The sequence below is a fragment of the Eschrichtius robustus genome, chromosome 20 (genome assembly GCF_028021215.1).
Source record: "Eschrichtius robustus isolate mEscRob2 chromosome 20, mEscRob2.pri, whole genome shotgun sequence".
NCBI classification, from domain to species: Eukaryota; Metazoa; Chordata; class Mammalia; order Artiodactyla; family Eschrichtiidae; genus Eschrichtius; species Eschrichtius robustus.
In genome coordinates this window covers 58,418,400-58,468,958 of record NC_090843.1, presented here as the reverse complement: position 1 = coordinate 58,468,958, position 50,559 = coordinate 58,418,400, and the positions used below count along the sequence as shown (strand labels likewise).

Here is a 50,559-nt window from a genome sequence, read left to right as displayed (position 1 = left end):
CATAGTACCGTGACAGTCCTGGCTTGACCATGTAGGGACAAGAAAAGTGACTTCCAGATTCATCAGTTTGTCCCTGATCCTTCTCCTGACTTGGGTCCTATACCTCCCGCTGCCCCCTGAACAAGTGTAGCTTATTCAAAATCACTGGATCTGAGACAGCTCCCAATCCTCCATACTTACCCCACTCTTTGACAGACCCTGTGGCCCTCTCATTTGATCCTGCATGCTGCCACAAGATTAAACTGCTAACCTGACCTTTAAATCACACCAACGAGGGTGGTGTTGGATCCAGTTCAACTTACAGTCTGATCACTGTAGCCTAAACTCAACTCTCCCTCCTATGAACTAGCAGAGGTAAATCCCAGGATATAGGGCACACCTTCATGGACTTGGTAAACTAGAGCTAATCAATGAATTTGGTAAAGTAGCAGGATACAAAATAAATGCACAGAAATCTCTGCATTCATATACACTAATGATGAAAAATCTGAAAGAGAAATTAAGGACACACTCCCATTTACCACTGCAACAAAAAGAATAAAATACCTAGGAATAAACCTACCTAGGGAGATAAAAGACCTGTATGCAGAAAACTATAAGACATTGCTGAAAGAAATAAAGATGATACAAACAGATGGAGAGATATACCATGTTCTTGGATTGGAAGAATCAATATTGTGAAAATGACTATACTACTCAAAGCAATCTACAGATTCAATGCAATCCCTATCAAATTACCAATGGCATTTTTTACAGAACTAGAACAAAAAATCTTAAAATTTGTATGGAGACACAAAAGACCCCGAATAGCCAAAGCAGTCTTGAGGGAAAAAAACGGAGCTGGAGGAATCAGACTCCCTGACTTCAGACTATACTACAAAGCTACAGTAATCAAGAAAATATGGTACTGGCACAAAAACAGAAATATAGATCAATGGAACAGGATAGAAAGCCCAGAAATAAACCCATGCACCTATGGTCAACTAATCTATGACCAAGGAGGCAAGGATATACAATGGAGAAAAGACAGTCTCTTCAATAAGTGGTGCTGGGAAAACTGGACAGCTACATGTAAAAGAATGAAATTAGAACACTCCCTAACACCATACACAAAAATAAATTCAAAATGGATTCGAGACCTAAATGTAAGACCGGACACTATAAAACTCTTAGAGGAAAACATAGGAAGAACGCTCTTTGACATAAATCACAGCAAGATCTTTTTTGATCCACCTCCTAGAGTAATGGAAATAAAAACAAAAGTAAACAAATGGGACCTAATGAAACTTAAAGGCCTTTTCAAAACAAAGGAAACTACAAACAAGACGAAAAGACAACCCTCAGAATGGGAGAAAATATTTGCAAACGAATCAATGGACAAAGGATTAATCTCCAAAATATATAAACAGCTCATGCAGCTCAATATTAAAAAAACAAACAACCCCATCCAAAAATGGGCAGAAGGGGCTTCCCTGGTGGTGCAGTGGTTGAGAATCTGCCTGCCAATGCAGGGCACACGGGTTCAAGCCCTGGTCTGGGAAGATCCCACATGCCGGAGCGACTAGGCCCGTGAGCCACAGCTACTGAGCCTGCGCGTCTGGAGCCTGTGCTCCGCAACAAGAGAGGCCGCGATAGTGAGAGGCCCGTGCACCGCGATGAAGAGTGGCCCCCACTTGCTGCAACTAGAGAAAGCCCTCGCACAGAAACGAAGACCCAACACAGCCATAAATTAATTAATTAATTAATTAATTTTAAAAAAAAGGGGCAGAAGACCTAAATAGACATTTCTCCAAAGAAGACATACAGATGGCCAAGGAGCACATGAAAAGCTGCTCAACATCACTAATTATTAGAGAAATGCAAATCAAAACTACAATGAGGTATCACCTCATGCCAATTAGAATGGGCATCATCAGAAAATCTACAAACAACAAATGCTGGAGAGGGTGTGGAGAAAAGGGAACCTTCTTGCACTGTTGGTGGGAATGTTAACTGAAACAGCCACTATGGAGAACAGTATGGAGGTTCCTTAAAAAACTAAAACTAGAATTACCATATGACCCAGCAATCCCACTACTGGGCATATACCCAGAGAAAACCATAATTCACAAAGACACATGCACCCCAATGTTCATTGCAGCACTATTTACAATAGCCAGGACATGGAAGCAACCTAAATGCCCATCGACAGATGAATGGATAAAGAAGTTGTGGTACATATATACAACGGAATATTACTCAGCCATAAAAAGGAACGAAATTGAGTCATTTGTAGAGACGTGGATGGATCCAGAGACTGTCGTACAGAGTGAAGTAAGTCAGAAAGAGAAAAACAAATATCGTATATTAAAGCATATATATGGAACCTAGAAAAATGGTACAGATGAACTGGTTTGCAGGGCAGAAATTGAGACACAGATGTAGAGAACAAACGTATGGACACCAAGGGGGGAAAGTGGCGGGGGGTGGTGGTGGTGGTGCTGGTGTGATGAATTGGGAGATTGGGATTGACATATATACACTAATATGTATAAAATGGATAACTAATAAGAACCTGCTGTTTAAAAAAATAAATAAAATTAAATTTAAAAAAAAAAAAACGGTGGCCGGGGGGTCTTCCAGAGTTGAGAAATATTGAATGCAAAAGGAATGATTAGGTTTGGGATTTTGACCAGGCTCTGACTGGTGTTCTAATTAGGGAGCCAGTGTGGCTGGAGTGGAGTAGGAGAGAGGTTTCAGCTTCTCTGGGGGAATCTCTCGTTGCTATTGTTTTGGTGAAAAGGGAAGGAACACATCTCTGATGTAATAATGGGAAATAACTGCAAACAAAGATTTGCCTTATAAATAACTTAGCACCACAGTGCATAACTAGTTCATGCAATAAGGAATAGAGAGCTTGCATTGAATGAAGTTGAATTAGGGGATACCATAACTTGTAGAATTAAAGTCTTTATTCTCCTGTTATGACTAGAGCATTCTTATTGTCTAAAGTGTTTATACTTACTATATTATAGTCAATGTTTATTCTATCTTGCTCCAAAAACAATTTGAAGCTCCTATAAGTGTACAATGGCATTAAATGCCTCTCTTTTACTTTATGTCTTTAATTTCCCCTCCTCCCCTCCAGCCTCACTGACTTCTTGCATTTCTTTCCACCGCTGGGCCTTTGTGTTTGTTGTTTCACCTGCCCATTCTTTCTCTTTGATCCCCATCATATGAGTCCTTCATCTCTTTCAATTCTTTAATATAAAGTCACCTTTTCAGTAAGGCCTTCTCTATATAAAAGGGACACACCACACCACCCCCTGCATTCCATAGGACCTATTACTAACATTCTACACATTTTACCTTTTTTTTTTTTTTAACTGTCAGCCCCCATGTTCTAGAATGTAACCTCCATGGGAGCAGGGATTTTTGTCTGCTTTGTTCACTGCTGTATCCCCAAAGCCTAGAACAGTGCCTGACACATAGTTGCATGAATTCTGTGCACTCCACTGCCTATTAAGCCATGGATTGATTGGTTGGTTGACTAAATTAGGGAGAGCAGAGGCTTTTATTAGTAGAGCCACAAAAATTTATCAAGTTCTTATTTAACAACAAGCACTGTTCTAGGCACCAAATACAAAGAAGAATAGAATAAAGGTTCTAGGTACTCACAGTCAAGTGCGGAAAACAGTTAAACAATTACAGCAATGAGTTAAGGCCACAAAGCAAGTATGAAAGATGTGCTGCATTAAGGAGGAAACGCTTCTCTCTGCTTGGCACAATCAGGGAGGTGGAAAGATGCATAGGAAATTACCAGCCAGAATGGCTGTGTTTGAGCTCCTGAGCTCCCCCACCCCACGGATGCCAGACAGGATATCACTGGGGAAGAGGTTGGGGGTGCCAGAGTCGGAGTGCCAGAGTCGGAGTGCCAGAGTCGGAGACAGAGGTGGCAGTGGAGCAGAGAGGTCCTGACGCTGAATGGGGAAAAGTCGGCGGTGGAGCCAAGGGGGCGCCCGCCGATGACGTCACGGACCAGCCCGCCTTCGAGTCTCGGCGCGCTTTCCAGGGGGTGGAGTCGCCGGAGCATCATGGCTGCCTGCCGGGCTGAGGCTCCTGGCTCCGTGAGTGCTGTTCTCTGTCCCTCGTCCCTTTTTTCTTGCCTGTCCCAAATTTTCTTTCTGCTCCTGTAAGCTCCACCTTGCATCTTTGCCTCCCTGACTTAGCTGGCCGCCCCCAGGCGAGGGGGGACGGTGAGGCTCTTCGTCCCGCCCCTCTCACTGGTTCTGCGATTACATTTATTCCATCATGGCTGTGGCGCCGGCTGTGAGCCATAAATACACGTCTGTCCACTCTTTAGGCTTCAAGCCCAATGGGAAGCCAGGAGCAGACGAACGGCTAACTGTGGGGCTGTGGATTCCTGGGGGAGACCCCTGACGCAGCTGTATGGGAAAGGGGTAACCGATAATCTGGAAAAGCTTCTGAGACCCGAAGTGTGTGCAGGAGTTACCAAGGGAAAAAAAAAAAAAAAAGCGCTAAAAGAAGTTTCAAGGCGGAGGCAAAAAACATGTTCAAAGGCAAGAGATAGAGCAGGTGTCTTTGAAAAACTCAAAAAGTTCAGCTGGGTGGTGGTGGAGGGGGTCAAAGGTGACAGTCTCGTAAGTCTTGGTAGGCAGTGATTTCAACCGGAGGATAATTGGGAGTTATTGAAGGGTTCTAAGCAAAAGAGTGGATGAGTTTTGTTTTCGTTTCCTGAGGTAGCAGAGTAGAGAGTGCACTGTGGTGGTCCCCAACCTTTTTGGCACCAGGGACCGGTTTCGTGGAAGACAGTTTCTTTTTCGGGGGGGTGGGATGGTTTCGGGATGATTTAAGCACATTGATTTATTATGGTCTCTATGCAGTCAGACCTCTCTGCTAATGATAATTTATTTGTTTTTGCAGCTACTCCCCAGCGCTAGCGTCACTGCCTCAGCTCCACCTCGTCATCAGGCGTTAGATGCTCATAAGGAGCGCACAGCCTAGATCCCTCACATGCGCAGGTCACAGTAGGGTTCTCGCTTCTATGAGAATCTAATGCCATCGCTGCTCTGAAAGGAGGCGGAGCTCAGGCGACAATGCGAGCAATGGGGAGTGGCTGTAAATACAGATGAAGCTTCGCTTGCTCACCGCCCGCTGCTCACCTCCTCCAGTGCGGCCTGGTTCCTAACAGGCCACCGACCGGTACCGGTCCATGGCCCGGGGGTTGGGGACCCCTGGACTAGAGAGTATCAGTCAGAACGCTGTGGTTTAAATGTAGTAAGAGATGGTAGTGACACCGACCATGGCAGCGACACCGACCATGGCAGCAATGTTGAGGTTCCAGAGGTGAAAACAGTAAAAAGATATTGAAGAGATAGAATCTAAATTAAGTAAGCTCCCCAGATTAATACTGATATAGGCCAAAGTTTGAGAACACTGTACACTTTCTTCGCGACCTCATCCACTGACTGCATGGCTTTAACAGCCAGTGATAGATGCTGATTTTTCCTAAATCTCTACTTTGGCTGTGATCTCTCTCCTGAGCTCTAGTTATATCCATCTGCCTGCCAGATTCTCCATCTGGCCAGCCTACAGGCACCACATATGCCCAACAGTGAGCTTTTCAGAAAATCCACCCCTCTTCCAATGTTCACTAACTTGGCAAATAGCACCCTCAACCGAATAGTTCTGCCATGAAATGTGGATGTCCTCTTTCACTTCTTCCTTTCCCTACACAAGACCCAAGTTCAAAACACACTCTGGAGCTAACTCCCCCCACCCCACCCACTCCTGGATTCTGAGTCAATAGACTGGATCACCTAAAAATCAGTTGCATTTTAAACAGAGCTTTGGTGATTCTGAGGCATCAGTACCACTTTGAGAAACAGTAGTATTCAGTGTGCCAATGGACAGGTCCTCAGGAATAGGAGCTAAAAGAGTAGATCAAGAGAGGAAGGCAAAAAGCGTAGGAGTCTGATGTTGGTGGGCAGTTCTGAGTGATAATCTGGTCCAATTTTGACAACACTGACCATGAACAAGAGTGTTTGACTGAGGTGGGGTGAAGGTGAAGGTCAATGATAGGGTGATAGGGCCATCCACAAGGACACTGAAGCCATCTAGAACTTGAACACTGGTTTTTCAAGCTGTTTTCAAGCTGCTAAAGGTTAACTGGATGTGGAGGAGTGACTGGAGGAGCATTGGAGAAACAGGGATAGAGCTATAATGGTTTTGAATTATCACTGGGGATAAGAAGGGTAAAGGTCATTAAGTATTGTTGAACTCTGTCGGAATTTTAAAATAAATCTGCTTAGCACTAGGAGTAAGCTAAGCTTGCCCCCTCCCCTAGAGTTATCTGTATATAGAGGCAACTATGTCCCCAGAATCTGGTACAGACACGAAGATGGTTCCTGTCCTCCTTAGGAAGCCCACATCTTAGCTACAAAGACAGAACAGGAAACAATTCCAGTGGGATTGTATCTCATACACATTTAGCTTATAGGCACTCAAATGTATACACTTCACTAAAACAAGAGGGGGATGATTAAAAATTATACTCTGCTTATGTCCTTTTATGTAATGTCTACTAGGCACATTTCCATTTCCATATACATATTACTGTACAGTGTTATGTACTATTCCTTATGAGCAATTTAAAGGATTTTTTTTGAGGGTGACCTTAGACCAGTCTTGTTTTTCAACTTGCTGGCTTTAGAATCAGACCGCATAGAAGGTGGGCTGCCACTGTATCTGGTGGTCAGTGCTCCATGTGCAAGGTACTGTGGGAGCTCCAAGGAGGGAGCAGCGTTCTGCCGGGGATACTCAAAGAAGGGTTCACAAGGAATATTTATTCTACTTGAGCACTTTCAGGATTGGTACAGGTTTGTTAAAGAAAGAGGCAAGACCAAAGCTGGATGGCCAGTTTTCTAAGTTGATTGGCTGAACTAAGACTTCTAAGGTTTCTTCAAGCTCTAAACTCCTTTACTTTACATCTTCATTTTTTCCCGCTTGATTTTTTTTTTTTTTTGGCTGCGCTGGGTCTTCGTTGCTGCACACAGGCTTTCTCTAGTTGCAGCGAGCGGGGGGGGGGGGGGCTACTCTTCGTTGCAGTGCGGGGGCTTCTCTTATTGCAGAGCATGGGCTCTAGGCACCCGGGCTTCAGTAGTTGTGGTGCGTGGGCTCAGTAGTTGTAGTTCACGGGCTCTAGAGCGCAGACTCAGTAGTTGTGGTGCACAGGCTTAGTTGCTCCACGACATGTGGGATCTTCCAGGACCAGGGATCGAACCTGTGTCACCTGCATCTGTAGGTGGATTCTTAACCACTGTGCCACCAGGGAAGTTCTCCCTCTTGATTTAAAAAAAAAAAAAAAAAAAAAAAAAATCTATTCCTTTATTCTTCCCCAGTTTCCTTGGTGGGCAAGATGGTCAGGAAGGTGTATGAACTCGCTTCACTTTCCTCAGGAGCAAGCCTGGCTGGAGGCTGCCCAGGCCTTCATCGAAGAGACCCTGTGTCCACCTGGCAAGGAGCCTGATGTCCAGTTGGCTCAGTTGGTAATTGACTGTGTGAAGACTATCTGGTTGTCCCAGGGAAGGAACCAGGGTTTAACGCTGCCCCTCAGCTACAGGTAAGGAGAAGTGGGGTAACCAGGAAAGTTAACTTTGGGATTGAAAAGGAAGGACTTATCATTTGAGTTGAGTGAGGGGAAACTTAAGGGGAGGAAAAGGTGGTCTAAAGAAAACCCCTTCTGCCGGTCTTTCTCATTCTCCATCAAGCTGCTTTCCTTTTCCTGTAGTTCTCCTTAATTGGCTCAAGTCAAGTTTAGAGACAAGGAGAGGGGCGTGAGAAGATAGAAAGAAAATACGGAGAAAGAACCCTCAAAGTGGGGAGAGAGGCTGATACTATTTCATTTTGTGCATTAGGAAGCTAAGATACAGACCATGATCTTTCAGCAAGTGTAGATCGTTGTTTTTGGAAGACCTGAGTTTGAGGTCTTCTGAAGGTGTTTTTTTGTTTGTTTTGTTTTTGTCCTTTTTAACACTATACTACCATTCGTAAACCGTTCTAGGCAATGTTAATAAAGTACTACAGGAAAAGGGTTCCATGGCCAAATAAGTTTGAGAGACATTGGATAAGATAAACTTCTCTAGGAGAATCGTGAGGCTCATTGACAGGTTAAAGGCTCCGAAAAGTTCTGCAAAAAGAAACCTGCTTACTCCTCATAGAAGTAACTACTATCTGAAGTATGAGGGTATATCATTCTTGTGAATATCTTTATATTTTTTTCTATCCATGCATCTATTCCTAAGCAATATACAGTAGTTTTACATACCTTTAGACTTTGTATAAATGGTACCATACCTTGTATATCCTCTGCAGTTTGCTTTTTTGTGCTTAACATTATGCTTCTGAGATTTATTCACATTGATAGCTCTAGGTCATTTATTTTAACTGCTGTATGGTATTCTGTTACGTGAATAAACATATCACTGTTCTTTTTTTAAAAAAGGTAGAAATCTGTTTAGCTTTGTTTATTTTGTTATTTCCCAATAATAACTGAAAATCCAAAAAGAATAATTGAAAAGTGGTAAGTCAGCAATTTTTAGAAAACTTGCAACCTGTTTAAGTTTCTTGTTATTCTTCAAGATAAATGTGGACTAGATAGCACAATATGTAGAAGATGATGGATGAGGATAGAGTAAAAATTATTTGACAGGTATAAATATTCATTCATTTTTCCATTTCCCTTCACTGAGTGCCTGCTGTGTGCCAGGTACTGTGGTGGCCTTGAAAGTTAGAGGGCAGTGGCCCATGCAAAAGGTCTGCGGTTATCACCTTCAGTTTCCTGACCCAAACCCTGAAGAATCTGAGAAAAGTGACCCCTATCCTTACTGTTTTCTGTCCTGAAGGTGCCTAGGGTAAAGGCACAGTTCCCTCCAGTTGTTTTTTCCTAGGCTTTTGTAGAAGTAGGGAAAGACAAAAAGACTTTTGAGTGAGACATACCTGGCTTTGCCACCTACACCACTGTGTACCTGAACCTCTGTAAATTTCCTCATTGGTGTGTTTCCAGGGGTTTTTGGTGAAGATTCAATGCAGTATTGAGCGTGAATGGACCCAGTACAGTATGTGTATAGCAGGGGTGCAACGATGTTAGTTTCTGTCTTTGCCTTTTATCTGCTCTGAAGTCATTGGGGAAGAATGAGGCAGATGCGGAAGGGGAGTGGGCCATCTAGAACAGCATTTCTAATATTTAGCACTCACATGTGGCTTATGTTCATGAGTGCAACAAGGAGGATAAATTGTCATGTTTTGTAACCTTACCGTGTTTCTTTTCTGCTGAAAAAACCATGGGAATGGAAGTGAGTGAAAAAACCATGGGAATGTAATAATGGTATTACAAAAATGTGAATCTATCACAACTTTGATAATTTAACTTGTATCACATTCTCTGTGATATACCTCACAATTGGTAGTGACTCAGCAGTGTTGCGGCACTTTGCTTAAGAGTGGTTGATCTCGGACTTCCCTGGTGACGCAGTGGTTAAGAATCCGCCTGCCAACGCAGGGGACATGGGTTCGAGCCCTGGTCCGGGAAGATCCCACATGCCGTGGAGCAACTAAGCCCGTGCACCACAACTACTGAGCCTGTGCTCTAGAGCCCGCGAGCCGCAGCTACTGAGCCCGCGTGCCACAACTACTGAAGCCCGTGCACCTAGAGCCCATGCTCTGCAACAAGAGAAGCCACCACAATGAGAAGCCAACGCACCACAATGAAGAGTAGCCCCCGCTCGCCGCAACTAGAGAAAGCCTGTGCGCAGCAACAAAGACCCAATGCAGCCAAAACTAAATAAATAAATAAATACATTTATTAAAAAAAAAAAAGAATGGTTGATCTCAAACATCTCTTGAGATTTGGGAGCTTGTGATATCAACTCCCACCTCAGCCTCAGCTTCCCAGCCAGTCTCTAGTACTGTGATACTCCAGACTAGGAAGGAAACCTGGCTGGGGCCAATGAGGTTGAGCCATTAAGCAGATGCCTTAGTGCCCCCACTGAAGTTCTCTGTGGAGCTGAGAGCTGAGATGCTGTCAAGGGAGCAGTTTGTGTTGTCTCTAAAATGTTCTCCCCATGTGCTCATCTCCTCAGGCTGCTCTTACATTCCCACTCCACTTCTCTGGGTCCTCTCTGTGGCACTGTCTTGTTCAAGATATGATTCAGCACAGACTTTCTTCCTGCCTTCCCTAGGTACTACCCAGTGTTTGGACCCAGACCCCATCCTCATTTTCTTAGGCCCTCACTCCCAGTTTTTTCAATCAATCAAACTTTCTTAGTCCAGGTTCCCCACTGATCTTTCCTTGGGATCTTGGGGGATTGTTGGGGTTGAGGATAAAATTCCTAGGCTTGGACATAGCTTTACAAAACTTCTGTTCTCTTCACTCTGCAGCTTTGTCTCAGTAAAGGACCTCAGGACCCACCAACGTCTTCCGTGCTGCAGCCACTTGTCCTGGAGCAGTACTGCATACCAGGCTTGGGCCAAAGAGGCTGGACCATGTGGGGTCCCCCTGCCCCGGGAACGGCTGTTACTTTTAGGGACACTAACAGACCTATCAGGGGACTTGGAACAAGAGTGCAGGAATGGAAGCCTCTATATAAGAGATAACACTGGTACCCTGGGCTGTGAGGTGAGTAGGAAGGGCGCAGTCAGATCCCTCAGATCCTAATAAGAATGGTGTCTAGGGAGCAAGACAATTAAGTCTCTGAGGGAACAGAGATGGAGGGGGGGTTGGACTGGATGCTAGGGTCCTGATTAATCCTCGCCCTTGGTCTTTTCTAGCTCATAGATCTGGACCTTTCTTGGTTGGGCCATCTCTTTCTGTTCCCCAGCTGGAGTTACCTCCCTCCTGCGATGAAGTCCTCAGGAGAAGGGCACTTGGAGCTCTGGGGTGCCCCTGTGCCAGTGTTTCCCTTGACCATCAGTCCTGGCCCCCTCACCCCCATCCCTGTTCTCTACCCAGAGATGGCTTCCCGCCTGCTCAGGCACAGGTGATTCTTCCGTGTAGGGGAGGGGGCAGCACTGTAAAACTGGGACGATGATGGTGGGTCAGTGGAAGGAGGGAAAGAAAGGCATCGAGAGTAATATAGGTGGAATGTTCCAAATCAGGGGAACAATGGGGCCTCTCAGAAAGTTAAGAGCCAGATTCTTCAAGGGAAGTGTGCCTTATCTAAGGGCAGGTAGAGTTTGAAGGAGGTTTTTAGGACAATGGCTTTGAGGTATGGAAATTTTACATCACTACTAGATTATAGTGGAAAGGAAGGCATTTGTAGGGGGAAAAAAAAAGAGAAATAAAAATGACTTCTCTCTCTACTTTTTTTAGAAGCAAGCACAGAAATGTGCAGCCAAACCTTGCTGGGGAGCTGGTTCGATTGAGCGCTCTGGTGAAAAGTCGAAAGAAATCGTACTTCATCCTGTCTCTTGGTGGATCATCCCCAGTTGGCAGCCATGTGTCTGTCATCGTGCAGGTGAGGATTACGGTCAATTCAGGGGTGTGGAGGTGTGGGAGGGGGGTACGAACTCCTAATAGGAAAGATAACATCATAGGAGGAACCAGGTAGGAAAGGAGGACAGCTGGGGAGAGTTGTTTCTGGAACAGTGCTGTTGAGGGAGCAGTGTGAGTGACACCTTCCCTACATACAGGAGGTGGGGAGTAGACTTCCCTGCTGTGCAGCTCATTCGAGGAGACAACTTTTGTTATCATGTGTCCCGTTTTGAAAACCTGCCAGAATCACTTGGTTTTCCCCTGCATTAGAAGAATGACCAAGGAAAGTATTTATCTTAACACCATTAAAACATGAAATCCCTGTACTTTTAGTAAAACTTGGTACGTATTGTTGAGTCTTTTTATGTCAACTGGTACGATTTTATTTATTTTTTTATTTTTTTAAAAATATTTATTTATTCGGTTGTGCCGGGTCTTAGTTGCAGCAGGTGGGCTCTTTAGTTGCGGCTCCCAGGCTCCTTAGTTATGGCTTGCCAGCTCCTTAGTTGTGGCATGCAAACTCTTAGTTGTGGCATGCACGTGAGATCTAGTTCCCTGACCAGAGATCGAACCTGGGCTCCCTGCATTGGGAGTGCGGAGTCTTATCCACTGCGCCACCAGGGAAGTCCCTGGTATGATTTTAAAGTCATTTTTTTAAATTTTTTATAATTTTTATTTATTTATTTATTTATTTATTTATGGCTGTGTTGGGTTTTCGTTTCTGTGCGAGGGCTCCGTGGCATGTGGGAGCTTCCCAGACCAGGGCTCGAACCCGTGTCCCCTGCATTGGCAGGCGGATTCTCAACCACTGCGCCACCAGGGAAGCCCTAAAGTCATTCATTTTTATACTGATTATTGTTATACGATTTATACAATTATCTGAATAACGTTTCAGAAGCATTCAAAACAATTAAAGGATGAACGGGCTCTTTAACATACATATCGAAAAAGGAAACTGAAATTTACTAGCACTATAAGAATTCTTACCTGTATCTGTGTGTGTCATGAGCTGGAGTAACAGTAATTAGAGTATAAAGAAACTAAAAAAGCTTACAAACCACCCAAATTTCTAATCTTGTTTTTTCCTCTTGGGTTAAAGAGGAGCTTATGTATATTGTTTACATTAGAATGTTTTAAGTCTCCTAGAGCATTCAAAAATTCTGGGCATGGTAGGATTGGCTCATTCGAGGGAGAAAGCTCTGAAATGCACTTGAATTTCTGCAGGGCAACTAAAGTAGGCCAAGCCCTTTGGGTAGTTTATAATCTTATTGTAGATTCTATATCATATTGATTTGTAAAACAAGCAGAGAGTGATACAGAACAGTGTGTAAATTCCAAGGTGTGTGGTATAGTTGTAACTGCTATAGCAGGTTAGCTAGAGTTTATTATGTGGAGAGAAGCCTAAGAAGGGAGAGTTTAGACTCGATCTGGTTCTTGAAGGTGGCTAGGATTTGAATCCCTAGAAGAGAGGGAGGGCTGTCTGGGACTAGAGTATCACCTGTACCAAGATTGGCCCTTTATTGAGCATGTGCTGTATGCTAGGGGCTTTGGTCATTTCAGAGGCACAAAATTGAGTAAGATGATGGCTCTTGTCCTCTGGAAGCTCTCAGCCGGATAAGTGAGTCAGTGATTACTGTTCAGGGTCATAAGTGCTGGGGTAGAGACATGCACATGCACAAGGCACTGTGAAGGTGCAGAGGTGGGCTTTGGAATAAGTCTGGGAGGTCAGGGGAGGAGTGACCTTGGTTTGTTTACAGGCTGCTGAAGAGACACGTTGGATAAATACTGTCACTCTAGATGATCCCAGTGAATCTCCTCCATGATAGAGGAGTGAGGTCATGTCTAGAAAGACAACTCTGAAGAGAGGAGTAAAGGTTCAGGGTAAACTGCTGTGCCAGGCAGTTGAGGATAAGAGATCGCTAAGCAGTGACAGAGGCGCAGCTGGAGAGGGTTAGCGGCAGTGTTTTGCCCTGGGGTGGTATGGGTCTGTCTTCCTCAGTAGGGTTTTTGCCTTAGAAGAAGAGTTGAGGAAAGAGAGGGCTGTGATGCTGTAAACTCAAGGGTGAAGTGTGGGTAAAAAGGGCAGGATTCAGGGGATAGGTATTCAGATCCTGGCATTTGGACAGAGAAAGGGAAGGACCTCAACGTCTGAATAAAGGAGAAGTGGCTGCAGTATTGGGAGGTCCTAGTGAGAGGTTAGAGGAAGTCTAGTGAGCCCAGGGGGAGCAGGGGAGAGCAGAAGCACCAGTATTCAGTCATTCATTCGTGTGTTCAGTCAAGCCATCATTAGCTACTTGTTTTGCATAAGCAGTAAGCTTAAGTGAAAACTTAGCAATACCTTACGATGAGTTGTGACGTCCAAGTTCTGACTGGTGGTACCCAGCTGGTTTTAGAGAGAAATGGGGGTCTGTGAAGCGGAGCATAGGGGACCGTGAAGTTCAGGTATCCAGAGTCATCAGTGTGTTGGTTTTTTTTAAAATTAATTAATTAATTTATTTTTGGCTGTGTTGGGTCTTCGTTTCTGTGCGAGGGCTTTCTCTAGTTGCGGCGAGCTGGGGCCACTCTTCATCACGGTGCGCGGGCCTCTCACTGTCGCGGCCTCTCTTGTTGCGGAGCACAGGCTCCAGACGCGCAGGCTCAGTAGTTGTGGCTCATGGGCCCAGTTGCTCCGCGGCATGTGGGATCCTCCCAGACCAGGGCTCGAACCCGTGTGCCCTGCATTGGCAGGCAGATTCTCAACCACTGCGCCACCAGGGAAGCCCCATCAGTGTGTTTTGAAGCCCCTGAGAATGGCAGCCGTGCTCTGGGAGGGACGTGCCCTAGAAGATCGTTACATTTATTAACGGTCTCATCGGTGTAACTCTTTTCCTTTTGCTTACATTTCTTCAACAACCACCTTTCTCCATTCCCTATGAGACCCTCTGCCGTTCATTTTTACTTTCCTACTTGGATGTTTCTCCCTTTCCAACAGATTGAAAGTCTTCAGCATGTTATTTCTGGGTTTTTTCTTCATCTCAGCCCTTCCATCTTGTCTCTGGCAACTGCCAAGAACGTTCCTCCTCCATCCTGGCCAGGGTTTTCACTGCCTTGCTCATTCTGAGTTCTGAACATTTCTGTGTTGTTGCCTCTTGCTTGAATCACCCTTCTCTCTCCTCACTACTTCAGCAAAGCAGAGATGGCCTTCAGGACCCTGGCAAGTTCAGCTTCTTTCACTTGGCCTTCCTGATCATTCCACCCCACCCTGACCTCTTTCTTTCTCTGAAACCTTACCGGATGTGTATTGTTTTTGCCACTTGATCATACATGGCTCCATGTTATTACTTGGGTTTGTGTCTGTGTTTCCCAGTGGTTTGAAATATGTTGGAGATGAGAGAAGTCTATGATATTTCCCTTAACATCTGTCCCAATACTGGATACGTATGTACCGTGTGCATACTGATTAAATAAGTGAATGTTGTTTGTATGGCTGGTTTGTATGTTGGAGTGGGATGGGGAAAGGGCAGAATTTTCTGAAAGGAATATTTATATATTTTGGAGAAAGTTGTAGGGGTGGTTTGTGCCTTGGGGGAGGGATTAGGAAGTATCTGCTGTCTCCTGTGAGAGGGGAGAGATCCTGAGAGTTCTGTGGCTTAAGATTTAATTGGCGAACAGGGAAGATGAAGAGGCAAGGAAAGGCTCTCGAGGAGCAGGTCTTTGAGGTCACATTGTGCTGGGAAGGGACCCTGGCAGAGGGGCAGCATCATGGGAAGCCCCTCACGTACCGTGTTGCCTGCTTCCGCACAAGCCAGGTCCCTGCCCAGCTGGTGTGGCACCGAGCCCTTTGGCCTCATAAGGCCTATGTGCTGACGGAGCTGCGAGTGTCCAAGCTGCCTGGTCACCGTTGCCGGATTTGGATGACCAGTCCCTCCTCCCAGCTTCTGCCACTGAAACCAGAATGTGTGCGAGAGCTGGAACTGGAGCTGGAAGGAACCCCCTTGGAGACCAGCCCCCAGCCACTCCCCATACCCGGCAGTCCCCAAGGCAAGAAGGATCCAGGTCCAGACGGTCTCGTCCGGGACTCCAGGCTCTTATCATACACGGTGAGCGTAAGGGAGAGATCCTTGAGCCCGAAGGGCAGGAAACGTGGGGGTCTCCCAAGAGGAAGGGAACAGGGATCACCTGGCCCTTTGGCTTCTTTGCAGGGAACGGTCACTGGCACGCTGAATCAGCCTGCGGGCCTCTACGAGCTAGACGGGCAGCTGGGGCTCTGCCTCGCCTACCAGCAGTTCTGTGGCCTCAGGCGGGTAGTGCGACCAGGAGTCCGTCTGGAGGTATGTGAGGGGCCAGGGCTGGTGACAGAAGGAGACCCTTTCAGTAGCTTCTCTTACCTTTACGGGCTGGTCCTTCTTTGCAGCAGGTCGACACCTCTACAGCAAGATTATGAAAATAATAAATGTGTGTTGGGGCGCGGGGGTGCTTTTGTTAAGAATGATTTGGACGAGAGCTCAGATCGGAAGGGAGTAGAGAGTGGGGCTTTGGGAGGAGCGGTTAGGCCCAGAGCCTCTCCTTTCCAGAAGGGCCTTCCAACTGGAGCTGAAGTGCAGGTGAGCAGCCAGGGCCCCGCTAGCCAGGAGCCCCCGGGCCCACAGAAAGGCTGAGTGAGGCTCCTGGGAGATGAAGCCTTACCGCGGGGGAGCGGCTTGTGATGGAAGGCGAGGCCTAAGGAGCTGGAGGGAAACAACCTGTAAAGGAGAAATTGTATTTCTCCTGGGACCCAGGCAGTGGAAAACTGCATTTAACTCTGCCTGGGGTCACTGAGTTGCTTTTTCCCTTCTGCCTCCCCAGCTCCAGGATGTTCACCTCCTGCAGTCAATGGGTGGGGGGACCAGAAGGCCCATGTTAGCCCCCTGCCTCCGTGGCGCCGTTCTACTTCAGGGCTTCTCTCCTCTGATGCCTGAGACTCAGTCTTCCCACCGAGCCCCCGGGGCCTCCCTGTATGAGCAGCTGGTGTGGGAACATCAGTTAGGACTTCCCCTCTACCTGTGGGCCACCAAGGCCCTGGAGGAGCTGGCCTGCAAGTGAGGAGGACGAGGGTCTGGGCTGGGGAGGCGGTGGGAGTGGGACACTTGCTCTGTCAGCGAAGCCGGATTCTGGGAGAGACAGGGTCTTTGGGGGAAGTGACTCCGCTTCTTTCCGTGGCCAAGGCTGTGTCCCCATGTGCTGAGACACCACCAGTTCCTGCAGCATTCCTCGCCCGGGAACCCCAGCCTGGGACTACAGATCCTGGCCCCTACCTTGGAGGTTCTCGTTCCGCCTGGCTGCCCCGGTCGGAACACACACAACGAGATCCTTGACGAGCCGCATCGCTGTCCACTGCAGAAGGTCTGAGGATGTGGGGGCACGGAGCTGGCGGAGCTCACGCCCCGGGGGACGCCCCGGGCACAGGGGACGCGTGATCTCATGTCTCTTCTCTCTGACAGTACGCTCGACTGCAGACCCCCTGCTCTTTCCCTACACTGGCCGCCCTGAAAGAGGAAGGGAAGTGCAGGGCCTGGGCCTCCTTTGACCCTAAGACCCTTCTGCCTCTCCCAGAGGCTTCTCACCTGCCCAGTTGCCAACTCAATCAGCGCCTGGCCTGGTCCTGGCTCTGCCTGCTGCCCTCTGCCTTCCACCCAGCCCCGGTAAGTGCGGCTCCAGCGGGGCTCAGGGGACTTCCTCTTTTTGCCATTTCCACTACCACTACCGTAGTCCTTTCTTGTCATTTTGACTACACTAGCCTTCTGACTAGAATGCTCCATCTCGTCTTGGCCCCCTCTAATCCGTTCTCCTGCAGCAACTAGAAGGGGGTGGGGTACAATTGAACATCGATTATAAAACTCTCTTAATTTAAATGCTTCTCTTGTTTCTACCAGTGTGTATAAAATCAAACCCAAACTCTTTGTTATGTCTTGGGAGGTCCTCCATGGTCTCCTAGCTGTAACCTCGATTTGTATACTTTCTCTCTGGCTACTAAATGTGTGAATGCAGGTGCGTTTTTTCCACATCTGTCTACCGCACTTCAATATAAATTCTTTGAGGTCACAGACCATGTTTTTGTGGATCACTTTGTAGCTCTAACAGTTAACGCAGTGCCTGGCACATGGTAGATGCTCAGTATATTTGTTTAATAAAACTTGATGCCTCGGCCAGTATATCTGTTTAATAAAACTTGATGCCTCGGCCTTCATCTCCTTGTAGGTTCTACTTGGGGTTCTGGTGCCTTCATCTCGTAAAGGTTGCCTGCGACTTCAGGACCAAAGTGGTTCCCTCCGCTGCCTACTCCTGGCCAAGCCCTCGCAGCCCCTCACTGACCCTGGGCTCATAGGTTTGGAGTTCAGAGGTGGAGAGAGATGGTGGTGGGGTAGAGGTTCTCTGAACTGGGGGCTTGGCAGAAAGCACTGCTGGGATTTACTAGAGATGCTGGAGTGGCTTCTGTTGATCAACCAGTCTGGCGGGAGGTGTAGGAGGCTGGTATTGGCAGGTGGTGTAAAGGAGCAAGGGGTTCCCGGCCAGAACTACAATTCCCAACATTCACTTCTCCCTCCCTAGGCACACCAGGATGACAACTTCCATTTCTTACCTTCTTAGTGTGGAAGAGTAATGGGCTTATTTGGGCTTACTGAGGTTTGTAGGCAGGGAAACCCCGGAGAGGAAAGCTTTTCAGATCTCGGAACAGGCGTTTTAGGGATTTATGAGAAAGTAGAATCAAGGCCTCTCAGCCTAGGTGGCCAGGGGTGGGATTGGCCCCGCAGGTGGAATGGTTTCTCCCTTGGAGGTATGACTCCTCCAAGATGGGGCTCAGGCCTAGGCCTTCACGTTGTGTTAGGGGAGCAGCTCTGGCCTGAGTTAGGCAGTGAGACCTGCAGGGCGGTCAGCTTTACTGGCCATCCCACAATCCTCTCCTCCTGCCAAAATAGAAAAACTTTCTTCCTCCAGGCTGCCTGGTGCGGGCAGAGAGGTTCCAGTTGGTCGTAGAAAGGAATGTCAGAAGCAGCTTCCCTTCGTGGAAGGAGCTGAGCATGACAGGCTTCATCCAGAAGAAGCAGGCCAGGTTGGTCATTAGAGTGGTGGCTGTCCTCTGAGTCTCTGAGGGGAAGGGGAAGGGGAAGGGCCCGGTGCAGGTGGTAGGACTCTGGGGCCCACAGCATCCAGTGCCTGCATCGCTAACAAACCTATTCCTTGTCTCTCCCAACAGAGTCTATGTCCAGATTTTTCTGGCTGATGCCCTGATCCTGTCTGTGCCCAGACCCGTCCTTCACTCGGCCACCTCCTCAACACCTCCTCAGACAGAGCCCTCCCTCCCAGAGGGTCCCCACATAGGACAGAGCCGGCTGTTCTTGCTGTCCCACAAGGAGGCTCTGATGAAGAGGAACTTCTGTGTCCCCCCAGGAGCCAGTTCGGAGGTGCCCAAGCCCACCCTCAGTTTCCTTGTGTTAGGGAGCTGGCTTGGGGGCACCCAGAAGAAGGAGGGAACTGGATGGGGCCCGCCCGAGCCCAGGGAAGATGAAAACTCAGATCAGAAGGTAAACTGGGGCCTGGGGCCTGGGGCCTGGGACCTGACCTCCTGTGCCCCAGCTCCTGTCTGAGGGACCCTGCTCTCCCCCTCAGGTTCTCCTCATCTTCCTCAGCTCCTCGGTCCGCTGGTTTGAGTTCTTGCACCCAGGGCAAGTGTACCGACTCGTGGTCCCTGGCCCTCCCGTGAGTGCCCTAGTTCACCATGCCCTTCCCCAGAAAGCTTTTTTTGGCTTGGGGTCTGGAGAGGAACTTCTAGGTCTAGAAGAAGGGTGGATTTAGATCACATAGAAGGCCTGTCTGTGTCTGTATCACTTCCTTCACTAGGCTCCAGAGAGGAAGCAAAACTGGGTTGTAGTATGTTAGGAACCTCCCTCCGGACCAGGACACACTCAGAGACGATCACCTCCCCATTTCCTGGCAGACACCAATGTTGTTCAAGGAGGGTGGTTCATCCTGCGTATCACAGCGTCCTCCGGAGCTGGCTGGCTGTGCGTCCTGCCTCACTGTCCAGGATGAGTGGACCCTGGAACTTGCGAGCTCCCAGGACATCCCAGAGGTGCTGGGTATCAGCAGGGCACTGCCTGAATCCTCGCTGACTGACCTGCTCAGTGACAAGTAAATGTCCCCCAGCTTCTCCAGCTACTTTGGCTGCTCTCTCTTCCTCTGCCGTGGTTGCGTCGGATGAACAGCCCATTCTCTGCTACAGTGTGTGTTTCTTGCATGTGATTCAGCTCCTAGAGGAATGATGTCAGTGTAAGATGCAAGTTGTGTTTCACACTTGATTTTCCCCCCAGTATGTTACTGTTCTGAAATGGCTGTGAGCAGGCTTTCTCACAATTCAGGAAAAGCTTTAGCAATTAAAGGAAATATAAGAGACAAAAAAACAAGGACAAAAGCTGAAAAGCTTTAGGGAACAACCTTCCTTTAGTGCAAGAAGTGGCTGGCTTATGGCTTCAGGAACAGCTATACTTTCCTCGTGTAGGCTTTTTCGGGGTAGCTGCAGTGCAGTTGAAGAAGCTGCAGAGATACTTCCCCCCTGTGTAAGCAAACAAACACCCTACTGGATTACATGTGTAATTTTTACAAAATTGATCACTGTCAGAAGTGAAAGTTTTCAAGGACCTATGATTTGAAGGGAGGGGGCATGGGCCCCGGCATACAAAGCTGTGAACAATGGACTGACAGATTCTGGGTGTAAATGCAAGTGGAGATTCACCTCTGCTGGGGCGTTTCTTGGTGAGGCCTCTGGGTGCAAGGCTGTGTGGATTTTGAGTGATCTGCACAACCCTGCTTTTCCCATGAACCCTGTTACTTTTAGCATGTGGTTTGAGACAGTGCAAGGCTTTCCAGGGCCTCATAGATAATGTTCCGGCAGATACTGTAACTCCTTTCTGTCCTTGGATCTGACTCCATTCTCTGCTTTCTTAAGCCTCCATTCTCACTGTATTTCTCTGACCTTCCAGTTTCACAGATTCCTTGGTGTCTTTCTCAGCTGAGATTTTGTCACATCTCTGGATAAAGCCTGGTAATGACACCTCTTTCGGGGAAAGGTATGAAATAACAGTGGTGGGACCTTGTGATCCTGAGAGAGACCACTGACCCCTCGCCTCTCCTTCTGTAGGGAGCTCTGGGGCCACGAGACGGTGTGTGAAGCTCACCATAGCTCTGGAGACGGCCGACTGCGAATTCCCCCCTCACTTGGACATATATATCGAAGACCCACACTTGCCTCCCCCACAGGGACTTCTTCCAGGAGCCCGAGTCTACTTTAACCAGCTAGAGAAAAAGGTTTCCAGGTGAAGATCTGTGTTGATGTCCTTGCCTCCCCTTCCTACTGATGTGGTTCTCTTGAACGCTCGCCCCTACGTGTGTGGCAATGACAACTTCTCTTTGGTATTACGTTTACTGTGTTTCTCTGGCGTTTATGCCCTCTGCCCCTGCGAGATGTTCCAGACCAGTCCTTCCCTTATTCTTCCCTCTGCTCCAGTAGAGCCGGGGTTAGGGCATGTCCCTTGGGGGAGTGGCCTGGCCTGTAATGCAGTCCCAGCTCCTACCTCACATGGACTTCTTTCTCCTCATCACTCTTCCTCCTCCCCCTGCAGATCCCACAATGTTTACTGTTGTTTCCGGTCGTCTACCTGTGTGCAGGTCCTGAGTTTTCCCCCGGATACCACAATCAGGTCAGTGGCCCAGACCCCGATCCCTAAACTTCACAGCCTCACATCTGCATACCGTACTTGTTCCAGGGTCTGGAATTTTTGCCATAACTACAGTCTTCTCCACTCCTAGCAAAATATGTTGAGTTGCAAGGATTTCCTCTGCTTCAAATAAAAGATGTCCAGTACCTATCATTTTACCCAGAAAGATTTAGTGTTCTAGGATTTTCAAGGCTTTTCAGTCCAAAATACAAATCTTTCTTGGCGAACATCTTGGTTTTTCAAGACTGAGAAATAACTGATGACAATCAGAGATCAAGAATCAAAATGGGGGGACTTCCCTGGTGGTCCAGTGAGTAAGACCCTGTGCTCCCAATGCAGGGGGCTCAGGTTTGATCCCTGGTCCAATCCCTGGTCGGGGAACTAGATCCCGCATGCTTCAACTAAAGATCCCACGTGCCGCAACTATGAGCCCACATGCTGCAACTAAAGATCCCGCGTGCCGTAACGAAGACCCGGTGCAACAAAAACTAAAAAAAAAAAAAAAAGCAGCAAAATGGGGGCCATGGGGCTTCCAGGAGAGCACGGAAGCCGCTACTGTCCCCATCTGTATGCGTGCTGAGTCCTTCCAGACACACCCTGCTTTTAGAACCCTGTTGGCTGTTTCTTGACCCCTTTCTCTTTAGTGCCCCCCTGCCCCACATCTACCTAGCTGAACTTCTGCAAGGTGACAAGGCCCCATTCCGGGCCACTGCTTCTTGCCATGTCGTTTCGGTCTTCAGCCTTCAGCTCCTCTGGGTGTGTGCTCATTGTACCAGCATCTGCCCGCAGGTATGAGAGGGAACAGGCCGAGCTGGGTGCAGGGTGCCAGAGGGATGTGATGGGATCCAGGGGATTTTCCCAACCACTTTCTTCATCCCAGGGAAGGTGTACTCGTCAGAGCCCTGCTTGCCCCACTCAGACGTCTATAAGCCAGGCCAGCATCAGGTGAGAGCAGAGCACATGGTGGGTGCCTGTCCCACCACTTACGTGACTTTGTGTCTGCTGTCCCAGTGTTTGCACAATTCCTGGCTTGTGGGAATTGCTTAATATTTTCAAATCAACGAATGAGAATAAAGTGAGCTAACGGCTGGAAAAGATGGAGAGGGAGTCATGTTGGGTCCAGGTGACTGGCCACCTGGGTTCCCTGTGGGAGTTGCTATTTCCTACTCCCCATCCCCCACCCCCGCCCCCAGGCTCCTGGTGGAGGATGGGACTGCCGAAGCTGTGGTGACCTGCAGAAATCATCAAGTGGCAGCAGCACTAGGACTGTGTCCTAGTGAGTGGACCTCCCTCCTCGAGTTCGTTCGAGGGCCGGGGAGAGTGGCCTTGCAATTCACAGGGCCTGGAGCCCAACCTGAGGTGGGTGAGATGTGGCTGGGAGGCGGGGGCTTAGATACCCAAATTCCTGGGGGCTTGGTAGAGAGCGTTTAGAAACTTGAGTTCTGTTGAAACCTGAGTTTCCCTTTCTAGTCCTCAGCCAAGACTGATGAGCCCTTGACCCTCTTCCTCTGGACACTGTGTACCAGTTTCTCTGTCCTCCGCCCTATTGTGCTTTCTTTTGAGCTTGAGAAGAAACCCTCCAAGATCATCCCATTAGGTGAGAGTGGAAGGGCAGGGGTGTAGATAGATGGGTCCCAAGAGGAAGAGGGAGGAGGGATTGATAGGGGGTTTCAGGAGTCGGGGAGGAGAATGGTGGGCGAGGACTAAAAACCACATTCATAGGACACGTGTTTTCCTCTCTTCCCATCTCAGAACCTCCTCGACTACAGCGGTTCCAGTGTGGGGAGTTGCCGTTCCTGACTCGTGTGAATCCCAGGATCCGGCTGTCATGCCTCTCTATCCAGGAGCCTGAGCACCCCAGTGCCCTGGGGGCCTTAGCTTCCTCCTGCTAACCCGAACTGCAGTGGCCTGAAAGTTCTTCCTGCCCTGCTGGAGACCTTGAGGCCTGGGCTTCAGCTCTTCCCCCTTGTCGTGGCTCTTGCCTTCTCTGTGATTGAACCAGGACCCCGGATCCCTGGATTCACAAAATGCTACCCTACTGTTATTTCTCCTATATTCTAATGCCAGCCTGCCTTGAGGAAATTGTGGAAACAGGCAAATCATGGTGCTGTTGCTATTTCCTCTCTAGTTGGTGTCAAGGCACCTGTGCTCACAGGTGGCCCTGAGCACCTGGGTTCTGTCTTTGTGGCAGGGACTTGCGCCTTGTGGGGGTGCTCCTGACAGGCCCCTTGGTCTACAATAAAGCTCTGGGGATGTTTCTCACTTGTGCTCACATGGGTCTCAGGCCTCATGACCTCCTGGCAGCTGGCCCATCGTTTACCATCATTTCAGCCCTTGTTTGCCACCAGTGCCAAAACTGGTTTGGAGAAGAGCTTCTGGTCCAGTCAAGTCAGGCCCTAAAGGGAGTAAATTGGGGTGTGGGGTGCAGGGTAGACAACATTGCCATGATGGCCTCAGTCAGCAAGGTTGGGCCCAGGAAGAAGTCAAGCCTGGAGTTGTTGCTAAGTATTGATATAAGGTGGTTATGGAGAGAGGGAAGCACCAAGCATTAGGAGGGGCGTGGGAGGAACTCGTAATGTGGAACCCCAGTCAAGGGGTCAGTGCTGTGGGTGTCCTGTGGGTCAGGCCTCAGGCAGATACTTGATCAACACCATGAGACTGGCAGGAGTTCCTAGTCAGAACCTACAGAATTAGGGGTTGCAGGAGCAGTTATTTGGAAATGCTCATGCATTTGGCTGGTGTTCTGTCGTTTCTTTCCTGGGAGCTGCTTGCTAGATAGAGGGGTCAGGCCTAGCCACACCTCCAAGCGCTGTACAGAGCACGTTCCTTCCTTTGCATTAGGGATCTCTTTTAGTTCGTATTTGAGAGGTCTTTGGATCATGGCTGCGGCCACACACCAAGGTTTTTGAGGACTTGAAAATGGATTTGTCTCTACTTCAGCGATACATATGTGAAGATTCGAAGACGAAAATTCTAGCACCTGGCCGGTTAGCTCAGTTGGTTAGAGCGTGGTGCTAATAACGCCAAGGTCGCGGGTTCGATCCCCGTACGGGCCAGTGGGGTTACTTTTATTCTCTCCCGTAGCCGGAAGTTTCCGACTGGAGCTAGTTTCTTTCCCAATCACAAACGACAGCGAACCCACTACTTTTCAAAACCTGAGTTGGTCGCTCACTCCAACGCTCGGAAGGGCGCTCCCTGGGCTGGGAGCGGCCGCCATGTCTACTCTTCCCTGGGAGCGCACTGTTGGTGGCTGGCGAGAGAATGGGGAAGATGCCGGGACAAGGATCCCAGAAAGATGGGGCGGGGCCGCGAGGGGAAGGTCGATTACAATTCTGTCCTCTGGTGTTCTCGCTGAACGGTCTCCTAACCCTGGAAGCGCGAAATTGTAGGAGGGATGGTGTTTGCGGAGCATGGAGACTAAGAAAGGCTTAGAGCGAGAAGTATAATCACAAGCATGTAGTCGTGGCCGAGTGGTTAAGGCGATGGACTAGAAATCCATTGGGGTCTCCCCGCGCAGGTTCGAATCCTGCCGACTACGCGTCCTTTTCCTTCTCCGAAGCGCACTAACTGCATTCTTTCTGTCCTAGATCTCACGGAGGATTAATCCGATCGGTGCTGCAGACATCCTCCAACCACGCGCATCTAGCTAGGGTTGAGGTCTTTCATTTACATCTTTCAATATCCGGGGCAGCTCTTGAATGGACGTTTGACATCAAACATAATGATTTGTCAAAATTAATTTTAGAAAAATCTAAGTTGTGACCAACCTCCCGGCGGTATAGTTGTGTATATCCCTTCAGAAGTTCTTTTCTCGCCTTCGGCGCCGTGGCTTAGTTGGTTAAAGCGCCTGTCTAGTAAACAGGAGATCCTGGGTTCGAATCCCAGCGGTGCCTTTAATCATCCGATTTTCGGGGGAAGACCGTGTCTGTTTTGTCTTTGAATCCTTACACTCTAATGAATTTATCAACTGCTTTTAGACTAGAGTACGTAAGAGTTCCAGTTCCGCACTCATTTCCTGCTGAGAGGAACAGCCAGTTCCGGTAGACTGCTCCAGAAGCTTGCGCCGTGACCAGGGCGGGAAGCCAGCGCAGGGCTACTCCTTCCTTTGCAAAGCGGATGACACCCCGCTGGTGCTGGTGGGCCAGCCCTAGCAGCCGTCCCACGGCCTTGGTCCTACCCCAAGAACATAAGTCGGTTTGTTTTGTTTGGTTCTTCATTATAGTTCTTTTGGTTTGGGGCCTCAGAATTATATATGTATATATATTTTTACAAATAATTCTTAATTTAAAAAATCGAGGGAGGGGTGCGTCTTCTATACGCAGTTCTTGTACCAGGCCCTTCACGTATAGCTGTCTTCACGAGCTGGTAGTCAGGGTTAGGAATTAGCAGGAGATACCGCCTGGCATTGCACCATCTGGTTTCCTGCAAGAGGGCTCGAAAGGGCTGGGACCCTGCAGACTGAGTGGGAGTAGAAGAGAGCATAGTCCCGGTGGGGCCTCCAGAGAGCCCGGTGTGGAAGGGCAGAACACATTTCTGGAGCACTGCAGCCGGGCGTGTGAGAGTAGAAGTAAATGCTGCGGAGAAGGAGGCAAGAATTAGGATCCGTGGGCCGCTGACAGGGCCTAAACCTCCTTGGAAGTTAGACAGAAAGGTCTAGACACCATCCTTTGCCCGGGAACCACTGCAAGATGTCTGAGCACAAGTTTGGCTTGAAGGAATTGGTATATCGAGGTGACAAGTCAAGTAAGTGACACAGCACCACCGGGACCAGCTTTGTGCCAAGCACTGGGCTGCATGCTGTGCATTACCAAATGAATAAGGCAAACCCCTTTTCTCATAGGAAGGCACAGTCAGCCACAGTGCACCAAGGGCAGGGATAGGGCTCTGTGAGAACACGGACAAGAGAAGTGGCATCTCATCGGACCTGAGAGTGGAGAGTCATCAGGGGAGGCTTTCTGGAGCAGGCGAGCTACGACTTAAAGACCACATGGAAATTTGCCTGTGTTCCATTCAACAACTCCATACTCTGTAACAACCATTATTCTAGGCCCTGGGAATACAGCAGGGAACAATAAGCACAACAAAAAACGTTTTTAAAAGTAAATTATGTCATATGCTAGATAAATGCTACACAGAAGAATAACATAAGGGATCAGTATAGGAGGGGAGAGAACTTTGGGGGGTTGGTTATAGAAATGTCAAAGACTTGCACCTGTGCAGCTACAGAGAGGTGGAGAGGAGGGGAAGAATTCGAGACATGTTTAGTATAAAAAACACTACAGGATTCAGTAACTGATAGGATGTGGAGTCTGAAGAAAAGGGAGAAGCAATTCAGGATGTTGCCAGGGTTCCACTTTAGGGAAGTGCTGAGGGGAAGGGTTACTACCTTCTCAAATTCACTCTTTCTCACCCTATCTCTTTCAAACAACTGTGATTGCCCAAAGTTATACCTTAGAACTCAATGTTTCCGTGTAAAGCTTTGACTCCTGTTAAAATGTAAAATACTTGCACCAAGGTAGAAACAACATCAGTTGTTTACGTCTTAGTTCTTGGATTCTAAAAGTGGGGTCCATAGATATTGTATGGATTTTTCTAGAAAAGGTGGCCACAGCTTTCATCATGTTCTATAAGGAATTTAGGCTTCCACCTCTGTGCAGATTAAGTGCGGGAGACCAGGTAAGACAGAGGTGACTAGAGACTTGGGGAAGGCTGGCGCCCAAGAGGAGGGAGACGGGAAATGGAAACGGGTGGCAGGAGGGAGATGCCAGATCAGCCCTGAGCGCTCCTCACGCACCTGAAAGGCCTGGGACGCCGACAGGAAAGGATAGGCTGTTCTCTGCTGCCCTCCCCCGCCGTCTGGCCAGGGACACCTGGGAAAGAAAAGGCAAAGAGCTGAACCCTTCGCTGAACTCCCCTCCACCAAAGTATCTGTGGGTAGGGCCTTAAGAAGGGATGGGCCCACAAATCACACGACTGGGGTATGGAACAAGATGGTTCAGCCCAGAGGTGCTACCGGGGGGTCGAGTTCAGGGGCCGATCAGAGAACCCTCCTGGGAAGACTCTCCAGAACAGGAACCGACCTGAGGGAACACGGTAGCTGGCAACTGACCCCACCAGATCCTGCCAGGACTCTTGGCGGCCCCCATGTGAGAGCACGGCGAGTGTATAAAAAAGCTTAGAAGCTCGCACAGTTTGGATAGCCCATCCCCCACCTGACCTCGCCAGCCACTCATCTCAATGACGCCTCCTGCGTGGGTCTTCTTGGCCCCAGGAATTATTCCCTCGCCTGGGCACTACCCTGCGGTCTAGGGAGACTGTGGGCTATCGAAGTGTCGGTCACTCCAGAAGGATGGACAGACGCAGGGACAGAAAGAGGGGCTGGTGTTCCCAGAGAGATCTCAGGACTCATTAATTTGTCCCCAACCAGGCACCTCTACCGCTAGTCTTCAAAGCTCTGCGCCGGGGGCTGGGTCCGAGGACGGCGGGCGGAGGCAGGAAGAGTCGAGACTCCGGACTACGGAGTGGCGCCAAGACAGTGACCGTACGGAGCGGGCACACGGGTGCTCGAGGCAGTCCTGGAGGGCTGCTCGGGGGCGAGGCCGAGACCACTCCCTCCCACTTCCCCGACGTTATTTCCTGGGAGGAGTCGGAGCTCGCGGCTCTGGAGCCGAGAGAGATTCCCAGACCCCAGCACCAGAGTACTGTGCGTCGGGGCGCGTGGTCCCTGACCGCGTGCCAGGATCAGGTCGCAGTGAATCACAGTCCTAGGACTGCAGAAAGCCTGGAACGACCTCTAAAGTCGTCCGCGGTCATTATGGCGTGTCGGCTCGTTGGTCTAGGGGTATGATTCTCGCTTCGGGTGCGAGAGGTCCCGGGTTCAAATCCCGGACGAGCCCGACCTTCGAGTTTTGCGGAAACCACAGCCCAATGTGGTTGTTACTTGGAACGGCGCTGAGGAAGCTCGGCTGGAAAGTGATCAGCATGAACTGAGGGCTTGAAGGAGGTGTGCCGGGAGCTCTTTTGTTCTGAGTGGACACCCGGGTGGCAGGAAGAGGCTCGCAGCGCGCAGTCCTTCCCAGAGCGCCAGGAAGAGGGCAGGCACCTCCTGACATGGGCAAGACGCTCGCTTTCTGCTCCCCTCCTTCCCACTTGATGCTACTCCTCGGCCGCCAGAGCCTGGTTTCGGTTTGATTGATGTCCGGCAACTTACAGTAGTGGATGACAGTGAAACGGGTTGGGACCTATTTAGGGTTATGTCTGGGAGAGCCCCAGGACTGTCAGAATTCAGGTCTCTGCAGGCTTGGAGGCCGTCTTTCTCTCGGTCACTCCTGCTCGTTTTCGCCCTTCTGGGGCCTCGCGCTCAGTTATGGTCTAGAACATGTATAGGTTTGGGTCAGCATTTTTTAGTGGACGGAGGGACAGCATCCACAGGAGCCTCGCCATTAGCTCACCGCGTTCGGTGAAGATAGCAGATCAAGCATTTGGAGTAACCAGCATTCGTCTCATTCCTCGTTAGTATAGTGGTGAGTATCCCCGCCTGTCACGCGGGAGACCGGGGTTCAATTCCCCGACGGGGAGAGGTGCTATATTGTTTTTCTTACAGCCACTAAATCTTAACTTACTTCGGAAGTACCCATCCCGGGCCCTAGGATGAAGATAAAAAGGAAAGCAGAAGGAGAGGGATCGTTTGTTATGACTCTCAAGCTCACATTCTAAATTTCATGTTTGTTTTATTTCAAGTAACTCTTATTTTAAATGTGTGGCTAAATTAATTATTCTCTCCATTCAATAGGTTTATTAGCCATTATTCTCGCCGTTCAATAAGCTTATTAGACGCGTTCATTGACGATAATTTAAAAAACACAAGAAGGCAAACAGCAAAACACTGTCACCCACGTAATTCGGGAGCAAAAAGAAAAGCTTGACATTATTATGCGTTGGCCGGGAATCGAACCCGGGTCAACTGCTTGGAAGGCAGCTATGCTCACCACTATACCACCAACGCTACGCTGTCGCCGTTACTTATTGAAGTTCCTAAATACTGAGTTAGATCTACAGGGTCGTGGCTCGAGTTATAATGAGTCAGAGCCTAGGCGAGCAACGGACGAAAGCGACGCCGATACGGAAGTAACGGGTGCAGTGTGCGAGGCACTCACGTGTGAGCGGCGCTTGCCTCCCGGCACCGCCAGTGAGCTCCAGCCACCACGCGAGGGACTGTTTGATTATACCCAGTCTACAGACGAGGAAACCAAAGTCAAGAGAAGCCAAGTAGGGGAAGAGCTGGAATTAAATCTAAGATTTATCCAGGGCGCCAGATCTGCACCGACACTTTATTAACCCCCAAAATAAATCTCAAACACATGAAGTAATTTCTCTGTTGAGTGAGCTCAGTGTGTACCGAGGTTAAAGAATTGGGCCTTAAACCAAGTGCGTCTAAACCCAATTTGTCCAGAGGAGGATTGTTAATCCCTTAGTGCGCGCGCATCTTGCCCACTGGCGGCGCGGAGAACCGCTCTGACAAAGGGCCGGGCGGGGCCTGAGAATAAAACTCCGCCCCTTGATGCTGACGATGCATCTGTTCACGAGGTCCGTCAAACGGCGGCTTCGGGAAGGCCTCGTGGCGCAACGGTAGCGCGTCTGACTCCAGATCAGAAGGTTGCGTGTTCAAATCACGTCGGGGTCAAGGGGTTATTTTCGGTAGCTGGATAGTTTTGCATGTGAGATTCTTTTTCGGGAAAGAAAGAAAAGAACCTTGTGTTATTATACGAAAAAAAAAAAAAGGAACCTGAGTGTTTCTGGGATTTTTTTTCCCTAAAGTATCTGAGTTTTCTACTAAAATACAAATTTTGGAACTTTTATTTTCATCTTACTGTTTCCATTAAATCAACCAATTAAAATAATAATACCTTTAATCTCATAGATATTTTAGATATCCTAACACAGAAATTGTTCATAAACAGTCACCAATTCTTGTTCCAAAGATGTATTTTGGAACAATAAATGTTCTTTATTGAAAAGAATGTAGCAATAATGAATAACGTTAAAGTAATAATGATAATTCATAATCCTCCTAAACCAGTGGTTTAATTTTTGGCAATTTCAGTTCCACTTGCCAGGAGTGTCCATAATCTTGTATTCCAGTATTTTCACTTATCATTGTAATAGGAATAGGATTCTATTATCTTTATAATTTTAATGAACATCTGACTTCAAGGACAATGCTGTAAGTTATTAAGCAATTCTTCTGAAGTTAGACATTCTGGTTGTCTGGTGGTTATCTGCATTTTTTTCTCATTATTTAAAGTGTTACCACGTACATCCTTTTTTTTTTGGCCTCTATTGAATTTGGTCTATGACATGAATTCCTGAAACTCCAGTTCCAGGGTTAAAAGTTCCCCTTAGCTGAACAGCTAAGTGTACTGCTGTCCAAAAGATTGTTACTTTTTCAACTGAAAGCGATCTTTCTTTTTTTCTTTCGTTTCCTCTCTTTTTAAAAAACAATTATGTTTCCATTACCGTGTTCTTGTATTCAGTTCAATTTCTTTTTTTCTTTTTTTTTATGGCTTTAATCAACTCTGATGTTCCCTCCATGCGGTAGAACATAGGGGTATTAAATACAAATATTTTGTATTTAATTTGCGTTACATACAAATATTCTCCAGACTTCACTGCCGTCACTAGAAGCCCAGAGCTATGTGTATTTTTGCTGCTTCCGGTATACTGACAAAAAAAAAACAACGAAGAAATTTAAGCCATCACTCCACAGGCCTTGTCTTTCCCAGTGGGGAATTTCTTCCTTGACATCTCTTTCCTTAACTAATAGCGCCTTTGTTAGTGTCACAGGTTTGGGCTGCAGGAGAGGAATTTGGGCCGTCTCACCACAGCGCACAAAGAATCTGTGCCTCGCCTTCCCCACCTCTCCCTAGTCCCAGGACCGCCTTCTGCCAGAGTGGTCACTGTGTTACGTGTGTCAAGACTGAGGCTGACAGTCTGCCAGCCTTTGCTGCAGAAGCCAAGTGTGCTCGATTTGAGAACCGCTGATGACTTAGCAAGGGGACAGACAGCTCAGGAGCGTTGGTAACCTAACAGGGAAGGAGTGTGAAGCTGGCAGTCGGTAATCCTGCATCCCCTCCTCGGTGTCCACCCAGAACAGGGCCCCTTTAAGGAGATACAAAATAGTAATTTTCTCATTCTATCTTTCCTTCTACATTAAAAAAATTTTTTTATTCGAGTATAGTTGATTTACAATGTCGTGTTACTTTCTGCTGTACAGCAAAGTGAATCAGTTATATGTATACATATATTCACTCTTTTTTAGATTCTTTTTCCATATAGGCCATTACAGAGTATTGAGTAGAGGTCCCTGCGCTATACAGTAGGTCCTCGTTAGTTATCTGTTTTGTATATAGTATTGTGTATATGTCAATCCCCCTTCTGCCCCCAACCATAAGTTTGTTTTCTACGTCTGTGACTCTATTTCTGTTTTGTAAGTAAGTTCATTTGTATCATTTTTTTTTAGATTCCACATATAAGCAACATCATATGATATTTATCTATTGCTGCACTTTTTTTTTTTTTTTTTTTTTTTGGCCACGCTGCCCTGCTTTCAGGATCTCATTTCCCTGACGAGGGATTGAACCCGGTCCAGGCAGTGAAAGTGCCGAATCCTAACCACTGGACCACCAGGGAACTGAGAGACTTACTTTTAACTAGTCTGTGTAAATTTTATCATGTTCATGTATATTTAAAAACCAATACATCAACAGAATGGATAAATCTCACAAACATAATGTTGAATGAGAAAAGTCAGGCGCCAGAGAATATATACTGTGTGATCTCATTTGCATAAAGGTCAAAACAGGCAAAACCAGTATGTGGGTTAGAAGTCAGGACAGTGGTTACTCTTGGGACAGGGGGGGAGTGACTTGAAAAGAAGGCTGGGGGTCCTTCTGGGGTGCTGGAAATATTCTGTTTCTTGATCTGGGTGCTGGTTACCCAGAGGTGTTCACTTTGTGAAAATTTGTCCAGCTGTACATTTTCCATTATGTACACTTCAATAAAACATTTTACGATGCATCAGAAGTGTCGTGTAGAGGCTTCTTGTCCCGCCACATGGGCAGGGGCACTGTCCCTGCTGATCCAGTCCCTGAGGATGCACACATGGACCTGGAGGGGGCCTCAGGCCTCAGTCTCAGTGGCAGGGATGTTTGGTCCAGGCCTGCAGTTTGTACCAAAGATGAACACTTGGGCTCTAATGGCCAAGAGCAAACCCCAGCGATGACGTTTGACCTGGGAATGCTCAGGAGGAGTCTGGATGGAGGAGAGCAGCCAGGTCTTGATGTACCTACTCAGCTCATCAGCGTTGCCTCAGGTTTACCTTGAGGAGGACAACTTAGTGGGGAGACATGGGGAGTATTGGCTAGGCTCCTCCAACAAGGCCCTTCCAGAACCTTCTGAGTCTACTACTCCTCGTCCCTGGAAGGGGCTTATTGGCTGACGATGAGAATTCATGTCTTGAAATTTCTTTGTGGGGGAGGGGGCAGAGGGGAGAGGGGAGAGAGGGGAGAGGGGGAGGGAGGACTTCCCTGGTGGTCCAGTGGTTAAGGCTCCACACTCCCAAGTCAGGAGTCCCGGGTTCGATCCCAGGTCAGGGAAATAGATCCCCTCATGCATACTACAACTAAGACCCGGCATAGACAAGTAAATAAATTTCCTTGGGGGATATTCCATTATCAGAAATAAAAGGACTGACATGTGTGCCTAACAAACATTACAGTATCCCAGCCATCCAGCCTGACCTTTGGAACACGCTACATTCTGACCCTTCCCAGTCACTGGAAAATTCTACTCCCACAGCTCTGGGAGTAGAATAGTGACAATTTCCCCTCAAGGACACCTCTCAATGTTCCTTGGCCAGTAGCCAGAATCCCCAATCTAACAGGAACTGGGAGGCCAAAAGCAAAGCAAGAGGAAAGAAGAAAAGAGTTAGACCTGGGGGAATTTGCTGATTTACATCTTTATAAACCTGGGGAATCCCTGTGGGAGAGTGGTTGCTGAGCTTGCCTCACCAAAGAGAACAGACCACAGTTTTGGATGGGGCTGCGCTGGAGGTAGATTGCTGGTACTCAGTGTGGCCCACAGACTGGTGTCACTTCATGAACTGTTACTTTTATGTCCGAGCTGAGTGTAGAATTTGAGAGCTACGTATTTAAAAACTCTTACAGCATTTGTCAGAGTACTTTTATAAACGTTGGTTATAACCAAAAAAAAAAAAAAAGTGAGCTTGTTATTTTTATATTTTTTAGATTTCATTTGTCAATGAACTCATTTTTATTGTATTTTATAAAAGTATCAATCTGTGATAGATTGACAATAATTAAGGCTGGTTCTTCCCTACAGATCGTTTGAGGAGCACTGGGGTAAATAACAGAGATTTTGTTCACTAACTTGAACAGGCAGCTGATAGTTGCCTAGCTGCTAGAACAGATAGGTTTTGTTTTGCTTTGTTTTTTGTGAATAATGCAAATCTCAATTTTATGCTGGCCCATCAACTATTCCTGAAAGGCCAAATGTCTTCCGACATAATGTGCAAGTGGGAATTTAAAGACTCCAGGGGACAGAGATACTGTATGGGATCTAACAGGCATATCCCACCTATGCACTGTGTCCCTGACAGGTTCTAGAAAAGTCTCCCTTCACTAGATTATGAGGCATAAAGTATACTGCAAGTGACAGGATTTTTGTAAAGCTCTTCATTAGCTAGTCACTCTATGCCAAATATGTTGATAAAGGCACAGAAATTGAAATGGGCTCCTTGATCTTGGGAAGTGGGGTTGGGCTGACCCTGAGTGAAAACAGCACTGTACCTCCAGTGGCACATGCCTATTTCTACCACCACACCCCCGATCTGCTTTAACTGTAGGGGCTGGAATAGATACTCACGGTTACCAGCCTCCTTTGCAGTAGTCATGTGACACAGTTCTAGGCAAGGAGATATCTACTGTGAACTTTTTTTTTTTTGGCTGCTCCTTGGGACTTGTGGGGATCTTACTTCCCTGACCAGGGATCAGACAGGGTCCCATGACAGTGAAAGCACCGAGTCCTAACCACTGAGCAGCCAGGGAATTCCCATATTGGGAACTTTTAGAAAGGCTTCTGCTTTTCCTGATAAAAGAGACAGAGACTGTTGGAATCCATCTTGCAATCGTAAGGGAAAATGTTAAGAGAATCACGGAGAGGCCAATTCAGACCTCTAACATTGTTCAGTTCCTGAGCCAACTATCTACTTTCTGATTTCTTGTTATGTAAGAGAAAATAGATGTCTACTGTTTATGCCATTGTTAACTGAGTTTCCTGTTACTTGCAGTCAAAAGCATTGTGAACTGATCTAGAAACCCATTAGGACTTATTTCATTTGCATTGGGTTGAATCATATGAAATTGGTATTTTCTGTAGGTCAGAATGATTGACTGTCAGTAGTTTTGCATCATTCAACCCAAATGACTGCAAACACTCTAGGTCTGTAGATGTGTGTCAGTTAGTATGCTTTTAACAGCAAATAACAGAACTCTTAACTCAATGCATTAGAGAAGGAAACCTATTGGGTCATGGAAGGAAATGGCTGAAATAGGCATCCAGAGGTTCAACACTGTCATCAAGTTCTCGGGTTCTTCCCAGGCCTCTCTTCTGCCTTCTACAATGTCAGCTTCGTACTCAGCCTGCTGCCTGCAGGAGCACCACCACCAGCAATGCAGGCTATGTGCTTTCTTGTCCAGTTCCAGCAGGAGAAAAGGAGCTTCTGTCCAGCATTCTGGACAAGAATCCTAAAATTCCCACTAACTGACTCACTAAGGTCACATGCTTATCCCTGAACCAGTGACCATGATCCCAGAATAAAGGGTGTTGACTGGTATAAATCAGACAGGGTCCACTCCTGGACCTGGGATGGGGTCAGCTTCCCTCTCAGACCCACAAAAACTCTAGTTGCTTTCAGGAAGTGGGAATCTCTGGGAGAATGGATGCTGGCTAGATAACCACAAAGTCCTCTACAACGTGTCTCCATCAAGTTAGCGATTTGGGGTTGGCAGCAACAGAAACCAACAACACAGAAAGGGGAGACAGGTGGTTCCCTAAAGCAAAGTTAGAGTGTTATTATTAGATGAAAGATGAAGGGTGCTGGACAGGCAGTATTTACAAATATCCACTAGTTATTTCATAGAAAGTCCCAAAATCTATTTATTTAACCCAATAATGAAATTTGGCGTCGGAAAGAGCAGAGAAGGCAGTGCGGCAAGAAGGAGAAAAGTGAGAGTGGGTCCAAGCAATTTGGCCTTGGTCAGGGGACCTGCAGAGAAAGGTCCTCTGGTAGAAAATTCTTATAAGGAATGTGAGTGAAAGACTCAAAGCACAAAATAATAATGACATAAGAATAAACGCACACGAACTACCCTGGTGGTGCAGTGGTTAAGCATCCGCCTGCCAATGAAGAGTACACAGGTTCGAGCCTTGGTGGGGGAAGATCGCACGTGCCCCGGAGCAACTAAGTCCGTGCGCCACAACTACTGAGCCTGCGCTCTGGAGCCCACGAGCCACAACTGCCGGTGCCTAGAGCCGTGGTCCGCAAAAAGAGAAGCCACCACAATGAAAAGGCTGCGCACCAGAAAGACCCGATGCAGCCAAAAATACAAAAAAACCCACAACACTGTAAATCAACTATATTTCAATAAAAGTTATTTAAAACTTAAAAAAAAAAGAATAAACACACATGCAAACGAACAAGCAATAAAACTTCAATAGGGAATCTTAGTATATCAAGGCATTTAAATTCCCTTGGGAATGGTGCAGTTTGTTTAACAAATGATGCTGGCATAACTGGCTCTCTGGCAGAAAACAAAGTTAAACCCTAGTTCATACATACACACAAGGATAAATTCCAGATATATCGATGACTTAAATTTTAAAAACAAAACAAAACAAAAAAAACCCATGAGACTATTTCGGGGGTCGAGGGAAACTTTCCTAAGCAGGAACCCGAGCTGCCCCGGCGCTCGCATTCCACCTTTTCCATTGGGCCCCTAGGGCTACGTAATGGGACACCCAGCCAATGAGGACTGGGCATGGGCGGCGTGCTCAGCCAATGGGGCCAGGGCGGGAGATTTGAAAGGACCTCTGCGTGGGGGCGGCCGGGCAGGTTCAGTTGTTTCCCAGCGTCCAGGGAGGTGGTTGTGCCGCCGGCTCCAGGTGAGCTGTCCTCCTTTCGGGGACCTTGCGCCGGGAGAGGCCAGGTGATCCGGCAGGTCGGGGGGTCCGTTGGGCGGGCCCGCGCGCACTCTGCCGGGCTGCTGGTTGCTCTAAAGTGGAGAGAGGGTCCTGGAAAGGGGTGAGGCCGGTAGCAGGGCTGGGGCAGCAAGGTGAGCTCCGGAATGCGCCCTGATGAGGCCAGCTTGTAAACCTGCTCCCTTTCACCAGCCCCAGACAAGCGCTTCCGGCTAGATCTGTCCGACCCCTCAGTCTCTCTCTCCCTTTTTTCTGCTGCTCACGGCTCTGCTTCTCTTCTCTGCCCAGTTCCCTCCCCCTTCCCTTCTAAGGATGGCCCAGAAGGAGAACGCCTACCCCTGGCCCTACGGCAGGCAGACGGTAAGGGCTTTCCCACTTCCCCTCCCCCTACCCGCGTGGCGAGGTTCCGCTTGCAGATTTGAGGCCCTGCAGAGGGCGATCCTCTTACCACTTTCTTCCCGGCTTTGCACCAGTTTATGGGCCCCAGTCTGGTCATTTGTAGCCACATCCTATCAGGTGCTGCCAACTTGAGTTTGACCAGCCTGTGAGGACCTCTGCAGAGCTGAGCCTATTTGTCACATCCAGATGACATCTGGGACTGAGCAGGCAGGGTCTGGCCTTTTGGCCATGATTCCCAACCCTTGTCCTGAAAAAATAGGCTAGGCAGGAAATAGAAATAGACTCTGGAAGGATTTAGATAAGTTTATAAGTTTAAAAGGTCCAGGACAAGTCTAAATTAAGAATTTAGAATTTATTTTAATGACTGGTGTGAAGTAAGCATTCAGTGGCTTTATTTTCCAGTTGTCCCAACACCTTTCGCTGAAGAGTCTACCCTCTGATTTGAAATGCTACCTTTATTATATATATTAAATTCCCACATATATGTGGATCTATTTCTGCACTCCATTTTGTTCAACTTGCTTATTTGTAAATTCCATGCTAATATCACTGTTTGCAAACAGGTCTGTAGGGGCACTGAGGCTTTCTTCCTCACTTGGCTAAAGAAGAAAGAAGGGGCCCTTCATGGGCTTTGCTCTCTGTTTGTGGGGCTTGAGTATCCTGGGGGGTCCGTATGTCCCCTTGTCCACCAGCTGCCTGCCTGGTGAAGCTCTGAATGAGGCTGTCAATAGTGGAGGCTGAATGAGAAAACATTGTCGTGCCTACACTGGTCACTCCTAAAAGAAAGGGGTGTATATTACTCACAAGTTGAAAGTGAAAAGTGGTCCAGGGCCATTAGAGCAGCCCTCAGTGTCCCTAAAGCCTGTTGTTGCAAAGGGGTAAATACTGAGATTTGCTGAACACTCAAGGCCCCAAGGACCTTATCTGAGACTTAACAGACTGAGCTTAGGGGACCATGAGAATACCTCTGTGCTAAAACTCCTTGAATTGTGTGTGTTCATTACCCTGGCCTGTACTGCCCCCTGGGGTGGGGGGCTGGGTGAATGAGTGGTGTTATGGACAAGACTTTGAAGGTTGGACAACCTTGGGCCTGAGAATGTGGAGTGGGCCAGGGCCAAAGAGGTGAGAGGTTAGGTGTGAGGGTAAGTCCTTATCTTAGGCTGACTTAGGTTGTTTATTAATAACTCATTTTATATGGGGCTCTGAGCAGAGTCTTGGGTCTGAGTAGCAAAATTGTGGTCTCACTGTTCCTCTTTGAACTGGGGATGGCGTAGGTGGGTGGGTGGCTTTATAGCAAGTCCTGAAATGCTGCTTGTAGCACATTCCAACCCGGTCACTGGGATAAAGACACCCTCAGAGCTCCCCCCTGGTCCTTCTCAGGCTCAGTCTGGCCTGAACACCCTGCCCCAGAGAGTCCTCCGGAAGGAGCCTGTCACCCCATCTGCGCTTGTCCTCATGAGCCGCTCCAATGCCCAGCCCACAGGTAACTAGGACAAGGGGAGGGCATCGACCTGAGGGGGCTAGGGTCTGGGGAAGGTGGACGGGGATGAAAATGTCAAAGGATGGCCTCAATCTCCCTGTTCTTTCCTTAGCTGCCCCTCTCCAGAAGGTGGTGGAGAACAACAGTGGGACCCCCAACTTCTCAATGTAAGCTCCCCAAGCCTTGGGGTGGCCAGAGATGGGGAGGGACAGTGAACAGGTAGGAAATGGGGGAGGTAGAAGGTAAGGGCAGGAGGAGTAGGGAGGCAAGAAAGCCTGATCCAACCTCAGCTCCCCTGGAAGAGAAACAGGGCTGCGGGCAGGATGGGCTGAGGTGCAGGGAGAAGGCAAACACCTCAGAGGACCGACTAACCGGTACTCAGCTGCCTACCACCCCCCCCCCCACACCCCCCAACAGGCGTTCCTTCACAATCGACGACTTTGAGATTGGGCGTCCTCTGGGCAAAGGCAAGTTTGGAAATGTGTACTTGGCTCGGGAGAAGAAAAGCCGTTTCATCGTGGCGCTCAAAGTCCTCTTCAAGTCTCAGATAGAGAAGGAGGGTGTGGAGCACCAGCTGCGCAGGGAGATCGAGATCCAGGCCCATCTGCAGTACGGGTCAACACCCTTCGCGCCGGAGTGCCCCTGGCGCCTCAACCCCCGGCTCCTCTTCCAATCCCCCCCATAGCTGGACTGTCTTCTCTGCAGCTGTGGTCAGGCAGCCCCAAGGAGCTCTCAGTCCTGGCCAGAGCCTTGAACCCAGAGAGCCGCGTCCAGTTCCCCCTTAGCACCGCCAGCCTGGTGTCCCCTGCCTGGCCCAAGCCTGACCCAGTTTGCCGCAATGGGACCTGTCATCTTTCCCATTTCCTTATGCCAGGATGCAGCCTGATGCTTCCTCTGTCTCCTCTCCCAGGCATCCCAACATCTTGCGTCTGTACAACTATTTCTATGACCGGCGAAGGATCTACTTGATTCTGGAGTATGCCCCCCGGGGGGAGCTCTACAAGGAGCTGCAGAAGAGCCGCACTTTTGACGAGCAGCGAACAGCCACGGTCGGGGCGGGTGGGCACCTGGGGCACCGGCCGGGGGCTGGAGGCTGGGGGGACGCTGCTCGCAGCCCGAAGTCCATCCTTGTCTGACTGCCGGTATCGGCCCCCCAGATTATGGAGGAGCTGGCAGATGCTCTGATATACTGCCACGGGAAGAAGGTGATTCACAGAGACATAAAGCCAGAGAATCTGCTCTTGGGGCTCCAGGGAGAGCTGAAGATTGCCGACTTTGGCTGGTCTGTACACGCCCCCTCCCTGAGGTATGGTGGGCCAGGAGGCCGGCCCTGGGTGTGAGGCTGGGACATTCAAACTAAAACCACTCCAGATCTTGTTACCCAGAGACATTTTGGGTTGTTCTCATGTAAATATACAGACGCAGCAATATCTTTACAAAAATAGGAGACTCTCTGGGAATCCCCTGACGGTCCAGTGGTTCGGACTCAGCGCTTTTACTGTTTTGGCCCAGGGTTCAATCCCTGGTTGGGGAACTGAGATCCTGCCAGCCATGCAGTGCGGCCAAAAAAACAAAACCAAAAATAGGAGACTCAGTTTTGCCACCCAGGTTTCTCACTTTAAATATATTGGAACCTTCTTGCCATATCACTGAGAATACTCCCACATCATTTTTAATGGCTTCATAGTATTGCATAGTAGAGATGTAACCTGATTAATGTAAGCAGGATGTGCTTGATGGACATTTGAGACTTTTCCTTTAATTCTAAGGTGAACATTGCCCTCATATCTGATTATTTTAACATACAGCCCTCAGTGTGGAAACGCAGAGGCAGTGTGTAAGCCCACCTCTGGGGCTTTAGTGTATGTCTTCACCCCACTCCTACCCCAAAGGCTCCGTCAGAGCCTGGTTGGAACACTCCCCTGGCACATCCTGGGGTCTCTGGGCTCCCCGTCAAGCTTCAGGGAAAGGAGAGAAGGTCTGGATCTGGGATCCCTGCCCACTCACCCCCCCTCCAGGAGGAAGACAATGTGTGGCACCCTGGACTACCTGCCCCCAGAGATGATTGAGGGGCGCACGCACAACGAGAAGGTGGATCTGTGGTGCATTGGAGTGCTCTGCTACGAGCTGCTTGTGGGAAACCCCCCCTTCGAGAGTGCTTCCCACAACGAGACGTATCGGCGCATCGTCAAGGTGGGAGGCTAGCCCCAGGTGCCTGGCCGGGGTCTGTGCTGGCCCAGGGGCCAGGGGCAGGGAGTGGGCATATCGTAGTTGTGGGGCTTATGTCACTCACCAAATAGAATGGGCAGTGAAGGGAAAGCAGCCAGGATGAAAGCTGGGGTCCTCCTTCTCCTTTACCTCTGCAGGTGGACCTGAAGTTCCCCCCTTCCATGCCTGCGGGAGCCCAGGACCTTATCTCCAAGCTGCTCAAGCACAACCCCTCAGAACGCCTGCCGCTGGCTCAGGTCTCAGCCCACCCTTGGGTCCGGGCCCACTCCCGGAGGGTGCTGCCCCCCTCTGCCCTTCAGTCTGTCCCCTGAACTGTCCCTGTCATTTTCTCAGTTGTGTCTGTATGTCTGTATATGTGTAGTTAGGAGAAGGGGTCCCTGGCCTGTTCCCGCATCTGTCTTCTACCTCCTCTTTATTTAATAAAAGCTGAACCTTTTTGTACTGATGAGTGTAGATGTTTACAGGTGGAAATTGCTGTGAACAAAGCCGTCACCTGTGGGGAGGAGGCTGGGGAGTTGCCCATGCCGGGTGCCAGGATTGGCATTGCATCACCGCCCCTGGGAGCACCCTGCCCTCTCAACTCTAACCCCCACCTGGTCAGCTCCACCCCACCCCCAAGTCTTTTCTTTCCCCTGCTCTGACTCCCAGACCTGGGGATGCTGGGGACCTCAGCTCCACTCTGCTATACCTGCACACCAGCCATCTCTGCCCACCTTCTCTTACTACTTGCTCTTAGTTGACCTCTATTCTTTCCCTCTTCTGGTTCACTCCTGCCGACCCAGGAGCAATTGAACATTGTTGTACCCAGAAGTTGTTTGTTTTTCTGCTCTGATGAGGCTCTAGCACAGGAGTGAATAGAAGCAGTAATCTTGTTCCTAACCTAAGGTTTAAGGTTTCGCTGCTAGATATATGATGCTTGCTGTAGATTTTTAATACATGTCCTTTATCAGGTTGAGGAAGGCCTGGTCACTTCCTAGTTTGCTAAGGGTTTGGGTGTTTGTTTTGGGGTCGCCACAACAGCATGCGGGATCTTACTTCCACGACCAGGGATCGAACCCGCGCCCCCTGCAGTGGAAGCGTGGAGTCTGTTGGGGGTTTTTTGAATCATAAATAGGTGTTGACTTTCACCTAATGCTTTTTCTGCATCTGTTGATTATTTGCTCTTTTAAGCCATGTGGTGAAGAACATCAATAAATGTTTTTATTTTCATCTCAGTTACTCATGCTATATTCAATTCCTAGGGTTGCTGTAACAAATTACCACAAACTCGGTGGTTTAAAACAACAGAAATGTATTCTCTTGACAGTTCTGGAGGCCAGGAGTCCACAATCAAGTTGTCTGCAATGCCATGCTCCCCTCAAAGGCTCTAGGGGAAAGTCCTCCCTTGCCTCTTCCAGCTTCAGGTGACTCTGGGCACTTCCTGGCTTGTGGCTACATCACTCCAATCTCTGCTTCTGTCTTCACACAGCCTTCCTGTCTTCTCTCTTTTCTCTTCTGTGAAAGCTGGGGTCCTCCTTCTCCTTTACCTCTGCAGGTGGACCTGAAGTTCTTATAAGAACACTAGTCATTTGATTTATGGCTCACCCAGATAATCCAGGATAATATTGTCTCACGATCCTTAATTACATCTGCAAAGACCCTGTTTTCCAAAAAACATTGCATTCATAGGTTCCAGAGGTTAAGACACAGACATATCTTTTTTGGGGCTACCATGCAACCCACTACATATGCCCATAGATTAAAGCAACTGAACGATGTTATAAGGCTTAAAAAAAAACACCAAAAACCAACAGTCTGGGCTTCCCTGGTGGCGCAGTGGTTGAGAGTCTGCCTGCCGGTGCGGGGGACGCGGGTTCGAGCCCTGGTCTGGGAGGATCCCACATGCCGCAGAGCGGCTTAGGCCCGTGAGCCACAATTACTGAGCCTGCGCGTCTGGAGCCTGTGCTCCGCAACAAGAGAGGCCGCCATAGTGAGAGGCCCGCGCACAGCGATGAGGAGTGGCCCCCGCTTGCTGCAACTAGGGAAGGCCCTCGCACAGAAACGAAGACCCAACACAGCCATAAATAAATAAATAAATAAATAAAATATCTACTCTCTAAAAAAAAAAAAAAAAAAGCCAACAGTCTGCCCATTTCTCTCTCCCCACAGACAGCCTATTCCAAATCCTTTTATGGTTTTGTTTTGTTTTTGGTATTTACCATGTATTTCCAAATCACAGGCTTCTGTTGCCACTTCTTAAGTTTTCAGTTTGAGGCTCTATTGTTTTCCTGCTACAAAATGTACAGATTTCATTCTTTCACTCCACTGCCACCATACACATGTGCATTTTCTGTGTCTACATCCTTCTGATGTAGTTATATCAAAATTTTGGTTAGATTTATTCGTTTGACAATAGTTATTGAGTGCTTTCCACAGTCCAGGCACTGTTCTAGAGGCAGGGGAGTGAATAAATAAGAAAAAGAAAAAATCCTCTGAGCTCAGGAAGGTTGCAAATCTAGAGGATCAATGTCAGTATCCAGTGTGTATGTTATGACCATGAGATGCCAGCCAAACTGACTCATGACATTCTATACCTTTCTTTTGGAATAGATGTCCCTGAAGTCAATAGCCTGTGTCATTTTCTCACCCCCTCTGAACAGATCACACCTCCAAATTCTCCCCCAGCCTGAGCACTTAAAGTTATCAACAGTCATCAAAGTGTCACTTCATTGCATCATATGGGCCTGAGATGGAGTATGAAAGGTTAAAAAAAACCCATTCTTAGCTCATAGGCCATATAAAAATGGGTGGAGAGCTGGATTTAGCCCACAGGCCATGTTTTGCTGACCCCTAATGTAGTGGACACTGTTGTTGCTCCCCCATAGCCCCTCCTCCGTCCTCCATTGTGTTGCTGCTACTTCAGTTTGGAGGGAACTGACCCACCTCTAGCTCCAGGAGGAGCATAACTGTTCTAACCTAATCAGTTAATTCTTCAATCACCTTGCCAGAGTGATTGCTTCCAAATACCAAATCCTAAGTCAATAAGACATGGTATCACCCTGACCAAAGTGACTAAATTGGGCAGGTGAACCAGTTTAGGCCACTGAGATGTGACGAGAGATTAACTGGGGCTCTTGGGAAAGATGCATCCTTGTTCTTCTGTGAGGTCTAATGGAAGCTAGTCCTTTCTCCCCTTCTGGAAGGTATGGGAGTATATCAGCCAGGGCTTCTGGTTGCATGCAACAAAAAACAATTCAGGTTCATTTAAGCAGAAACAGACCTTATTATGAGCATCCTGGGTAATTCATAGAATCTCTAAAAGGACTAGCCTTGGAGTCTACAGAGTCAGGAAAAATTCCACTGCAGAAGTGGTCCAGTAGAGCATGGTGGAGCCTTAGCCATGTGCTAGGGAAGCTGGGAAAGTGACTGCTTGGTATTCCAGCTTTTGTAGTGGGAGATGGGCTCTGCCTAATGAGGTGGGAGAGTCCTCAAACATTGGGATTCAGATCCTGGGAGGCCCAAGAGAATGACAAATGATTGCAGTTTATGGACTGAATATTTTTGTCTCTCCAAAAATTCATATTTGAAGTTGAAGCCCTAACTCCCAATGTGATGGTATTTGGAGATGGGACCTTTGGAGATAATTAAGTTTAGATGAGGTCATGAGGGTGGGGTCCTCATGATGGGATTGTTGTCTTTATAAGAAAAGGCCAGAAAGCTAGCTCTCTCTCTCCATCATATAAGGACACAAGAAGGTGGCCGTCTGCTAGCCAGGAAGAGAGACCTCACCAGGAGCAGAATCAGCTGGCACCTTGGACTCACAGCCTCCAGAACTGGGAGAAAAAAAAAAAGATTCTGTTAAGACACCCAGTTTATGATATTTTGTTATAGCAGTTCAAGCAGACAACTATAATCCCCAAAGAATGACAAAGGACATAGTGCCACCATGAGGAAGCCCACTTGGGATAAAGCTATTCCCTCAGAAAGAAACCAGGCTGTTCATGACAGCCTTAGGGCACTGAATGCAGGCTTCTCTGACACCTTAAGACCATTATTGTATGACAATAAATTCCCCTTGTTTTTGTTTGTTTGCTTTTGATTCAACTTGTGTTTGATTCAACTTGTGTTTTCTGTCACCTGCTGAATACAGAGCATCTGCTTGCTGAGGAGTAAAAGGAAGACAAGGTGGGGGGTGTCATTCCCAAAGAGAGGGGGAGAAGCTTACAGTAGACCATTGGTCTCATGCTGTATTAGTCAGGGCTCTGGGTGTAAGTGACAGAAACACATCTTGAATGAGTTCAAGCCAAAAAAGGGGAAATTAATGGCTTAGGGTCATTTAATTAATAAATATTTATTGAGCACTACTATACGCTAGGTACTGTTCTAAGCACTGGGGCTACAAATGAGAACAAAACCGACAGAAAGTCTTACCCTCATGGCACTTACATGAGCAAGTAAGCAAAATATATAGTATGTCAGATGGTGATAAGTGCTCTGGAGAAGAGGTAGGGAAGGAAGTTGGGGAATTGCTGGAGAAAGTGGTTGAAATTTTAAACAGACTGTAAGGGGAGGCCTCACTGAAAAGATAACATTTGAATAAGGACTTGAAGGAGGGAAGGGAAGGAGGAATATCCAAGGTGAAAATTTTTCTTGGTAGACCCAGCCTCAAAAAAAGGGGAGGGCGGGAGGGGAGTTGCAAGAGCAAGTGTAAATCCCTGAGGGGGCAGCATGTCTGTCTTGTCACAGGAACTGTGAGGAGGCCAGGGCGGCTACAGCAGGACCAGTGAGGGGAAGAGAAGGAAGAGATGAGATCAGAATGGTACCAGGGCTCTGACCTTCAGGGCCATTAATTTATTGAATATTTTACGTAGTGGCAAAATCACACACCATCCTCCAAGAGGAGAGAGACTCAGACCTGGAGGGGGCAGGAGACAGAGAACAGAGTGCCAAATACACAGGAAAGCCCTTAAGCCCACTTCGCTGTCCACTGTGAGTCGCTCTGGGCAATTTCATCTGCTCGGTCTGTTAGCCGAGGACGATGGAACGAACCATTCAAGCTCTGCTGAGAATTCTGGTTTCATCCTTCCTGATCAACTAGTTGCGGTTGAATCCCGACGGTCCAAGCAGGATATACTACTTCCATCCCAAAACCCTCCTGGGAACCCCAATTCTGGTCCGCACTAGAAGTGTTTGTTAAGCAGCAATTGTGGGCGTGACAATTGTGGGCTGAAAGAGCCCTAGCCCCGCCCCCGGAGGACTCCGGCAATTCAGGATCTTCACCTTTAAGATCCGCCCCCTCAACTTTTTGAAAGGGCGGGGCGACGAGCGCAGCTGTCACCTCCTTCTTTCCACCCCGCTGGCTCTCACGTGCGTTCAGTCGTTCAATAACAGCTCCTCTCCTGGGACTTCCTGGTTGCCGGGACCAATCAGAGTGTTCTTCCCGTCCTGACCATTGTGAGCCCGAGGCCAATCGGCGCGCCTCTACAACGCCCCTTAAAGGCGCCGCCAACGCCTCCCGAGCCGGGGCGAACCAATTCCTCGGCTCCTGCCCCTAACTGCAGTATGGAGTCGCCCCGGGGGCGGCCTGGGCCCGAAGCAGGCCTTCTAGCTCTGGGGGAACAGCAAGCCGCGATCATCGGCGGCGGCCCGGACCGAACGGCCTCTGAGCCGCCCTCAGGCCTCCGGTTGTCCGAGGAGGAAGAGGCCGAGAACGTTGGGGGCGCGAGCCGCATCCCCAGGGCGTCCCCGAAGACTTCGAGCTGCAGCTTCGTCCACCCTCCGGAATGGGAGGCTCCGGAGGAAGAGCCGGGCCGCGGAGGGACGCCTTCTGGGGCAGGGAGCAACCGGGGGGCGCCGGGTCCCGAAAACGACCCGCATGCATCCTCCCGGCGCAAGGAGCCCGAGGACAGGCCTGCATCCGAGGGCGTCTGCCGTCGAGGAAGCCTTGGAGGCGGCGGGTTGGATGTTGAGCAGGAGAAGGAAGATGACGATGAGGCGGCGGCAGCCAGCAGGGCTGGCCGTTCCTTCTCCAGCCGCCTTCAGGACAGCCGCAGCCTGGACGGGTTGAGCGGGGCGTGCGGCGGCGCCGGGTCCTCAGGGGGTGCAGAGTCTGGCGCGGGTGGCGGGCGGCGCGCCACTATCTCCAGCCCGCTGGAGCTCGAGGGCACGGTGAGCCGCCATGGCGACCTCACCCACTTTGTCGCCAACAACCTGCAACTCAAGATCCGCCTGAGCTGCGCCCCTCAACCCCCGCCCCTTGCCCCTGCGCGGCCCTGTTCGGCGCCCCCACCCACTCCGGCCATTCCTCCCATCGACCCCGACGTGCTGCGGGACCTGGAGAGGCTGAGTCGGGAGCTGGGCGGCAGGGTGGACCGTCTGCTTCGCGGGCTGGGTGGTGCGGTGCAGGAGCTGACAGCGCTGAGCGTGGGCTGCATCCAGACGTACCGTGATGCCGTGGACTCCCTAGGCGAAGCTGTGGACATGAGCATCAAGGGCATGTACACCCTGCTGGCGCGCTGTGAGGAGCTGGAGAGGGCTCTGCAGCCAGTTCAGGGACTGGCGCGCCAAGTCCGGGATATCCGACGCACCCTGGAGGTGTTGGAGGCCCTGTGCAAGTGACCGGGAGGGCAGGAGAGGCCTGGCAACGCCAGGGTCCAGCAGGATCCTAAGGACTCTTCAGGGAGCCCTGGTGGGACTTGCCCGCCGAGGGGAGGCCTGTATATTGGAGGCTCTTCCAGATACATTTAGCAGGCCCGCGACCACTAGCTGGGCCTTATGCAGGTGTACACGGGGAAGTTCTAAAGCTTCTCCTGGTGGGTGGGGATGATGCTCTGCTTCTATTCAGTCGGCCATCTGCAGCTACCTTGTTCTCCCAACTCTCTTCCCTAGTTAGAGCACCATCTCTGGGAAGCCAGGGCTTTAGGTCTGGGCTTGGGAGACATGACTGCCATATGTTCTCAAGAAAGGAGAACAGTGGAGGCTCCAGCCCCACTGTGGCCACCCTGACCTCCAGTGGTCACATCTCAGGTGCCAGGGGCTGTGGGAGCTTGAGGGATCCTTGGCCACACACCATGCAGACAAGGATGCACACTTGCAGATGGATAACCCACTGCTTCTGCCCTCTGGCCCCCTGCCCTCCCACTTCCCCAGCCATAACCTGGGTGGAGCTAGAAGGAATGTATTGCATGGTAGAGGGGGTGAGTTGGGAGGGGTCTCACTGCTCTCAGGGTTCAGATAGAATTGTTGCTGGCTTTGAAGCCCACCTGTTGTGGAGTGTTCTAATCAGTTTTGGCTTTCTGAGTTTTTGTGGAATTAAAGTGCTGCTGCTGCTAAGGCTGAGACTGTGTCTGTGTGGGGTTAAGGGATTGATGAGCCAAAGGTATGGGCATGAGGATCAGTCTTTTCGTGGAGTTTTCTTGGGGCCAGTGCTGCGAGTGGGGTGGGGGTCCCAGGCCACATGGGGAAGGATATGGTTCCTGCTCCTGACCAGCAGAACGGAGGGGAAATATAAGACACAGATACGGGCTCAGAGACCCAGTAAAAGCAGAATCAGAAGCAAGGTGATTCAGAAGAGAAAGGGAAGGGGTCGTCTTCTCAGTTCCTGAAGAGGTCAGGCAGGGACTGGGCAAACTGGACATCTTGGCTCTGGAGAAAGACTGGAAATACTTGCTAGCTCCTTTCTTGACCTCATTTCTCACACTCTGCTGATCAGTGCCACATGTATGGTCTGAAACAATCTTTGTTACAATCCCTGGCAGCCTTCCGTTTACGGTCACGTAGTAAATTCCAGGAGCCCCCCGTTATGGTCAGGAGATTTGGAAACAGAGATCACAGAAAGAGATCCAGTTTCCTTAAACTTTTCTCCTCTCTCAAGACACTACGACTTGGAAAGTATTTAAACACGTTTCTCTTTGGGGTGTGAAAAGTTCCGGGATTAGGAATGCTCCACAGTACAAATTTTCAAAACAACGTTAATCTACTGGCCCGTACGGGGATCGAACCCGCGACCTTGGCGTTATTAGCACCACGCTCTAACCAACTGAGCTAACCGGCCAGCTGATGATTGGCCTGCAAAAAGTAAAGCTATGTAAAATACAAATTACTGATCAGTCCTGTCTTCAGGAAAATTTAAATATGGGTAAGATTGTTTTGGGAGACAGGAAAACAGAATACGAAAACTGAATCATTTATCGTTTCGGGAAGCAACATCCAAACCAAAACACTGACAAGCACAGATAATGCCACTCTATGGTGCTTGATCGGCAGATCGAGGTGCAAACATACAGCTTAAGACTGACAACATGCACGTAGCGTTGACGCACACAACCGGAAATAGAAACGGCCGCCGGATAGCAACTGGCAGATTCCCGAAGAGATGTGGAAAATTATGTATATAAGCGCCAGATGCCCACAGCTCTTTCCTCGCGGTGTTTGCAAAAGCAACCGCTACCTTCGGAGGCACCGCTGGGATTCGAACCCAGGATCTCCTGTTTACTAGACAGGCGCTTTAACCAACTAAGCCACGGCGCCCGACTTAAGTAGCTTTCCCCCTTGTTTCCCTGGCCAGGTCAGTTCCATGGCAGGTGACTGAATGCCAGGGTGACTTCCTCACCAACCTTTGGCCGTACTGGAAAACAGGGTAGAAGGCACGAAATCCGCGGCTGTAACCGAGAGAGGGTGAAGGGGCGACACAGAAATTGAATCCTGGCAGACCGAAGGTAAGAAGAGAAATTCTTGGATTATAAAAATCGAAGGCAGGCCGCAGCAACCGCAAACCGACGAGGATGGGATTCGAACCCACGCGTGCAAAGCACAATGGATTAGCAGTCCATCGCCTTAACCACTCGGCCACCTCGTCCACGGCTAAACGACTTAGGATCTCTTCTCTGGGGTCTGGACTCTTCTCAGAGTAAGCGTGAGCCCGACTACGTCGCGAAGGGAGGTGCGTCCCGAGAGATCCCGCCCAGCGACTCGCAGGGCTCTGGTTGCCGAGCGACCTTCTTGCTTGCGCCAGCGCCCGACCCTCTGGGTTGAGCGGTACAGAGCGTGCGTCAGTCCTCAGGAGACCCGCTATCCGCCCAGATTTACAGTACCCGGATCTACTACAAAAACTACCGCGAGATCATTGCGCTCTCCCGACGGGGCGACTAGGCACTTCGAGCCAGGACCCTCCCCTTCCGGCCCCTACGAAGTGCTTCTTTTCTGACTTCCGCGATGGGGCTCCAACCGAGTTGAAAATGAGAAGAAAAATGACCAGAACTTTAGGAAGCTGACCCCGACGTGATTTGAACACGCAACCTTCTGATCTGGAGTCAGACGCGCTACCGTTGCGCCACGAGGTCTGCCAGCTGTAGGGCTGGACAGGTCTTCTCATGACCATTGGACGGTCAGGCTGCCGGGTCCCGACGATCGAGGCGCAAGAGCCGAGGGCCTTCCGGAACTTCTAAAATCCCGCGGCGTGGTGCCTGCGCTCTCCCTCCGGCATCGTGGGACCCGCAGGGCCCGCCGCACCCCGCAGGGCACGGCTTTGCGGCCTCCCGGCTCAGCGGTCCCTCCGACCCCGAACCCGGCCTCCTGCTGACCAGCAGGCGGCCCAGAGCTGGTTCCCTGGGGGACCCAGAACTCACAGCCCAGCGGGGACGGACTGGCACAGAAACATGTGGAAGGACGGATACCGGGCGGAATGTGGCGGAGCAGTGCCAGAGCTCCGGGCGCGTAGGGTCAAGAGATTAGCTCCCCCAGCGGCGGTCTCCTCCCGGGCTGCACACTACAGTCGCCTGCGGAACCTTCCAGATAGCCAAGCACAGGCCCCAGATTTGGAGATTCTGACCTAAAGGTCCAGGGTAAAACCCCGGCGTCGATAACTTTGTCAATTTTGGCACTTCCGAGGAATCATTTACCTACAATGAAATGTACAGATCTTAAGTGTTTAGTTT

The 50,559-nt window shown here is 49.1% G+C and overlaps 3 protein-coding genes, 1 long non-coding RNA gene and 11 other non-coding genes across 20 annotated transcripts; 9 read left to right on the top strand and 6 right to left on the bottom strand.

Annotated features, from left to right (window-relative positions):
- The first annotated feature begins 4,055 nt into the window (after positions 1 to 4,055).
- CTC1 (CST telomere replication complex component 1) lies at positions 4,056 to 23,535 on the top strand. Of its 4 annotated transcripts, none has more exons than XM_068531066.1 (23): positions 4,056 to 4,106; positions 7,458 to 7,621; positions 10,438 to 10,675; positions 10,828 to 11,036; positions 11,369 to 11,513; positions 15,319 to 15,609; positions 15,712 to 15,840; positions 16,355 to 16,587; positions 16,714 to 16,891; positions 16,990 to 17,190; positions 17,747 to 17,873; positions 18,485 to 18,599; positions 18,744 to 19,071; positions 19,157 to 19,246; positions 19,485 to 19,678; positions 20,527 to 20,588; positions 20,685 to 20,859; positions 21,166 to 21,243; positions 21,906 to 22,050; positions 22,142 to 22,206; positions 22,455 to 22,620; positions 22,732 to 22,858; positions 23,014 to 23,535. In XM_068531066.1, the coding sequence occupies exons 1-23, from the start codon at positions 4,074 to 4,076 to the stop codon at positions 23,151 to 23,153; spliced, it is 3,633 nt and encodes a 1,210-aa protein (XP_068387167.1). In that variant the 5' UTR covers positions 4,056 to 4,073; the 3' UTR covers positions 23,154 to 23,535. The 4 variants fall into 4 exon arrangements, with proteins under 4 accessions (XP_068387167.1, XP_068387166.1, XP_068387168.1 ...); XM_068531065.1 differs by having other exon boundaries at positions 4,064 to 4,106; positions 7,401 to 7,621; XM_068531067.1 differs by lacking the exons at positions 4,056 to 4,106; positions 7,458 to 7,621 and having other exon boundaries at positions 10,590 to 10,675; positions 10,878 to 11,036.
- A 708-nt stretch (positions 23,536 to 24,243) lies between these two features.
- On the top strand, positions 24,244 to 24,317 carry TRNAI-AAU (transfer RNA isoleucine (anticodon AAU)). Its single transcript has one exon. It is a non-coding gene; the product is annotated as a tRNA-Ile (tRNA).
- A 161-nt stretch (positions 24,318 to 24,478) lies between these two features.
- On the bottom strand, positions 24,479 to 27,825 carry LOC137755239 (uncharacterized). Its single transcript, XR_011071983.1, has 3 exons — positions 27,693 to 27,825; positions 27,056 to 27,131; positions 24,479 to 25,835 (listed from the first exon to the last, which is right to left on the bottom strand). It is a non-coding gene; the product is annotated as an uncharacterized lncRNA (long non-coding RNA).
- Positions 24,718 to 24,799, top strand: TRNAS-AGA (transfer RNA serine (anticodon AGA)). The gene has a single exon. It is a non-coding gene; the product is annotated as a tRNA-Ser (tRNA).
- On the top strand, positions 25,081 to 25,154 carry TRNAT-AGU (transfer RNA threonine (anticodon AGU)). The gene has a single exon. It is a non-coding gene; the product is annotated as a tRNA-Thr (tRNA).
- A 260-nt stretch (positions 27,826 to 28,085) lies between the features above and the next one.
- TRNAP-CGG (transfer RNA proline (anticodon CGG)) lies at positions 28,086 to 28,157 on the top strand. Its single transcript has one exon. It is a non-coding gene; the product is annotated as a tRNA-Pro (tRNA).
- Positions 28,158 to 28,767: 610 nt separating this feature from the next.
- TRNAD-GUC (transfer RNA aspartic acid (anticodon GUC)) lies at positions 28,768 to 28,839 on the top strand. The gene has a single exon. It is a non-coding gene; the product is annotated as a tRNA-Asp (tRNA).
- A 355-nt stretch (positions 28,840 to 29,194) lies between these two features.
- Positions 29,195 to 29,266, bottom strand: TRNAG-UCC (transfer RNA glycine (anticodon UCC)). Its single transcript has one exon. It is a non-coding gene; the product is annotated as a tRNA-Gly (tRNA).
- A 606-nt stretch (positions 29,267 to 29,872) lies between these two features.
- TRNAW-CCA (transfer RNA tryptophan (anticodon CCA)) lies at positions 29,873 to 29,944 on the top strand. Its single transcript has one exon. It is a non-coding gene; the product is annotated as a tRNA-Trp (tRNA).
- A 6,433-nt stretch (positions 29,945 to 36,377) lies between these two features.
- Positions 36,378 to 41,854, top strand: AURKB (aurora kinase B). 3 transcript variants are annotated; one of them, XM_068531192.1, is made up of 9 exons: positions 36,378 to 36,501; positions 36,826 to 36,897; positions 38,529 to 38,583; positions 38,656 to 38,658; positions 38,834 to 39,025; positions 39,327 to 39,465; positions 39,574 to 39,722; positions 40,435 to 40,609; positions 40,783 to 41,854. In XM_068531192.1, the coding sequence occupies exons 1-9, from the start codon at positions 36,378 to 36,380 to the stop codon at positions 40,954 to 40,956; spliced, it is 1,083 nt and encodes a 360-aa protein (XP_068387293.1). In that variant the 3' UTR covers positions 40,957 to 41,854. The 3 variants fall into 3 exon arrangements, with proteins under 3 accessions (XP_068387293.1, XP_068387291.1, XP_068387292.1); XM_068531190.1 differs by lacking the exon at positions 38,656 to 38,658 and adding an exon at positions 38,317 to 38,419 and having other exon boundaries at positions 36,429 to 36,501; XM_068531191.1 differs by lacking the exons at positions 36,378 to 36,501; positions 36,826 to 36,897; positions 38,529 to 38,583; positions 38,656 to 38,658 and having other exon boundaries at positions 38,937 to 39,025; positions 39,327 to 39,475.
- Positions 41,855 to 46,133: 4,279 nt separating this feature from the next.
- BORCS6 (BLOC-1 related complex subunit 6) lies at positions 46,134 to 48,054 on the top strand. Its single transcript, XM_068530340.1, has one exon. It carries the CDS (start codon positions 46,187 to 46,189, stop codon positions 47,240 to 47,242), a length of 1,056 nt encoding a protein of 351 aa, XP_068386441.1. The 5' UTR covers positions 46,134 to 46,186; the 3' UTR covers positions 47,243 to 48,054.
- Positions 48,055 to 48,603: 549 nt separating this feature from the next.
- Positions 48,604 to 48,677, bottom strand: TRNAI-AAU (transfer RNA isoleucine (anticodon AAU)). The gene has a single exon. It is a non-coding gene; the product is annotated as a tRNA-Ile (tRNA).
- Positions 48,678 to 49,079: 402 nt separating this feature from the next.
- On the bottom strand, positions 49,080 to 49,153 carry TRNAT-AGU (transfer RNA threonine (anticodon AGU)). The gene has a single exon. It is a non-coding gene; the product is annotated as a tRNA-Thr (tRNA).
- A 246-nt stretch (positions 49,154 to 49,399) lies between these two features.
- TRNAS-GCU (transfer RNA serine (anticodon GCU)) lies at positions 49,400 to 49,481 on the bottom strand. The gene has a single exon. It is a non-coding gene; the product is annotated as a tRNA-Ser (tRNA).
- A 412-nt stretch (positions 49,482 to 49,893) lies between these two features.
- Positions 49,894 to 49,965, bottom strand: TRNAW-CCA (transfer RNA tryptophan (anticodon CCA)). Its single transcript has one exon. It is a non-coding gene; the product is annotated as a tRNA-Trp (tRNA).
- Positions 49,966 to 50,559: the final 594 nt, after the last annotated feature.

Coding starts and splice junctions, on each gene's coding strand:
- CTC1 (XM_068531065.1), top strand. CDS start 4,074: ATGGCTGCCTGCCGGGCTGAGGCTCCTGGCTCC. Junction 7,622..10,437: donor ACGCTGCCCCTCAGCTACAG/GTAAGGAGAAGT, acceptor TTCACTCTGCAG/CTTTGTCTCAGTAAAGGACC. Junction 22,207..22,454: donor ATAAGCCAGGCCAGCATCAG/GTGAGAGCAGAG, acceptor CCCCGCCCCCAG/GCTCCTGGTGGAGGATGGGA.
- AURKB (XM_068531192.1), top strand. CDS start 36,378: ATGGGCGGCGTGCTCAGCCAATGGGGCCAGGGCGGGAGATTTGAAAGG. Junction 36,898..38,528: donor GGCCCTACGGCAGGCAGACG/GTAAGGGCTTTC, acceptor TTCTTTCCTTAG/CTGCCCCTCTCCAGAAGGTG. Junction 39,026..39,326: donor GAGATCCAGGCCCATCTGCA/GTACGGGTCAAC, acceptor CTCCTCTCCCAG/GCATCCCAACATCTTGCGTC.
- BORCS6 (XM_068530340.1), top strand. CDS start 46,187: ATGGAGTCGCCCCGGGGGCGGCCTGGGCCCGAAGCAGGCCTTCTAGCT.